Source organism: Pyrus communis, chromosome 17, assembly GCF_041283825.1.
Source record: "Pyrus communis isolate YQ-2024b chromosome 17, ASM4128382v1, whole genome shotgun sequence".
Classification (NCBI taxonomy): domain Eukaryota; kingdom Viridiplantae; phylum Streptophyta; class Magnoliopsida; order Rosales; family Rosaceae; genus Pyrus; species Pyrus communis.
The window spans coordinates 10467196-10536405 of NC_142581.1; the positions used below are offsets into that span (position 1 = coordinate 10467196).

Here is a 69210-nt window from a genome sequence, read left to right on the forward strand (position 1 = left end):
ATTTAATTCATTCTTTATTAGTATTATACTTCCCTTAATTTACGTAAAACTCTTAAATTTTATTCATCAACGGTTAAAATGAGAGGTCTTTTTTTTTTTTCTTTTCAACCACAACAGCGCTCAGCCTAAAACTAAATTTAACATCTTACTTTATGAACAAATCAATAACTCTTAAAATTAAAACCTAAAGTCTTATTTAGTTTTATTAAAATATATTATTTACGTTGCCAAGTGAAGAATAAAAAACTTCGAACTTTTCCTCCTCCCCTTTTTGAAATTTCATATATTTTATCCTTCAAATTCCCAACCCATAACAATATTAGGATTGTAAATTTGTCCGTTCTCTTTAACTTTTTACTAGATTTATATATTTCATATATTTTGTTCTCTAAATTCCCATTCCATTCTTCTCATCTTTGTTTGAAAATTCCCAATCTATTTTTTATTGACTTGGAGTGATAATAGAGAGTGTGACATCCCACATCACCCAGGGGAGTGATCTTTATATGTATATTCTCATCCCTACCTAGCACGAGGCCTTTTGGGAGCTCACTGGCTTCGAGTTCCGTAGGAACTTCGAAGTTAAGCGAGAAGGGGGCTAGAGCAATCCCATGATGGGTGACCCACTGGGAAGTTGCTCGTGAGTTCCCAAAAACAAAACCGTGAGGGAATGGTAAGCCCAAAGCAGACAATATCGTGCTACGATGGTGGAGCGGGCCCGAGAAGTGATATGCCCTGGGCTGGGATGTGATAGAAAGACTATCTACTTAGCCATATTTTGAGACCACATGATAATATAGAAGTTAATAATTGGACTACTATTTAAATCATTAAAGAAAGAATTTAATTATCAATTGTCATATCATGTGGTCTTCAAAATATGGTCTAAAAACATGGTCTTCCTAACATTTTATATTGACTTGATATTGAAAGGTTAATTTCTCTTAATCCTCCTTAATTTTGATTAATAACTCTCTCTATTGACTTGATTTTTCAAAGGTTAATTTCAACATGAAAAAAAAAAAACATTAGCTCCTCAATAAATTTAACTAGATCACAACTCCAAACACGTGTTATATTTTCTTGTAAATCTATCTATTTATTTTATTTCTTTAACATTTATGTGAGGCACCTCCTCATGTAATTTCATGACTCCTCCACTACATGCGGCCCTACCAAAAATTCTCTTCATAGTCAAAACTTGTTTCTAAAAACCGACCTGTAAATTAAGGAAAGGTATTCAATAGCTCTTAAACAGCCTCATATTAATATATTATGCCGTAACACATTGTTGCCTCAACATGTTGTTGCTGGGTGCTTGCATGCTATGGTGGTCTACGTACCGAGGTCAAATAAGACAGTCGTGCTCGTGCTCGTGCTCGTGCTCGCGCATGTTGAACGTGCAAAAAGTTAAACTTCTAAGTAATTTTTCTGGCATTATCAATACCATGACTTTGAAAAACCTGATTTGACATCGTATCACAAAGTTTACCCTTAGGAAGTAACTTAGATAGTGCAAGTAATGATACTACACAACATCGAGAAGTAACTTAGATGGTGCAAGTATCGCTAACTTTTAAGATTATAATTAGTCAGATAATTCGAATTTGGCACCTAATTTGGCATAATTTCAAAGGTCAAATTACAAAATCTATTCCGAGGCGGCTAAAATTTGAACCTAATCTTTGTCCGTATGGATGAGGCTGCTGCGCTGCCCTTGTGCCTTGCTCCTCTCTAATTTATTAAAACTAATTAAACACATTTTTTAAGACACCACTAGCATTCGTATTTGGTCCACCTCAAGTCCTTCAATGAGAATTTCATGTCTATGTTCTCACTTTTCTCAGCATTCACGCGGCCACCAGTCAATACTAAACTATAAACAAAGAAACATTTTTCTTGCGTTTAATAAAGTAATTGATCGCCACTCAGTGCTATTATCTGATAGTATTCATTTTTATTTGAAAATGAGAGGTAATAAGTTCGAATTTTATGGATGGAAAATTCGATCCCAAATTAGGTTGCTCATTGTGTGATTTAGCTGAATTCCCCCTCTTTTTAATGTAAAAAATATCGATATACTAAAAAAAAGGTAATTGATCATGGACCTGGACGTCCATGGTCCCATCGTCTTCTACATAGGATGTATTTAAAGATTTTTATCATAAATAATCTTGGAAATTGACTCGTCCATCAAGATTGTCTGTAAGGTTAAAAATTCTTAACTATAATCCTTCATAAATTACAATGAACAAGTGTCGCGTTAATTTATAATAAATTCAAGACTAAGAGACGTGTAATTCAATCATATCACTACCTACATGTTGGCATATATAAATCCATTTGTATGTGTATATAATTAGGGTAAATTACACAAAACTACCTTAATTATTGATTGAATCACAATCTCATACCTCATATTTTGAAAATTACAAAATCATACCTCATTTTACGAATTTGTTGCAATATTAGACATTCGTTAATTTTTTTGTTAAATACTGACTTGGTTTAGTCGGAACCCAATTGGATTAAAAAATTAATTAAATATTAAAATTTTAAAAACAAAATCATTTAAATAATTTTCATTAAAAAATGTGGGACCCACCCTCTTCAAACCAACCACCTATGTCCCTAACCAAAATTAATCACTGTAGCCAAAATCTCCATGCCAATTTCCTCCATGTCCATCCTCCGTCACCGCACCATCATCCCACTACCACCGCCGCCCTCCTAACCGTCGCCAAACTCATCCCAAATCTCAATTCTCCAGTACGTCTCTGTCGCTGAAGGCTCGTATTTTTCTCAGACAGACAGAGAGACCGAGGAGAGGGGATGGAGGGTCAGCGGGCCGCTCTGTTTCAATGCCAGCGAATTGGCTGCAACGCCATGTTTTCCGATGACGACAATCCCGAAGGTTCCTGTCAATATCATAATTCAGTCCTCCCTTTCTTACTGTGCTCTGGTTTGGATGTGAGAGAAGCAAAGAAGATTATCGCTTTCCCTTTTTCCTTTGGTTCAATTTGAATAATTAAAATACCCCAACTGAGATTAGTCACAAAATTCTGTTTTTTTAATTCTTATTATTTGCTTGTAATTTGCTTTTTAGTTTAAACAGCACCAGAACCCTAGCAGGCGGTGGATGTCAACCTGACGCGGTCGTCTCCACCGATTCACATCCCTGCAGTCCGTGACCTCCCTCTTCCTCTTTCTAGTGTAATGAATAAAAAATAATAATTTATTATTAATTAATTAATTTTTTTATTCTAATTGGCAAACGAGTGGATCCCGTTTCTGCCATGTCATCATTTAACAGTTAAATTGATAGAAAACTTAACAGAGGTCTAACATTGAAACGAATTCATAAATTATGGTATGATATTGCAATGTTTAAAACGTGAGGTATGAGATAATGGTTCGACCTATACTTGAAGTAGTTTTGAGTAATTTACCCTATATATAATAAGAGCACCAAACTCTTCCTCAATACCAAACCAGCTTAATTTGGCAGATGGTTTTCTTGAGCCATCTTGTGGTTTCCAGAAATGAAATAATCCTCACAACTTAAAATCATGGCATCCAAAGAAGAAAAAGCACATTCTTTCATCCCAATTATACTCATTCTCTTGTTGGTTTCTTCGGCTTCAGCAGCAACAGCAGGACAAGAAGCAGAAGCAGAAGCACTTCTGAATTGGAAAGCTAGCCTTGACAACAGCACAAGTCCCTCCCTCTTGCCTTCATGGGTTGGAAACAACATATGCAATTGGGAAGGAATTGCTTGCCACAATTTTGGAAGCATAACACAAATAAACCTCACTTCTTCCGGCTTAAGAGGTACACTTCATGCACTTAGTTTCTCATCTTTCCCAAGTCTCATGAGCCTTAACCTGAGCCACAATGCGATTTTCGGAACAATCCCATTGGAGATAGGGTTTTTGAAAAGCCTTCAAATCCTTGATCTTGCTGGAAACAACATCAATGGGTCCATTCCACATGCAGTTGGAATGTTGGGCAACCTAACCATTCTGTCCCTCCAACAAAACAATCTCTCTGGAAATCTCCCTGCAGAAATATGCATGCTGAATTCACTCAGTGTGATCAATGTAGCGCTTAACAGTCTCATGGGTTCGATTCCAGAAGCAATCGGAAACCTGTCCAGCTTAACTGTTCTTGCCCTTCAAGGCAACAATTTCTCCGGCGCAATTCCTTCCACTATAGGCAACCTGAGTAGCCTCAAGGAGTTGTATTTGATGGGAAATCAATTAATTGGAAATATCCCACCTGAAATAGGAAAGCTCAAATTTCTTACTCATTTGGGATTGGTGGATAACAAACTCAATGGCTCTCTTCCATCAGGACTGAATAATTTTACATTTTTGAAGCAGTTGTTTTTGAGCAACAACTTTTTTTCCGGCAGCATTCCCCACGATATATGCATCAGCGGAGTCCTCGAACTGTTTACGGCACACAACAATCAGTTGACAGGCCCCATGCCTAGAAGCTTGAGGAACTGCACCAGTTTAGTTAGATTGAGGCTTGAGAAGAACCAGCTGACAGCAAATATAGCTCAACAGTTTGGCATTTATCCGAAACTAATTTACGTCTATTTGAGTTACAACAGATTCTATGGTGAGCTATCAGAAAACTGGGAGCAGTGCCAAAACTTACAAAGCTTGAGGCTTGGCAACAACAGAATTTCCGGGGAGATACCTCGGTTTGAGGGATCAATTCAGCTCCATGTACTTGACCTATCTTCGAATAATCTCACCGGGACAATCCCAAAGGAACTAGGGAAGTTGACATCCTTGTTCAACCTCAACCTAGGTGACAACAAACTTTCAGGCAGTGTGCCTTCGGAGATTGGATTGCTAACCAGTCTACAACATCTTAACTTAGCAGCAAATGATTTCAGTGGACTAATTCCAGAAAAATTAGACGGGTGCAGAGTGTTGTTGAACTTGAACTTGAGCAGAAACAGATTTAGTGAGAGCATTCCTCTTCAGATGGCAAGCATAAACGCTCTTCAAGTTCTCGATCTCAGTCAAAATTCACTGATGAGTGAAATCCCACCACAGCTTGGAAATTTGATGATGTTGGAAACCTTGAATCTCTCCCACAACAAGCTCTCTGGTTCGATCCCATCTACGTTCGATAACTTGTTGAGCTTGACAGTTGTTGACATGTCATACAATCATTTGGAGGGTCCTCTTCCCAACAACAGAGCGTTCCACGAGGCCTTGGTTCTAGCATTTGCGAATAACACAGGCTTGTGTGGCAATGCCACAGGTTTGAATGTTTGTCCGTCCGAAACGAGAGGGGATAAAAAGAGCAGGAAATCGGTTATCTTCATTGTAGTCCTTATTTTAGGCATCCTGCTGTTTGCATTTGTGGTAACCGGGATTCTTTGCGTGATCTGCTATCCACGGGAAGTGCAAAATGAAGACCAGTTTGCGGTTTGGAGTTATGATGGAAGACTTGAGTATGAAGACATCATTAAAGCCACAGAGGGATTCAACTCCAAAAATTTTGTGGGGGTGGGAGGCAATGCAAGTGTTTATAAAGCTGAGCTGCCCACAGGTCGGATTGTTGCGGTGAAGAAACTCCACATGCTACAGGATAGTGGAGTGGCAAACATCAAGGCTTTCGAGAGTGAGGTTCGTACTCTATCAGAGATTCGTCACAGAAACATTTTGAAGCTTTATGGTTTCTGTTCGCATCCGCAGCACCCTCTTTTGTTGTATGATTTCATAAACGGAGGAAGCTTGCAAAAGATACTGACCGACGAAAACCATGCGGTTAAGTTTGGATGGATTGAGAGGGTGAATGCTGTCAAGGATGTTGCTAATGCATTGTCGTATATGCACCATGATTGTTCACCTCCGATATTACATCGAGACATTTCAAGTAAGAACATCTTGCTGGACTTGGAATATGGAGCTTATGTTTCCGATTTTGGTGCAGCTAAGCTCTTGAATCTTGAGACTTCAAATTGGACTTCATTTGCAGGCACATTCGGATACAGTGCTCCAGGTACTTATCTTCTGCTTGAATTCTTCCATTTAACATAAGTACTTATTTCCTGCTTTTACTCATCATGACTTGGTCTTTGTTTTGCAGAGTTAGCATACACGATGGAAACAAATGAGAAATGCGATGTTTATAGCTTTGGAGTGGTAGCACTAGAAATGATCATGGGAAAGCATCCCGGAGACCTCCTCTCCTATTTTTTGTCATTGTCATCAACATCAACACCCAAACCTATACAACTGAACGATGTCTTGGACAAGAGGCTCCCGCCTCCTGGAAATCTTGCTGTGGAAAAAGTGATCACTGTTGCAAACCTTGCACATGCGTGCGTGCGAACGAATCCACAATCTCGACCAACCATGCGACAAATTTCCCATGAGTTGTCATTTTGAAGGACCTTTTTTGCCATAGATGTTTGAAATGATTAGCTCATGATTCTTGATTAGGAATCTATGCTTTCTTCTTTCAATGTAATTCTTCATATGTTTAATGTATATTTACAATCGCTCTTTGAAATATAAGTTACAATGAATGTAGTCTTCACATCGTATGGGATGAGACACTGATTCAGAAAACCGGACTTCGCTGCTTAAATCTTCGGATACTGTGAGCCTGCTTGGCTATTTATGCATTGAGTTGCAAGAATTCTCGGGTTGCGCTTTGGGAAATTTTGGGGTAATTCTGATAGGCATCGCATGGGAAGGGAACGGAAGGGGATCCATGGTTATGGGCTCGTCGGGATAAAGCAAAGACCAATCATAACGAGTAACAACGAAATGCACGAAGATGAGGATATTCAACTTGGCCAGTTTGCAGCCTGCACACACTCTTGGCCCTCCCCCGAATGGAAGGAACACATACGGTGGGACTGACTCCTCAAACCAACTTGGATCAAAACTCAGAGGATCTTGAAAGTATTCAGAGTTGTAATGTGTTCCATATGTTGTCCACAACACCTGCATGAAATTAAGCACTAGAAAGTAGTCCAAGCACTGTAAGTACACACCGGTGTAAAAATGTAAGGTGCAAAGCAGAAGGCATGTACCTTCCATCCTCTGGGAATGGTAAAGCCTTTACTCAATGTCGGCGATGACTTTCCTAAAGGAGTCGAAGATTGGAGGGAATAGGCGCATGCTTTCACGCGCAACCTGCCAGGTATACTTCATCTTCTTTGTGTCATCCTGTGTCAGATTTTCACCTTGGTCTTTTGCTTCTCATTATCTCAGCATGTTCTGATATAATGAAATGTAACTCACCGATAAGTTCATGATTGAAATCGATGAACTTGGACTGCACGAAATGTTACATACCTTTCAGTAGAACACTATGGCAATAAGGATGCTGAGCCAACATTTTGAAAGTTATGGCAATGGCGAAAGAAGTAGTATCATGAGCTGCAAAAACAAGCAACACCACATTATCAACAACCTCCTCCTCAGTGATTTCTCCCCGAATCATCCCAGCCACCAATTGTGAAAGCAATGTTCCTCCCTGCTCCTCCTCCGCTTCTATCTTGCCTTCCATTTGCATCCTCTTCTCTTTCACTACTTCAATCAGCATATTCTCTATGAACCAGGATCCTCGCCGGATCCATTCCCTAGGGATCTTAGGGATCACGCAATCGTGTCCGTTCAGCATATATCGTGCGGTTAGAAATCATTTAAAATTCAAATATAAATAGTACTTAACAAAAACTAACCGCACGATATACGATCAACGGACACGATTGCGTGATTCCTAGGATCCCTAGGGAATGGATCTGGCGAGGATCATGGTTCATTCTCTATCTCCACCCTCGCTTTCTTTGCTCTCCAAAACCTCGAACCAGGAATCTGAATTGGCACTGTGAAAACTGTTGGAAATTTTGAGTAGAAATTTCATTGTCCCACATTGGCCATTCCTAAAAGGTTTCCTCACTTTATAAGATTTTGTCTCTTATAGATAGTGATTGGAGTAATGGACTTTTGAGAATGAAATTGGGCTCAACCTTGGGGTTGGGCTTTGGGGCGTACTAATTAATTAATAATTAATATAATTAATTATAAAAAGATGAGTCTTGGGCCTCAGGGCTCTGAAAATTAAATTCTTTAATTAATTTCGAATTTAATTAAATTATTTTTGAACAGACTCATCTTTGCAGATGAAGTTTGAAGCCAATGGAAAAATGTAGAGAGCACAGCACCCCTCTGAAGAGATGTCTCCCAACAGTCACATCACATTCTCATACCTGTTATGAACATGCATAATTCCACTATATATACATCCATCTGCATGACATTTAGAACACAGAAATTATCAAATTCTTCTTCTACATTCCTAAACCTTCTTACTGAGAGAATCACACATAAATTCGCCAAAAGTTAAGTTTTCCAGTGCTGGAATTCTAACTTGATCGTTGAATCCTGGTGAAGCAGACGTCCATAGAACTACAAGCACTGAGTAGGGACGAAATTTCTGTTTCAGGGACATTGCAGTATGCAAGCCTCGATCTTCAAGTTGTCTGTTTTATATTTTTGTTTTGTTCATACTCTATTAATTTAATATTAGCATTTATTATTTATTAACATATATAATTTTATCACAGATTATTGACATATATCCAACACCACATTATCAACAACTTCCTCCTCATTGATTTCTCCCCGAATCATCCCAGCCACCAATTGTGAAAGCAATGTTCCTCCCTGCTCCTCCTCCGCTTCTATCTTGCCTTCCATTTGCATCCTCTTCTCTCTCACTACTTCAATCAGCATATTCGCTATCTCCACCCTCGCTTTCTTTGCTCTCCAAAACCTCGAACCAGGAATCTGAACTGGCACTGTGAAAACCCCTTCCAAAACTCTCTCAAATGTTCTCAACATCTCTGCCTCCACAATGATCCCGAAAAAGCACTCAAACACTATAGTAAACGTCAAAATTTTCGTCGAGCGGTAAAGGCTAATCTCGTCCTGGCCTTTCCACTTTGTGTCCAAATGCAACCGCACAGAGTGGCATATTTTAGGCACCAAAGTCTCAAGCCCCGCCTGGCCAAGGCTCGCCCCTATAAGCCCGCGCAGGCAGCGGTGCCGCTTCCCTTGCTTTTCCATGATGGAGTCCTTTCCATCAGATGAACCGACGCCGAAGGCCACGATCTCACCACCAACTTGAATTCATTGGACAGCAGGAACTTGTTAGCATTGGCTCCATTTACAATCACAGTTGGTGATCTCATCAGGTGCGTTGTGAAGATTTTACCATATTTCGCAATCCGGGGTAGAACGAAATCATCAAACAAACTGTTCTTCCGTTGAGATTTGTAGAACTCCATTGTTTGGCCTAACCAAGGGAGCCCCATTTCGTCCGGTGGCAGTCTTTTCTTATTCGTGTTACGGCGTTTCTTGTGCCCCAATAAAACGATGAAAAAGACCGTTGCAGCTAAGAAACAGAACAAACAAAAAGAATAATGATTGCTAATTTCATTTGCCATCGATGATTTCATGGACTAAAAAAGTTTGACATTTTATAGTTATAATTATATGTGGTATCATGTGAGCAAATTGTTTTTGCTTTCAGAAAAGTCAACCAATCATGAAGTAGTAAACCGTCCCAGGACTATTTTATCACAAATCAACAGCTCAGATTTTCCCGTTACGTTGACTCAACGTTAAGTTGCATATTGTCGAAAAATGTGATCGGCCACAGAAAAGAAATCCCAAAAAATCTGGTAGGGTTGCTGATGCGATGATGAAGATTAACTAACACATGATGTAAACCGTGGAATCTTTTCAATCTCTCATGATTGTTGATTTCAACAAAAGAGACTTGTCACTAACAATACAGTACGATTTGAATTTGACTTTTATAATGTTGAGTTTAGCATCAAATTATTGCAAACCGTTGTGCAGTTTAGTTTAGCCTCTCAACTTAAATAACGATACTAAGAAAAATATAAGAAGAGACCTTGGAAGTCTCCATGCTGGAACTGCTTCACAATAATGTCGAATTTATGCTTAAATCGGACTTAAACAAACCTTTAATCAAAAATAAAATTCGAGTGACACAAAACCAACAATGAGCAATACACAATGCAATTTAGTGCCCCTTAATTTATTGACGTTTAGTGTCCTTTTATTGACTTTTTAATGCTTCCTCCTTGCATAATGCAATTCAGTAACGAATTTCATTTATGTATATTTCGTGTATTATATGTATGGAACAATTTATAAAGAGTGTGGTAAAACCAATGCTATTTATCATCATTGCCTCATGCATAAATTAACCACATCCATGTTAGGGACCAAAATTTGTGTATCCACGTGTGGATTATTATTCCAAAAATTTGTGGATCCATGCATAAATTAACCACGTCCATGGTAAGTTGCATATTTCGAAATGGGTGACCGACCACAGAAAAGAAAAGAAATCCCGAAAAATCTGGTAGGGTTGCTGATATGATGATGAAGATTAACTAAGAGGTGATGAAAACCGTGGAATCTTTTCAATTTTGATTTCAACAACAAGAAATACTTGTCATTAGCAAAACGGTCTTAAGTTTGACTTCTATAAGGTTGAGTTCAGTATCAAATTATTGCGTAATTTGGCTTTATGCATAGATTGTTACAAACTTTTAGTTAAAAATAGAATATGAGTGACACAAACCCGACAATTAAGGATAAACAAATGCAATTTAGTGCCTCCCTTATCGACGTTTTAGTGTCTCCTCCCTACACAATGCAATTTAGTAACCAAATTCATTTGTGTATATTTTTGTATTATAGGTATGCAGCAATTTATAAAGATTGTGGTCAAACCAAATGCTAAGAAACCATATTTATCATCATGCGAAGGGCGTGTCTCATGCATAAATTAATCACAGCCATGTTAGGGACCAAATCTTGTGGATCCATTTGTGGAATATTATTACTCAAGATAAGCTTTATATATATACACCATGAAACGATAAGCTTTATAAATACACACCATGGAATGATAAGCTCTCCTTAAGTGCATGATCCTCCAACACGGAAGATAAGATAGGTTAGTGTATATAAATCCGAGTAATGTTATTTTGTTACACTTATATTCTAGGAAAAATACTCATATTCAACGCATTGTGAATATGAACCATGCATTTGTAGACATCGAAATTTTAAATAAATGTTTACTAACACATTAAAGTTTTGATATGTCAGAGTATACGTGGCATGTGCCATGTGTCTCACAAATTATATAAATGAACGTGACTCATCAAAATTGGACGAGTCATCAAGAAGGACACGTGTCAACACTTGGTGGAAAGAAATTATTTGATTTTAATTTAACTAAATCAAATATTAATTGGTGGAGTCAAATCATGAATCGACCCACAAATCGAGTCCTGGTTCTTTTGTCAATTAAGCCCACAATCAAGGCCAAATCTATCCGCAGGCAAAACTTGAAGAGTCTATAAATACGAGGCTCCAAGACAAAGAAAGGGGGCCAGAAAAATCATTCATGGCCATACGCTGAAGCTTTAAAACTCTGAAGCTCTCAAACCCCCCAAACACCCAAGACACTCAAGAAAACTCAGAAAACCCTCTGCATTCTTCTTCAAACCCATAAAGAATCATTAAGCACTACGACACCGTGCCGGTTCTTCCATCGCCACAAGTCAAATCCATGCGGCAGTCATTCATCCCAGATCAATTCATTGTGACTCTCGGATCAACAACACACATCTACGCATCTTTGGAGATCGAATCAAAGGATCAACCTTGTAAACAGAGATTGCAACCCTAAACTCATTAATACAAATACAATTATTTTGTACACATATTCGTTTCATTTGCTACAGAAATTTCGTGTTTACAGCATTTCAACAAGAGCGGACACAATCAATGATCCATATTCAGTCTGAAAACAGAAGCATCGATCTCACGCTGATTAACTTATCCACTCCATTTGATCATGTAGCCAGTACCTAGTAATTAAGGCTTTGAGTACCTTTCCTATTCCAAGAATTCGAACAGAACCAAGAATCCACCCATACTATGCATATACACAAATATTTTGAGGATGTAGTTTGAGAGGGAGTCGGTTGTTGTAGCATTTGCTGGTATAAATTATAACCACATTTGTTTGAAGGGATTCAGGCTTTTGGACTTTTTGCACACAGAGCAGAAGCAGCAGTAAAGTCATATTTCTGTAGCAAAAACAAATTGGGGACCTGTGCGTATTTATAATAGAGAATTTTAACGAAAAGTTCACGATACTATTTACTTTAACGAAAAATCATATTTTTACACTAAAAAGTCAATCCTGGTACTATTCACTTTACATTTTATTTTGTCTTTATCGTTAAAATTCAAAATTTTTAAATCATTTTCATTAGTTTTTCTTTTATAATATTTGCAGCCACACACTCTCTCTCCTGTCAGTCTCTCTCTCTCTCTTTCTCTCTCTCCTGTCAGGAAACTCCACAGAAGTAGCACTTGTGTACTGCAGAGACAATGAAACCCACGCTCTCCTCTCCCAAGAAAACCAAATGGGATCTTAATGGGAATTCTAAGAAAGGTCTGGGTCAAGAAAAAGTGTTTCTACAACATAGCAAATTAGCCTCTGAGTTTGGAATTGATGAATTAGGTTATATCATTAATCTTGATTACCATTGGACAAACCCATTGTTCTTTGACTCATTTGTAATTCGGTACGGATGTCCGACCCTGTCATATGTAGAGTACCTTTTATAAATTATTTATCTATTTTGATCTCACCAGATGTGAAAATTACCCTAATTAGATAACCATACTTAACCCAAACTTGTGGAAAGCCTCGATCATATGAGAATATATTTTTCCTAGAAGGAGAGAAAAGTTTTGTAGTATTTCCCACATGAAAAAAAAAATCATAAATTTGGGCTTTGATGGCAAAAAAATGTCATTGGGATTCTCAAAATGTGAGACCAAACCAACCAGAGCTGTTGAAATAGCTCAAAGGAGTTTCTCAAGGCATATATTTGTCTGGTTACTGCATCAACTTCCTGGAGAATTTTAGGGGATTAATGCTTTCAACGACCACCAGAAACCCTCTTATTATTTCAGTTCACATGAAAGCTTTCATCAGTTTCTAGCTAAGCTAGTAGCTAGCAAGCTCCATAGGCCTTGCCATCGATCACTGGCACTGCTGCTAAATTTAACTTAGAGCTTCACAGTTCGCTGTTACACAGCCATTAATTAACTAGGGCTTTCTCTAAATGTGTGACAACTCAGGATCCCCATTGGCCATGCTCTCTCTCTTACACAGCCATTGAACTTTGGTTGAAAACTTGAAGTAAAATCTCATCACTTTCATGTCGTACTCTCACTTGGGATTTTCTAGTATGCTCCAGGTCTTGTACATCAGAATTTTTAGCTGTCAGATTCTTGGTCAAGAATTCAACAACCAAACGGTTGAAAATCATGATCTATAGCATACACTAGAGCATAGTAAAATAATTACTCGGTTCCTTTCGTATGCTTAAAATTTATGGTCAATCGCAGATTTGAAACTTGAAAAGAAATTCAATTGCAAAACCCTACTTCGATGTCTTCTTTACTCACCCCTCCCACACATTTGTGCAATCTCACCTACTTCTCTGCAGATCTCATTAACCTTCATACAGAACCCACTTCTCTCTCTCTCTCTCTCTCTCTCTCTCTCTCTCTATAGAAATTTTAGTCGTTGCCATCTGTTACACAAATGTACCATATTTGTTGAAGAAAATATTATATACCATATCTTTAACATATATATTTTCCTGGCTACAATTTCCACTGCAACGTTTTGAGCTAGCCAGTTGCAAATTTATAAGCAGACCAAGGTGGGGAATTTGCATGAAATCGTGACCAAATCTTCAAAAATGTGATGCCCGACAAGAAGTTGGTCCAATTTTAATTTCCTTATCCAACAACAATCACAAAGATCTTCATGTATATGGATTAAATGGTTTCCAATTTTCCAACCCATAAAAAATATGAAGATGGTAAAGAGGATATGGACGTGAAAAGTGCTTTAGAAATCTTTCATGTAGCGCATCGCAATTTACACAAATTTATGGGTACGGCTCCACTATTTCCGAAACAATTTTATGTACCAAATTGTAATTAACTTAATACATAATCTCGTATTTAACACATCATCCCTTCAGGTTGAATTGGGACCAGGATGAGCTAATACAAGGATAATGATATTGGAAAATTGACAGGTTGGTCAAGGCTTGACTTGGTTTTGAGATTATTTCAAATTGGGTTCAGGCTCTATTCAGGGTTTTTATCTTAAATAGCAATGCAAGACACACTTCAGCACATTTAGGCTTAACTAATTAAGCTGGTTAGAGTAATGTGCTTCTCTGCTACACTTAAGTTCAAACCTCGCTCCTAATTTTTTATATTGGATAAGAATTTTATTAAAATTAAAAAAATAAGCTAGTTGAAGGAGAACAACTTTCAAGTGGCACGGATGCCGATGTATCGTGGTGTCTTCTGACAATCATATAATGTCAAATGAAGAGAAACCTACTTATATCATTATATCATTTACACAAGACGCAATCATAGTGTACTTATGTTACAGAAGTCCTCTAGCTGAAGGCCGATCATGCATTGGTTTCCAAATATTGTACCACCCACAAGGCTAGGGGAGGGGATATATGTTTTTTCTTGGTAGAATTTATAATTTTATGTAATATCATGCTCTTTAAGCTTCAATTTTGGAAGTAAAGGCTTCATCAAGAAAAAGAAAAAAGCAATGAGCTCTCTAATCCCAGTTATACAATCTGTCCAGATCACAACCAATATTATGTCAACACCCATATCAGAGAGAGAGAGAGAGAGAGAGAGATTATGGTATGTGTCTCAAAAGCTAGCAACTTGAGAAGTTGATATCATTACTGTAAGAAACACAAGGGAGTAAATAGGAGGAGTAAATGCACCTTCAACACAGCAACTAACTACAACACTCCTTCACCTGCTAATATTAACTTCTCCCTTATATATTCACCCTCTTCCTCCTCCCTACACTTACTCCACCACCCTTCTTCCCTTCTTCTCGCTAATTCCTTACTCTTCAAAGTAAGCGGACAAAAATGGAGAGAGTGAGAAGCAATGCTGCCTCTTTGTTTCTATGGACTTTGGTTGCTGGGTTGCTTTCCCAGAACTTGGTCATCCCTGTCATGTCCTCCACTGTCCAAGACCAGAAGAACTTCTACTCTCCAGCAGACCCCCACTCCGGCAGCCCCCATGGAGGTCCCTCTCTCCCTCTCTCTCTCTCTCTCTCTCTCTCTCTCTCTCTCTCTCAAATGATATTATGTCAAGCATTCACTAATATGTGTTCTCATTGACCTCTCCTACTAATTCAGGTTCACACGGAACTCCTTCCAGCCCACCATCACACGGTGGCGGCTCTCAAAGCCCCCCGTCTCATGGAGGTGGTGGAAGCTACAACCCTTCACTATCACCACCTTCCAACTGTGGCACCCCACCAGCACACCACAACCCAACTCCATCACATGACCCTAGCACTCCATCCACTCCATCAACTCCAAGCGGTGGTGGCTACTACTACTCTCCACCACCTACTTATGGCGGCAGCCCCCCAACCACACCAGAAATCGGTACCCCTCCCACCCCAGTCATTCTAAGCCCCCCGATCCCAGTCATTGGAACCCCACCAATTGACCCAAACACCCCAACCATCCCTTCTCCGCCTTTTCTTCCTGGCCCCAACTCCCTTCCACCCTTCACATGCAAGTAAGTAACTGGTTTAAATAATACGCAGTGATTAGCTGGTAACTAGTATCAATCTACAGTATTTGGCACATTACTATTATTTGGTTGATATTTGACTACATTATCGACTATGCACCGGATGTTGTAGACGGTAAAATGATCACGTACAAAAATGGTACATATTCATAACTTAAACTTCATCTCTAATTCATGCCTTGTTTTGCAGCTACTGGGGGAGCCATCCCACACTAATATGGGGTCTGTTGGGCTGGTGGGGAACTTTGGGCAATTCTTTTGGCGTGTCTAGTCTTCCAGGGATCGGATCCGGCACCATGAGCCTCCCGCAGGCACTTTCCAACACCCGCACCGACGGGCTAGGAGAGCTATACAGACAAGGAACTGCTGCCTTGTTGAATGCCATGATGGATAACAGGTTCCACTTCACCACCAACAAAGTCAGGGACAGCTTCGTCAGTGCACTGGGATCGAACAAGGCTGCAGCAACTCAAGCCCGCGTTTTCAAGCTTGCCAACGAAGGAAAACTCAAGCCCAGAGCCTGATCTCAATCACAATCATATTTGCTTTCATTTAATTTAAGTTCAAAGTTCATCTTTATGAGTTGTTAATTACTTATATCTACTTAAGAGAGACTTCAGAGTGTTTGTTTATTATTATTCTAGAACGTTACGTTCTTAGTTTCTAATCAAATTTGCAGCAATGTTAAGATATGCGAACTTTGGTTTACATTTATTTAATACTTAGCTTTTATCATCTTAATTAGTTTTTAATATAATTCAAGATTTTATTGAGTTCATATCTCATGCAGTATAAATAGAAGCAACAATACTACAAGCGCTAAAACGAATCCCAAATTTTAGATACTCAATTAATGTGAAAACGATATGACAATGTTAATTTATGAAAAAAAAAAAAGTACATGAAATTCACCTAAAAATTACATGTTAATAAAACTATAGTACTAAAGATAAAGATGCCAAGTCATAACAGTTCATATAATTTTAGTTAGAAAATCATTCTTGTTATAACTGTATTATTACATCTGTATAGTTTAGTTAGGTGGTTATGTTCACAGGCTGTCATAGATATTTTGGTACATAGCCTTAAATATATATATATATAGATATCGAAATGTAAGTAAAAAGTTAAGTTGTGAAAAGTAAATGAGAAGAGGAATATTAAGATAGAAATCATCTCTCTGTTCTTTAAGTCTCTTTATGGTATCAGAGCCACCGCCTCACGGCTCTCTTCGATCATCCTCTCTTCCGCCGTGCTCTCGTCTCCGTTCACTCATCTCATCTTCGATCTGTGAGATATTACCAGTGTTGTTCTTCGATCTCGCATCTTAGATCTTGCATCTTGTTATCTGATGGCGTCGCCCACCGGTTCCTCTTCTCCGACTCCGAATCCCAATTCCTCTTCTCCAAACCCTAATTTGTCTAATTCGTACGCTTCTCTCACGATTCAGAACATCGGAAGCATGGTGCCGATCAAGCTCAAGCGTTCGAATTACCTACCATGGTGTGCTCTCTTTGCCCTTATTCTTCGCCGGTACAAGCTTCTCGGACTCATTGATGGCACTGAGCCCTGTCCGGCGCCATTTCTACCAGATCAATCGATCAATCCTGTTTTCTAGAATTGGTATGAGAAAGATCAGAATCTTCTCATCTGGTTCAATTCAACACTCTCTGAAGAAGTCATTCCCTTCACTGTCGGCGTTTCGTCTTCTAGAGATCTGTGGCTTAAACTTGAGCAGCCATTCGGTGGTGTTTCTGATGCGCACATTCATTAGCTTCGTTCTCGCCTTCAGTGCATTCAGAAGAACTCTCAATCAATGGTGGATTATCTGCAGCAGATCAAAGAAATTTCAGATTCCCTCACTACAGCAGGCGCTTCGATTTCAGATCGAGATCTAATTGCTGCTACACTGGCTGGTTTTCCTGATGAGTTCGAATCATTCATCGACTCCATCATGCTTCGTCTCTCTTCCACATCTCTTGACGAGTTGCATGGATTATTACTCACCAAGGAGCTTTCCATGAATCGACGAAAGCAACTTGCCTCTTCTGCACCTACTGAACCGTTTCATGCTCTCTCGGTTCACGCTTCACCGCCTCTTCTTCCTACACCACCTCAGGATTTTGCTGCTCAACAGACTCGTCTCCATAACTCTTCTCGATATAACTCCTATCGTGGCCGGAATAATCGATTTTCTAATAATCGAGGACACAGAGGCAATCATCAGGGCAACTACACTCATGGCTTCACCTCTGGATCCAATCGTGGTCATCATTCCTCCTCTCGTGGTTCATTTTCATCGGGTGCTCGTAATCCCTGCCAGATCTGTGGGAATACAAGTCATGAGGCAATCGATTGCTTTGATCGCATGAATCCAGATATTTCTGGTAAAATCCCTCCAGGAAAGCTTGCTGCAATGTGTGCGCGCTATCAATCCAAGTCCTCTTCTCCTTCCTGGCTCATTGATTCTGGAGCAACTTCTCACATAACCAATGACATCTCCAACATCTCGTCTCCATCTCCTTATACTGGTGAAGATAAAGTCTACATTGGTGATGGTAAAGGTCTTCCCATCACTCATACTGGTTCCTCTTTGTTACATGCTCCTCATCATTCCTTTAAATTGAACAATTTACTTCATGTTCCTCAAATGAAGCACAACTTATTGTCTGCTTTTCAATTTGTTAATGACAATTAATGTTCATTAACCCTTGATTCTGATGGATCCTCTGTAAAGGATCGTTCTACGGGGAAGATGCTTTTGCGGGGACCAGTTAGAGATGGCTCCTATCCTTTGCAAAGCTTTCCTTCCAGAGGTATCTCTTCTGTTTCTTCATCAGCATTCGTCAGTATTAAAGCTCCAGTGAAGATTTGGCACAGTCGATTGGGTCATCCCTCATCTACCATTTTTCGGAAAGTAATCTCTAGTAATCGTTTTGCACTGCATGGTAAATCCTCCGTTGACTTCTTCTGCTCAGACTGTGCCATTGCTAAGAATCATAAACTGTCATTTTCTCCTGCTAAGTCATCAATTCCTCATAGTTTAGCTTTAATTCATTGTGATGTATGGGGACCTGCCCCTGTGACTTCTGTGAGTGGTTTTCAGTATTATCTGTTGTTAGTAGATGATTACACCAGATATAGCTGGTTCTTTCCATTAAGAAGAAAATCTGAGGTGTTTTCTACCTTTGTAACTTTCAAGAACTATGTGGAAAAATCAGTTGGCAATCAAATAAAGACTATACGTTCTGATTCAGGGGGTGAGTTCACTAGTGCTTCTTTTCAGTCTTATCTCCATTTGAATGGCATTTCTCATCAGTACAGCTGCCCACATACACCTGAACAGAATGGATGTGTAGAACGCAAGCATCGACATCTTGTAGAAACAGCACGAACACTGTTAGTAGCTTCTCAAGTCCCTTCCGTTTATTGGGTTGAAGCCTTCTCCACTGCCATTTACTTGATCAACAGGTTACCCATTTCTGGTCTTCTAAAATCTCCATGGGAGTTACTATTTCACACACTCCCTGACTACACTCGCCTACGGATCTTTGGGTGTAATTGCTTCCCATGGTTAAAACCTTATGTTCACTCTAAACTTGATGGCAAAAGCAAGCAGTGTGTTTTTCTTGGGTACAGCTTACAACATAAGGGTTATAGGTGCTTAGACACAGCCACTGCCCGAGTTTACATCTCTCGGCATGTTCAATTTGATGAGACCTCATTTCCCTTCACTACCAAGACATCTTCATTCTCTCCTTCTACCCTTCCTCTCTCTCCTACCTTTGATCTACATTTTCCTATTTCTACCCTAAACTCTGCTCCAACATGCTCTCCTCCTATCAACCCTATTACCCCTGCTTCCTCTCCTAGTGCTCTTGTCTCCCAAGTCCTGATCCAATCTCCATCACCTTCTCCACCTTTGCCAAGTCATAACACACATCCAATGGTCACTCGATCAAAAAATGGTATTTTTAAGCCTCGGGCCTACAATGCTACCAAACATCCCCTCTCATCCTCTATTGATTATATCCCCACAACTTACAATCAAGCTTCTAAGTTTGCTGAGTGGAGAACTGCAATGTAGGCTGAATTTAATGCCCTCCAATCCATTGGTACATGGATCTTGGTTCATTCTTCTTCCAATCAAAATATTGTTGGCTGTAAATGGGTATTTAGAATAAAAAAGAAGCCTGATGACACAGTTGACAGGTATAAAGCCCGGCTTGTTGCCAAGGGATTTCACCAACAAGAGGGTCTAGACTATCAAGAGACATTCAGTCCTGTCGCAAAGCCTGTCACCATTCGCATACTGTTAACCTTTGCTGTCCAGTTTAATTGGTTTCTTCATCAACTCGATATTAGCAATGCTTTTCTTCATGGTGATTTAAAGGAAGAAGTTTTCATGCATCAGCCACCTGGTTTCAGTGATCCAAACTATCCAAATCATGTGTGTAAATTGAAAAAGTCCCTGTATGGACTCAAACAGGCCCCACGGGCGTGGTTTGATAAGTTGTTTCAGTCTCTTCAGTCTCTCGACTTTACTCAGTCCTCCTCTGATGCATCTCTCTTTGTTCTCCAGGCTCCAGTTCTTGTGGTTGTACTTGTCTATGTAGACGATATATTGGTCAGTGGTCTGGATTCTTCAGCCTGCCATCTGTTCATTCAGAAGCTAAGTTCTTTGTTTCCTGTCAAAGACTTAGGTCCCTTACATTACTTCTTGGGACTTGAAGTCCAACGCACCACAGAAGGATTATTTTTACATCAAGGGAAATATTTGTTGGACCTTTTGCACAAGACAAAAATGGAGGGTGCTAAGCCTTGTTCGACACCTCTTGGTACTGTCAAACTGGATCACAGTGGTACACCTTTGGCAAATCCAACCAAGTATCGATCCATTGTGGGAGGTCTTCAGTATCTCACTTGGACTCGGCCTGATATCTCCTTTGCAGTCAACCAAGTATGCCAATTTATGCATACTCCTACTGACTTACATCTGCAAGCAGCCAAGAGAATTTTGCGCTTTCTCAAAGGTACATCTTCTCATGGCATCTGGTTTCTTAAGGGTCCTCTTACTCTATCAGCATACTCTGATGCAGACTGGGCTGGTTGCCCATTTGATAGACGATCCACGAGTGGATTTTGTGTGTATCTTGGCTCCAATTTAGTCAGCTGGAGTGCTAAAAAGCAGTCTACAGTAGCTCGTTCTTCTACTGAGGCTGAATATCGGTCTCTTGCTCACACTGCCGCTGAAATTACCTGGATCTGCAAGGTTTTCAGAGATTTTGGTTTCCCCTTCACGCTCCAACCTACCATCTGGTGCGACAACATCTCTGCCATTTCACTTGCATCCAACCCTGTTTTTCATGCCCGAACTAAACACGTGGAAATCGATTACCACTATATCAGGGAGTTGGTCTTTGCCAATCTGGTTAAAATTCAGTATGTCTGTAGTCAGGATCAGATCGCAGATATTCACACCAAATCTCTGTCTAAACATCGGTTTCTCTTCCTTCAATCCAAGCTCTCTCTTGGAACTCCTAGTCTTTCCAAGCTCAGCTTGAGGGGGTGTAAAGATAAAGATGCCAAGTCATAACAGTTCATATAATTTTAGTTAGAAAATCATTCTTGTTATAACTGTATTATTACATCTGTATAGGTTAGTTAGGTGGTTATGTTTACAGGCTGTCATAGATATTTTGGTACATAGCCTTAAACATATATATAGATATCGAAATGTAAGTAAAAAGTTAAGTTGTGAAAAGTAAATGAGAAGAGGAATATTAAGATAGAAATCATCTCTCTATTCTTTAAGTCTCTTTAAGTACCACCTCTGCAGCTCATACTGCTGAACGCGTGTTTCGTGTTGCAGAAAAGAAATTGTGCAAGGACCACCGTCTTAAATTATCAGTACGGACCATTTCTTGTTAAGTGAAAGCATGAAATCTCCAAGTTGTAATCGATCTCCTAATCCTAATGACATCTTAACTCGCGTGCTAATCATACTCGAACGGATATCTGTAGAAAATGCAAAACACAAGCACAAGAACATAACAGAAATAAAACTGCTAGCACTGTTAACGGGAAGAAGAAACGTAACAAAAGTTTTAATCATATACAAATCCTAGTTTCCCTCCCTTTCTAAATGGATCGCCAAGTTGCATACGTGAGTAAGGCCAATTCTAGCTGAGAAGCACCCTCCATCCACTTCCCCCTTTCCGTGTGCCCAAAAGCCCGCCCGCCCGGTTTATGAGCCCCCCCATAGATTAGAGTATTAATTTAGAATACGCTATGTCAAACAAAAATCTATATCATTAAGTCCACTTCTGATTGAAGAAGTTTAAGAAGGGATAACTAAAAACTAGGGAGTGAGGCAGTTGAATGGGAGTGTGAGGCCAAAAAGATGAGAGCAACTTACATGGAATAAGTTTACTGTCACCTAATGTCACAATCCAGTAAAATAATGACATGTGTTTCATTGAAATCGGCTACTATGACAGCAGTGAACCCATTCTATATAAGTTATTTTCCACAAAGATTGATGAGATATATATAGCTTTCCTTGGTCCCCTGTATCTGCAGAATGCCCTCTTAAATGGCATGTTCAAACTTTTCTCAGCATAATATAATGTTTAAAAGGAGGACACATCCAGCTAAATTAACCAAAAACATTTGAACCAGGAGAACAACTTGCATGATATGGATACATCTTCATGTGATATCCCATGCTAATGAAATAAGGACATGTGGTAAAAGCTTACATGTCTTTATTTTACTAGTATGAAACGTCACCATAACGGTGTATTCATGTCATATAAGTCATTCTTTTTTGAACTAAATCACAATTCATTAAATCACAAACATAACATTACAAAAGCTAGTCTTGGTCAAATGTGTAGCCGATGCTAAAGCAAATACACGGTACATAATTACGTACAAAAGCACACAATACAAACAAAACAAAACTTGGTATGAGCTAAATAAGCGACAAAGATCATATAATTGAAATTTGACTTAAATGCAAGTCCCAGCCAAGGTCAATTAGAGAAACAAGCTTAATCTATTAAATCCTCTCTGGATTTTTTGTGAGGATTTTAGAGATTCGTGAATCGTATCTGTTATTATATATCGTGTGGTCAATTATTATCAAGAATTGTTTATGTTTATTTTTAAATAAAAATATTTAAAATAATTTTTGATCGCACGATGTATGATAAACGGGCACAATTCACGAACCTTCGGGATCATCACAAAGAGGATCCGGACTCATTTATTAAATGTACTTAATAGTACAATGAAGGATTAAATATAATAATAAATGGATACCTACCCAACTTACAAAAAGGAAATATAAGAAATATGTTAAAGGGGACAAAAGAGTGGCGCCATTGTTGTCCGCATATTTTTAAAGTTTTTTTTTTTTTAATTCAAAAGGGTTTTGAAATTGATATAATCCCTTATTTTGGTGTATAGGATTTAAAATTGTTAGAAGCTATCCTTAAGGCCAAATATTTGTTAAAATCAATACTTCGTCAATAATTTTGATCATTTCGTAAAAAATATTTGTTAAATAAAGCGATGACAAAAATACCTTCAAAAATTTTCAATTCATTTTAGCCCTTTATTTATTAAATTGTGTATTTTTGTCATTTTGGTGCTTATGTGCTAGAAATTTTTCACGAAATGATCAAAATGATTTATGGTGAATAAACTCAAGGACTACTTCTTTCGATTTCAAATCTTAAGGACCAAAGTGAGGAATTATACCAATTTCAAGGACTATTTTGGCTAAAGCCTATTTTTAGTTTCTGCCCCATGAAAACCAGTTAGACTCTAACTCACCCCTCCAACCAATGAAAATAACATTAAGTCTAATAAGGTTTATTTGATGAGAGAGAGATGAAGAGTCCACAGAACCGTCCACGGAGGGTTCTCCCGTGGAGATTGCGGAAGGGGTGGAGGAGGGGAGGGAGGAGGTGACAACAGGGAGAGAGAAAATAGAGCGAAATGAGTAAAACCCGCAATTATAATATATGCCATGAGCAAAGCTTTGAGTGTAAACAGAATTAAGTAAAGTGGTGGTAGCAGATGAATCTGCAATGTGATGCTTATAGCTATATGATTTTATGACAGCAGTTAAGTGACCATCCATTGTCCAACCTAGAAAGTGCATGCAAGTTGGTTTCTAAATGTTTTGGGGATTAGGGGACAAGACGACTAAATGCCATCTTCTATTTACTTAAAGAGTAGTGCTTCTGATATTTTCTTGTGCAACCCACGGATGCCTGTCCCAAGATGCATCTGTTACTTGTGCAACCCATTCGATCGCTAAACATGTTCCCTCAGTACAAGCAGCATTAATTCCAACATGCACATAATAATTCTCCGGCAATTGGATGTATATATTTCGACGTGTTTTTTACAAAGCACATCTAGCAAAAGCATGAGCAAAAGTGCTTCCGACAAAAGTAGTCCCAAACGGGCTGTAATTCTACATGAACAACTAGACATAGGTGGTGCATCTCTATCTCGTGCTTGTGATTACATGGTTAGTCAATCAAATATGACACTCAAGATCAACCAGGATACAGTAATACAGAATAGCTATCGAGTTTTTACGCTCTTATTTTCCTACTGGTTATCGGTTGTTCACATTTATCCAAAAGAACGATTGAAGATGTGTTTTCCAAATCCCCTCCAAGACAAAGTACTGAAGGAAAAGCTGGTGCTACGCCGTACATACCCCTTAAATTACTACAAAGCCGGGGCCAGATCCACCGAATCAGGCAGATCAAGAGAGAATTTGACAAGCAGTTACTTCATATGAGATTCAAACCATTTAAACATCCTGTCAGCGTGCAAGCTAGTCATTTCATGGTACGCAAATGCAAGATTTAACTCCTCCTGGATATAATGGGTCAGATGGTCGTCTGGAGAAACAATTTTACTCTCTCTGACAGCTTCTTTCCAACGTGTTTTACGCCCATCATTCTTCATATATCCGTTCTCATCGATAAAACCCTTTTCCGGAAGAGTTCAAACAACTTAGCAGAAACAGACTGATCAAGACCTGGGATTCTATCAGCTAACAGATGTGGCGACAAGGGGAACTCCATGCATTCAATCTCTGCAACATCGTCATCAACACCTTTCTTTTTCAAAATTTTCACGTACTTAATTACCTATCTTTTGCCGCCTAATCATATCTTTGGGCATGTGCATGAAAAGTGTAGGGGGTAGCTCTCTTCGATTTTCATTTGATCAAACACCCCTACAGCAATCATGATTGCAATACCATTGAACTTCAACACAGTGGCAAGCACAGAAACAAAGAATCCCCCAGAAGAGGCCCCCATAGCAACAAGAGGAAGCTTTTTAAGCTTGTTTTTTCTCAACCCACCATCTGATAATATGCTTAGCAAAAATTATCTCCTTCCTCATAGTCCAACATGTCCCTGCACTTGATATAGTAAGGACAGCAAACTTTCGGGAAAGAGCAAGAAGAGCAATTAGCCGTTCCTCTGGCAAACCAATGCAGTCAGGGCAGTGAGAAGATTTATCCCAAAAATATAGAGCTCTACCTCCGCAACCATGAGCCAGAAAAAGAAGTGCTTTAGGCGAATCTGGTATTTGCCATATTACTTCCGTTCCATTTGGAAACTCTAAGGTTGGAGAAAATTTCACCACTGACTCAAAGCTATTCCACTTTTCCTCTGGAAGTCCAAGTAATGAACTGGTCTTTTGATCAGTGTTGCCAACTGACAATACGAAAACCAGAAGAAATAGTGTAAAACACACTGCCAGAAATGCAACCCAACGTGTTGGAGGCCCATTCCATGCCTTCGACTTGTTTCCGTTCTTCCACATTATTACTGAAAACAAAATATTGGGGAAAAAATCTTCAGATGAAGTTTTCTTAAATCAGGAAAAAAAAAAAAAGTGGTAAAGTGCAGAAACAGCGGTTGAGAATATGTTCATTGTAATTCAAAAAGAATTTCCACAATCCCCATTTCTTCTCTGAGAGTACTAGATTAGAATATTCTAGTTCCATTTTGTTAATCTTAATTTTTTTTTTATCTTAATTTAGTAGTTCAGGGACAGAGGTCTAGGACCGAAGGGGTAGAAGAAGACCTAGGAAGACTTTGGAAGAGACTCTAAGAAAAGACTTAGAGTACTTAGATCTAACGTAAAATATGACACAGAACCGAGCGCAATGACGTTTTAGGATTCATATAGCCGACCCCACTTAGTAGAAAAAAGGCTTTGTTGTTGTTAATTTAATAGTTCAATACCCCAGAATACAAACACTGCAACAACCTGAGACAAACTCAACAATCACAGCATCAAAGCATTTTAAATCAATGGAAAACATAGAGCTGGCAACAGAGATAAACTCCATTACATACAAATCACTAAGAATCGGTTTTCAGGAAGTCAAATCGTCGCCCAACTTTCACGTACTGGAAACGGCTAAAGAAGGAGCAACCTTAGAGAATATGCATATAAAATTTCAAGGAGTGCTTATGCTGAATTTTTTTTTTTTTATTTACCTTTAAACTTAAATCTTTTCTTGAGCATTTTTCGGGTTCCTCTACGAGTGTAGAAGCACTATTTTAAAGGTGCACGTGCTAAATCTGTAGTCTTGATAAACCCTTTTCTAATCTTCCCTAATTTGATCAAGTCCCAGTTGGGTCTAACTAATGATGAATTAAGTAAACACATTTTTCTATCAACTTGGAAATATCACAAACATTTCTAAAGCTACAATCTTTTGATGAAAGACACAATCTTTGATGAGGAAATGCATGGGAAAACACTACACAAAGAGCATTTTTGTTTGAGTCGAACCAAAGTATATACACAGTTAACATACAGATTCTTTCCTAATATTTTGTCATCCTATATTTTCTCGGAAACCAAACAAGTCGTAAGAAAATTCTAACATTCGAAAAAAAAGGACCCGCTAGATCCTGTTCTGGAAGTGAGTTTTTTCTCTCAGAATTTGGTGTGGTTTTCTACGTTGTGGAAGACCACCATTGTGTCGGTTCCAATGGGTTATCAAAGGGGATTTGGGCCCGGAAATTTTGGGCTCAGTCCATGACGGCCCGTAAGGGTAAATATGAATAACTAAGATTGTTACAAAAATTAGCACTTACAAATTTATCATACAAAATATTTTCTGGTAATTTTGTAACTCTTTTTTCTTTGACAAGAGACAATAGTAAAATTTCATTACTGAATCACAAGTACAAAAAGTCCACGACAATTACAAGAGTTGTCACATGGGTATAATCTTCCGTGACCAAATAAATTGTTCTATAATTCACACAAACTAGAGTTAATAATAACCCCCTAATTGGCAACCGCAACCACAACCACACACCCACTAGCACTGTCAGTTCAAATCTATTAAAAAGACGGCAGACGGAACAAATCTATACCGCAGCCCATGTAATGTCACCGCCAAACAAGCGAGACTACATCAAAACCATCACTTGGCAAAGATAGGCCACAATGAAAAACCAAGTCTGACAATTGGGGTCACATCAAACCACTGCTCACAAATTGGCCACATCACTCATAAGGCGAGACATTACCCATTACAAGCGGTACAAACAAGCCTACACTGATGCTACACAAATCCGAGAAAACGAAATCCTGTAGGCTTAGGTCCATTGACTGGCCCATCACCACCTGTGAGTGGAGAGGGGTAGGAAGAGAGGAGTGGAGAGGCTAGGTGGAGAGGAACGCTAGAAGGAGGCGGGAGAGGCTGTCGTCGGCCCTAAGCCAAAGCAAAGGACCAGTGGTTGAAGTTTGCAAGGTTTGGGTTTGGGTTTGGGTTTGTGTTTGGAGAGGAGGATTTTGTAACTCTAATGCAAGGATCGATGTATGCCGGAATTCTCTAACGCAAGAACTCAAATTTAGTTTAATAGTATTCATTTTTATTTGTAAGCGAGAAGTCTATGTTTCGACTCATTTATGGGGCTTGGGCTGTAAATAAAAAAACTAAATTACATTTTGGTTCATGTACTTTATCTGGAATTTCACCTTCGTTCCTGTAATTTTTATTTTTTTTGGTTTATGTACTTTATCTGGAATTTCACCTTCATTCTTGTAATTTTTTTTTTTTTTTGGTTGCATTTTCATACTCGCAGGTATCTTATCAGTTGGCACCATGAGTTTAATAAAACAAATGAGCCAAATTTCTTCCAATGTTTTTGAAAAGAGAAGGTATGGGATTTGGTTTGTACAATTTGTTCCTCATCGACAGGGAAGAACCAATGATCTTTGAGAAAGTCGGAAGGAGAATGGATCATTAACCATGGAAGTTGAGGAGATGGAGTGCAGGCTGTGCTGCACTTGCTAGCAATTAACATATGCCCAAATTTTTTTCATGGTCCATGCGGTGACATCGCATTTTCAATATGACTTTGTGGTTAAAAAGCTGTCAATTAAAGACTTGGTGAGTCCCATTAGTCATAATAGTCTGCACCTAAATTTCCATTAGTTTTCCGTTAAAAGAAAAACAGTTAGCCTCACTTGTGGGATTAAAATTATCCTTTCAGTCTAAACTAATTAAGGAGGCTAAAACATTATCGTTTGATTTGGTGATGCTTGCTTGTTCGCTGACTACGGTGGGGATGAGTTAGGGACTGTGTTTTATTGTTGATATTTGATAATTAAGATATGGGGCAAACTTTCTTAAAGGTGAAATGGTAAGAGCATTTCCAGTAGTCTCGAACCCTAATTTGAGATTTATTTTAGAATTTATCCGTTGGAGAAAAAAGAAAAAAATATGTGAAAATTCATTTATTTTACCGACTACTCTAGAGTTGTTTTGAGATCTAAGTTACAGAATTTTTAGTCGAGATTCCTTTGTTTTACAGAAAATTTGGTGATGGAACCGGCGTATAACATGTACCAAGTGAAAAAATGACCAGATACGGAACTGGAAACTTAAGGTCATTTCCAATGAAAAAAGGCTAATATAGAATTATAGTCTTGCAATATATATATTTTTTTTTTAAATTAACAGTATCAGGCCATACTTATATATCATCTCCAACCAAAGGGGCTAAACATAGTCTCCTCAATAATTTACTAATTTTAAGTTTATACTTTAAATTTATGGTTAGGTGTAGTCAAACTATGACTTCATACGATTTTAATAGACTTTAAAATCAAGGTGTAGTCAATTAGGATTTTTTTTTTTTTTAATATATCAATATTTTACACTAAGGTAAGGAGGAGTTTGGCTATGCCACACAATGGGCAACCTAATTTGGTATTGAATTCGTCATTCACAAGATTCAAATCTAAGACCTTTCACTTGTAAATGAAGAAAAATACCAACAGAACGTAGTACTGAGTGGCTAGTCAATTAGGATTTTGAAGAAGGATTTTACAAGACTTTGAAATCATAGTGTAGTTAAAATAGAATTTTAAAAATACATCCAAATCCAAGAGTATTTATACATGAACCTCACAGACATCATTAGGAACCATGCTTCTCAGGTTCACTGGAGTTTGGTGGAACTGAAAGCGCGATATCAAACTCCTTTCTTTGCCCACAAGCAGTGAAATAGTTTTCATGGCATCTCGGGCTTCTTTTCTCAATCCAATGCAGGCCCTCGTTCATTCATCTCTCTCAATCCGAATGCATATGGTTTTCCGGACCCATCTCTGAAGTTCTTGCCCGAGCCAGTTGACATACGAGCTTCTTCGAATGGATTCCTTTGCTGCCAGGGTCGTGATGGCTGTAAGGCTTTTACTACATTTGTAATCCTATTACAAGGAAGTGGACAAAACTTCCCAAGCCTAATGCGGATCATGGATTCTTGTATTTGACCTGAAGATGGAGTGCGCACAACTTGGCAGAGGATTTGGGACCCTAGGTCTGATGGATGGAAAGCTATGGATCCATACGTATTATAAACGTGCAAAAAGTTTAACAAAAGTAAAAAAAGAAAAAACAAACAAAAGAAAAAAAGAAAAAAAAACATATAAAAAACCTAGGAAATCAAATAAAGAATCCATACAAATCCGTATAAATCTATCTAAGTCCGTATGTAATTGTAGAGTATATTAAAATCCTTTGAAATCTATCACCTAAAAAAGTACATTAAAATCATCTGAAATCCAAATTGACTACATTACTTTTCAAATCTAGTCGTTGAATTTGGATCAATTATTGTAACTAAGGAGTTGGGCCTCCAAAAAAGGGCTAAGAGGGAGGTCTACATTTGGCTAGTTCAATGCCTTTAGGCCAAATAATGGTCTAGTGGGCTCTATAGAATTATAACCTAGCTTTCGGTTGGAGATGAATTTTTAGGCAAATCAGGCCATTTTTTTACTTTTGGACCTTTAACCATCTCCATTGGAGATGGCCTAATAGTTAAAAATTTGACGACCAATGATCTTAATGCATATTATGTTCCGCTTTGTTCATACTAGAAAATTTCTTTTTTACTTTTTTTTTTTTTTTTTTTTTGGTTGAAAGAAACGATTCATAGAACCTGAAAGCCACCAGGCCAAACAACATACATAATGCTTCCCCACAAGGCCAGGAAACAGAAACCAAGATAAACAAGACACAATGCTACGCCATCCCTCATGACACCAACGTCGTGCCATCTACCAGCGCAAAAAGACTCCTCAACCTTACAAAGGAGGAGAACATGGAAGACCGTCATTGTTCAAAATACCTACAAGCGAAGATGGAGGTTTATCAACCCAGCCGAAGCTGCACATCTCCGGTATTATATTCCTCGCGACGACGTCCGCCACCCTATTTGCTGCTCGTGGAACCCACGACCAGGAGCATGATTGAAAACTCCTCCCAATCTCCAAAACCCGACTAAGAATTGGGAGTAGGTCCCAATCACAACTCAAAAAAGGATAATTAAGGAATCGAATAATAACTTGCGCATCCGATTCAATCACTACCTCATGCAGTTGTAAATTTTTTGCCAGTAAACATCCTTCTAGAATAACAAGAGCCTCCGCCATCACAACAGAAGATGCATGCACCCTCACACTTCGCACCGCTTTGCAACCTAAGAAGCTGTCTTTGACCACTATCCCGACCTTACCGCATAAGGAGTTTCTCTTCCAACAAGCATCAACATTAACCTTCCTCCAATTAGCTGGGGGAGGAGACCATTGAACAGGTTGATGCACACCACGAACATGGCTAATATTACCACCAGCCGACACACGCAGAGAAGAAGAGGCTACCATAAAGGATTATCTAGCAGAGACAATATTCCGAATAGTTTTGACAAGAGAAAGATGTACCTTGTTGAAAATTGCTTCACATATGGCCCTCTAAATATACCAACATGTAAAGACCATATAGGACAGAGTACGGTCGAGGTTCATCTTACAGCCCATATTTTGATTTACAACCGAGCACAACCATCCACTCAAAGTTGAGATAGAACTTCGATCAATCTGGAGATGCAAAGGACCATCCTTCCACACCCTAAATGCCCACAGGCAGAGCAGCAGAATGTGCTCCACTGTCTCATCACGTTCTGCACAAATAGGGCAAATAGGGGATGTAGCGCACCGACGCCGATAAAGGTTGAGTTTGGTGGCGCAAGCATCACGAATAGCCCTCTATAGGAAGTTTCGCAATTTTGGAGGGGCACAACAGCTCCAAACCCAACCCCACACTTGGGGATCAATACTTCAAGAAGAGGAAAGATGATCGAGGTTCACAGTAGGGTGGCGATTGTAACACCACTTCGATCCAGACTTCACTGAAAATGAGCCATTCATTTCGAATAGCCAGATAAGTTCATCCAGTCTCGTAGCTGGCCCCACATAAATGTTAGAGATGGCAACCCACTCTTCCTTCGACACAATATTAGAGAGGAGATCAATATTTCACTCCCTCGAAACTGGATCAATGAACTCCACCACCTTACACTCCCTGTTTATGTCTGTATAAAGGGACGGGTGGGATGCCCCTCTTGTATGCCCGGAACCCATTTATTCGCCCAAAACCTCACCTCTTGTCCTCCCAAAACCTGCCATCTAACACCCTCTAGAATGAGATCCCTCCCTTCTAATAGACTCACCCACGCCCAAGAGGCTCTTCCTCCTCTCTTTGCTTCCAGGAAAGAAACATTTGGGAAATATCTCTCCTTCAGAACACGCACCCATAGAGAGTCAGGATCTTGTATCAATCTCCAACATTGTTTCGCGAGCAAGGCAATATTAAAGTTTTTGAAGTACGAAACCCCATGCCTCACTCCCTTTTTGGCCAACACAAATCTTCCAATTAATCCAATGTATCCCTCGGTCCCGTCCACCAAAACCTTGCCATAGCCGTATAAATTTCATTGCACAAAGAAACCGGCAATCGGAAAACACACATTAGATACATAGGAACAACTTGAACAACCGCTTTGATTAGAACTTCCTTCCCCGCTTGAGATAAAAATCGCCACTTCCAACTTTCAATTTTAGCCAAAATCCGATCTTTAATATACTGCAAGGTCGCCCATTTCAATCGCCCCCAAATTGTTGTGATGCGCAAGTACTTCCCTGGATCATCTACCTTAGGCATATTTAAGATATCACAAAGCTCCAATGCCAATTGAAGCGGAATATTTACTTCAAAATACACAACCGATTTTTGGTTCCTTCGTTGTTTAGGAACAAGAGGGATAGAATTAGAAAACTGCTGATTCATTGTGATCAGGATTAAAAGGACCAAAATGTACAGACATATGAGTCAAATGTCAAGTGTCAAGTTTTTCCTCTCAATTATTTCAACATACATCTCTATTAACACTACAAAAAGAAAATCAATGATGGAAACATAGAGAGAAAATGAGATTAACAATTTAAATCCTTTGAAAGGACGTATTATTAGTGGCTCAGTCCCATAAGCAGTTAAATGGCCTAGAATACGAGAAAATCTGTTGTGTCACCGAAACATTCTCTTGCCTATATCTCCCTTATGTATATGAAGTTAAATGGCCTAGAATACGAGAAAATCAGATTTTCTTACCGAAACATTCCCTTGTGTATCCTTATGTAATATGTAGTGTTAATCTAGCGATCAATTATATATATGTTGGTGTGCTCTTTTCAAACTCCTCAATTAGCCATAAATATTTTAAAAGGAAAACTAATGATAAGGGCTTGAAAACTTTGAATGTTAACCAAAAATCATATAAGAACTTTATTTAATGGTTAGGACAAAGCCCAATATTAAACTAGTCCGATTAAAATGACCCAAACAACAAATTTTCGATTTTGCCCCGACGGCAGTCTTATCCGTTTATCATCGTTGTTCCTTTCTTCTCTGCTATTCCCTACCGCCATAACCTCAAATCTCTCATCTCCTTTCATCACCAACAGGAGCCGCAAAGCGAGAGAGACTGCGGCTGGGAGGGTCGCGGCGGCTCCTGCGGAAAATGAACTTAGTAACCCAGCAATTAATTCGTGGACGTGAAACAAAGGGAGGACGATAACCGTCGAGTCTGACTCAGTGAGTTTGTAGACCGATTTGATGTTCTGGACCGAGGAGGCCAAATTGAGCTACATTAAGGGGACTCCCTTGGGCCGGCTCGTGGTCCCCGACGTGTGGAGGAAGAGCGCCACGTCGAAGGGGTCGTTGACGAGTTGCGAGACCGAGTTGAGGCTTCCCTCAGTGGCGGAAGAGAGAGTGATGTGGTTGGCGGCGGTAGACATGTTGGTGGTCACGTGAAGGATGTTGAGCTTGGAAGAACCCGTTTGGGCCGCATGAATCAGTTCTTTCGGCATGATCAGGAGCTTCGATTCCTAGTCGGAGAAGTAGAACTCGAACTCCTCCGCCGTGTACGCCGCACCGAATCACCGCCAAAAACATCACAACAAACTACAGAAAAGACAAAAAAAAAATCCGTCAGAATTTTTTTATCTAATTTAAAAACTTGTTTGTTTGCGGACAAAATGATGCGATATGTACCTTGACGGTGTTGGGGAAGGTGAGTGCTTTGTGCAATTCAGGTCCTTTAATGCCATCATGTGTTTGATCTGCATGATTTTTGGTAGTTCTGATCATTTTATCAAATGGGTTATTTTTGGATCAATGTGAACTACAGAGCAGAAGAAGCAGAAATTTTCTAAGATTAAAATTGGACTGGATGATGCCGAAGCTTTGGTAATATGCTGAACAGCATACAAATTTCACTTGTTTTTGTTTTTTCTGGAAAGCTTCATGGTTTATATACTTTCCTTGTTTCTTTATGTGAATGAGTTATGGGATTTCTTTTGGGGGCTTACTGGGTAGTTTCTCGTTCAAGTGTTTGAAATAGAAACCGTTGACTACTTGAACTACCTCTGCTACTATGGCAATAACAAATTGATATGAAAACTGAGCCAAAATTGTGAATTCGAACCAAAATAACTTGCACTATTTTTGGAAGGAACAAAATAAACACTATTTCTGGAACTACAACAAAATAACTATACTATTTATGAAATTGAACCAAAATAATCCACACTATTTCTGGAACTACTGTAAAAAAACCCACACTATTTATGAAACTAGACCAAAATAACCCACACTATTTATGATATTATAGTAAAATAACCCACACTATTTATGAAACTAGACCAAACTAACCCACACTATTTATGAAACTATAGCAAAATAACCCACACTATTTATTAAACTAGAACAAAATAACACACACTATTTATGAAACTAGACCAAAATAACCCACACTATTTATGAAACTAGACCAAAATAACCAACACTACGTATGAAACTATAGCAAAATAACCCACACTATTTATGAAACTAGACCAAAATAAACCACACTGTTCATGAAACTATAGCAAAATAACTCACACTATTTATGAAACTATAGCAAAATAACCCACACTATTTATGAAACTAGACCAACATAACCAACACTATTTATGAAACTATTGGAAAATAACTCACACTATTTATTAAACTACACCAAAATAACCCACACTATTTTTTGAAACTATAGCAAAATAACCCGAAACTATAGCAAAATAACCCACACTATTCATGAAACTAGACCAAAATAACTCACACTATTTATTAAACTAGAACAAAATAACACACTATTTATGAAACTATAGTAAAATAACTCACACTATTTATGAAACTAGACCAAAATAACCCACATTATTTATGAAACTAGACCAAAATAACCAACACTATTTATGAAACTATAGCAAAATAACCCACACTATTTATGAAACTAGACCAAAATAACGCACACTGTTCATGAAACTACAGCAAAATAACCCACACTATTTATGAAACTATAGCAGAATAACCCACACTATTTATGAAACTAGACCAAAATAACCAACACTATTTATGAAACTATAGCAAAATAACCCACACTATTAATTAAACTAGACCAAAATAACACACACTATTTATGAAACTATAGCAAAATAACTCACCCTATTTATGAAACTAGACCAAAATAACCAACACTATTTATGAAACTATAGCAAAATAACTCACACTATTTATTAAACTAGACCAAAATAACCCACACTATTTATGAAACTATAGCAAAATAACCCACACTATTTATGAAACTAGACCAAAATTACCCACACTATTTATAAAACTATAGCAAAATAACCCACACTATTTATTAAACTAGAACAAAATAACACACACTATTTATGAAACTATAGTCAAATAACTCACACCATTTATGAAACTAGACCAAAATAACCCACACTATTTATGAAATTAGACCAAAATAACCCACACTCTTGATCAAACTAGACCAAAATAACCCACATTGTTCATGAAACTGTAGCAAAATAACCCACACTATTTATGAAATTATAGCAAAATAACCCACACTATTTATGAAACTATACCAAAATAACCAACACTATTTATGAAACTATAGCAAAATAACCCACACTATTTATTAAACTAGACCAAAATAACCCACACTATTTATGAAACTATAGCAAAATAACACACACTATTTATGAAACTATAACAAAATAACCCACACTATTTATGAAACTAGACCAAAATAACCAACACTATTTAAGAAATTATAGCAAAATAACCCACACTATTTATTAAACTAGACCAAAATAACCCACACTATTTATGAAATTAGACCAAAATAACCCACACTATTTATGAAACTATAGCAAAATAACCCACACAATTTATTAAACTAGAACAAAATAACACACACTATTTATGAAACTATAGTAAAATAACTCACACTATTTATGAAACTAGACCAAAATAACCCACACTATTTATGAAACTAGACCAAAATAACCAACACTATTTATGAAACTATAGCAAAATAATCCACACTATTTATGAAACTATAGCAAAATAACCCACACTATTTATGAAACTAGACCAAAATAACCCACACTATTTATAGCAAAATAACCCACACTATTTATTAAACTAGACCAAAATAACCCACACTATTTATGAAACTATAGTAAAATAACCCACACTATTTATGAAAATAGACCAAAATAACCCACACTATGTATGAAACTAGACCAAAATAACCCACACTATTTATGAAACTATAGCAAAATAACCCACACTATTTATGAAACTAGACCAAAATAACCAACACTATTTATGAAACTATAGCAAAATAACCCACACTATTTATGAAACTATAGCAAAATAACCCACACTATTTATGAAACTAGACCAAAATAACTCACACTATGTATGAAACTAGACCAAAATAACCCACACTATTTATAGCAAAATAACCCACACTATTTATTAAACTAGACCAAAATAACCCACACTATTTATGAAACTATAGCAAAATAACCCACACTATATATGAAACTAGACCAAAATAACCCACACTATTTATGAAAGTAGACCAAAATAACCCACACTATATATGAAACTAGACCAAAATAACTCACACTATTTATGAAACTATAGCAAAATAACCCACACTATGTATGAAACTAGACCAAAATAACCCACACTATTTATGAAACTATAGCAAAATAACCCACACTATTTATTAAACTAGAACAAAATAACACACACTATTTATGAAACTATAGTAAAATAACTCACACTATTTATGAAACTAGACCAAAATAACCCACATTATTTATGACTAGACCAAAATAACCAAAACTATTTATGAAACTATAGCAAAATAACCCACACTATTTATGAAACTAGACCAAAATAACTCACACTATTTATGAAACTATAGCAAAATAACCCACACTATTTATGAAACTAGACCAAAATAACCAACACTATTTATGAAAGTATAGCAAAATAACCCACACTATTTATTAAACTGGACCAAAATAACCCACACTATTTATGAAACTATAGCAAAATAACCCACACTATTTATGAAACTAGACCAAAATAACCCACACTATTTATGAAACTATAGCAAAATAACTAATTAATCTATAACAAAATAACTCACACTATTTTTTAAACTAGACCAAAATAACCCACACTATTTCTGGAAGTGAACAAAATAAACATTATTTCGGAACTACAGCGAAATAACCAAACTATTTCTAATACTAAACCAAAATAAGCCACTATTTCTGGAACTATAGTAAAATAATTCACATTATTTCTGAAACTACACGAAAATAACTCACATTATTTATAAAATAGAACAAAATAAACGCTATTTCTAAAACTTTGTGGTATATTATCCGTATAAACGTGATAAATGCATTATTTTCTATTACAAATGTGCATTTGTCATGTCTCACTAATTCATAAAAAAATTTAAACGAGAGTGCCACACCAACAAACAACAAGCTTTGCTACCATTCGCTGTCAAAGCACCAAACCTTCTCTCTCTAGATGAGTCTGGATTCCCTTTCTCTCGTCACCCTCTCTTCCTCCGAATCTGCAGAATTATGCCACTTTTCCTTTTCTTTTCTTGGAATTTGTTACACAAATTTGCAAAGAACTTGATCATCACCTTTCCCCTCATTTTTATTTTCGAAAAATGTTACACATTGTCGCCATCAATAAAATGATTGCAATTCAATCTATCATCAATATCATACATGCTTGATTTACTTTAGAAATGGATGCATGGTTTAAATTCCATACTGATTGAAGGAATTCTTGCGATATTAAGTCTTTTTACATACAAAAATAGCAATATTCTATGAATTAGAAAAACATACAAAAATAGCAATATTTTATAAATTAAAAAAAAAACAAAAATCTTCTAAAGCTCACTTAAAAAATCAAAATTTCTACATCCCCATAGTGAAACAAGGATGGTTGGTTTTGTTTATTAGTTTGGCACGTGTGGTAGTTGGACTAATGAAAGGGGGATGGTGGACGCCAGAGGAAAATGGAAGGGGGGATGGTGGACGCCAATTCAGCACCTTCATATTTAATAAGATAACAAGCTTTCTCCATCATAAAAAAGGTGACAGGCTTTCCGTTAGGGACACGTTTGGAAGAAAAAAAATTATTGTGTTGGGCTTTTAGTTCAGCCCATGAGCTTTTATGTTTACAGGGCCTGTTATATGAATAGTTTGTCCTTATGATTAAATTGTAAGTTCTTTTGGTTAAATAATAGTTTATGGTGGTTTTTTTGTTAAATTAAAGTTAGTCCAAGCCCTTTTCATTAAAGTTTCCTATTTTAAAACTACCACTATTACGTTGAAGACTACACGTAAGGGCACTAACCATCCCATTACAGCATAACACTGACATCATGTTTGCATTTAACGCATACTATGAAGATGTTTATTTAGTTGTTGATGGGTTTAACTCTCGGAATCTTTTAGTATACGCCGATGTATAATATACTATATTAATATTCTTAATTGTACATCAATTCTTTATTTATCTGATAAGTGTCTTACATTGGAGCACCATAGAATTTCCTAAACTCACAAAGTAATATTCAATTTGATCAAATACAAGTCAATCATAGCAACTCTAAACTTTTAGCTAACAAAGTGCACATGCATGTTACTCTTTCTACTACTATGTTAGTTAAGACAGAAATAATTTCAAAAACAAGTAGTTGGACATTTTATTTCAATATATAGAACACTTGTGTTGATAAAATGATTTGAACTGATGACCTTTGTATATATGTATAAAGTAAGGTTGTGAACTCTACGAAGTAACAACATTGTTTGAATGAAAGACAAAACAAAACGGCTCCGGACTCCGGTGAAATATGCCGCACCATGAATGTAAGGTGTTCCCGAATTGAACAAGAGTAATGCTAGGGAGACCAAATTTATAAATTAAATTTTGTAAACCAATGTGGTTGTTAATAATTAGGATTATTACTTAAGTGTTGATTAACATGCTTATTTTCTATTGGTGACACGTCATTTGGTTTGCAAATTTGGTTTAAAAATTTAGTCTACTTAGCATTGCCTATTGAACAATATAGATGAATGTTGATGGTCCCTTGTGTCACCAACTGATGGTCATTTGTGCAAATTTGGTTTAAAATTCTAGTCTACTTAAGAATGATCTATGAGATGCAATTTGAAAAATATACAGTTCAGATTGTTGAAGTTCGATATAGTATGAGCCCCTCAACTAATCCCCAATAAAAAAAAAATGGAAATCCTTCCTTTAAAGCCTCCTATATTTGTGTTTCTGGAAACACTAATGCAGCAAATTGACTTGTATTTGGTGGAATGTGTCTATTTGGAGAATGATTATGTCTTTGCATCTCCAATATATCTCTTCTCTTCGTTGGGATGGTCCCTACGGAGTTCGGAGGAGGATGGATTGAGGAAGACGGTGGACTGGTTCGTGAAGAATCCGACCGGCGGGAAGATGTCAAAAATTATTGTCTTGTTTCTTCTTGGAATGCCGATCATGTGTGTATCAATAGCTTTTAGGAATTCATTGCCGGAGGCAATGAAAGAAATTGAAACGAACAAAAGAAATTAAAACGAATAAACAAGTGATGTAAACAGAACAAGAAAAGAGCATAAAATGATTGTTACTTGGAATGCAAGGCAGGATTGAGGAATTAAGCGCAACAGGCACTAAAAGAAAACCCAAATGGATTTGGAAAACAGAAAGGCTAAGAAACAAAAAGAAAGGGCAAGCAACTAAGCAAGCACCAAAACTAGAAAGGAAAAGCATGATCACAGTACCAAAAGCACCACTAACCTGAAGAAGACATCTCTTGAAAACTAGGGATCTTCTGCAGCTCTCCTCAACTGGATGCAAGTCACTCTTTCAAGCAGGTAATTATACACAAAATCAAGGCTGGTTGCCCGATTCACAAACATTAAACACAAACTTTCTAGTTTCGATTTTTCCCTTTGGCAATTTGATTTCTAACTCTCTCTCTCTCTCTCTCTAAATATTCCTTATGAATTAGGAAATTTTATTTCCTTTTTATGGATGTTATTTCTAGTAGGATTCCAATATCAACAGGAGTTATCATGAGCACTATATAAAGAGTTGTTTGAGATGTATTGGTTACATCATCGATTACAATCAAAACTTGTAGCTTGAGCAATCACACTTCCTATCTCTTTCTTTCACCTCAATAACAAGTTCATCAACATGATTTTCGGTCGTAAGAGTACCAAAGGGCGAAAGACTATCGAGTTCGATCTGCCACAGGAGGGGAGTGATGTGTTTGGTCACAGTGGGAACCAAAATCAAAGTGACAAGGAAGAAAGTGGAAGCAAAAAGAAAGGTGGCTTTGTAAGACCATCTTCAAAGGAGATGTCAAATATGCCAAATAGGTTCAAAAGACATTCAAGTGTTCTCCAATGGATATGCCGTATATGATGTGGCATGTGAGTCATTTGACTCCTTGCTTTCTAGCTGCTTTTTTTTTTTTTACAGCAAACAAAGGAGTCAAATATATTTAATTGATTTTTTTAATGCATCAATCTCATTAACAACCAATAGAATACAAACTAAAACTAATTTTGAATTTTTTTTAATAGTTAATGTAACTCTAGGCCCAGTAAAATAATAAAATAAATATTTGACACATCCATTAGAAAAGAAGAAGATTTAGCACTTGTATTCAATTTGCCACATCAACCAACAAATAAAATTTTGACATACTGTATTTGACATATCCTTTGGAGATGCTCTAAGATGGCTTAAAAAAAGTCTACATAAAAAGCGCGATTGTGCCCGTAACAAAAGCAAAGGTTCTGAGGAACGTGGAAATAAAAAGCCACAACACCTATGATGATGACGATAGTGAAGGTTCGCATGACTTACATCTGGTAACAATCTTGAAGTATGAAGAACAAATGTAAAGAAATCGAAGAACTCATATGAGTGAGAGAAAGTAGAGAGAGAGAGAGAGAGAGAGAGAGAGAGAGAGAGAGAGAGAGAGATGTAAAGCTTTGTATTTCATAATGCTTATTACAAGTGTCTTACAAGGTATTATATAGACACCTAATGTATCACAATTACTCAATTACCCTTAACTAACTCACTCCTATTTGCAACTAACCCAACTAACTGATTTCATCAAATCTTAACAAGTGTCAAGCAATCATGGTTATTACTCCCCCCTCAAACGCAGTTGGGGACCCAAAACTAAGTTTGACAGAACTTGTTGTTGCAACTTAAGAAATTGAGCTAGAGCTATTAAGAGTAATTGAGCCAAAACCATTGTAGTGAGCTCCCAAATTGAGAGTATGACAGTGTTTAACAAATGTAGGACTATGCAATCTTTTGGTCAGAATGTCTACAACTTGATCTTTGGTCGGAATGTATTGAATTCTTGTATCCTTCCTTTGAACTTTTTCTTGAACAAAGTGATAATCTGTGTCCAAATGCTTTATTTTCAAATGAAAAACTGGATTTGAACATATAGCCAATGCTGACAAGTTATCACAATGCAAGCATGGAGGAATAGGAAGATATTGATGAAGACATTTGAGAACTGATATAATCCAAAATACATCGGATGCACAATGTACCAGAGCCTTATACTCAACTTCAGTTGAACTTCGTGAAACTATTGACTGCTTCTTGGATTGCCAGGATATAGGATTCGATCCCAAGTATACTACATAACCTATAATGGATCTCCTTGTATTTATATATGTAGCCCAGTTTGAATCAGAATAAGTTCATATGGAAAAGTCTGCACTCCTTGTATACTTCAAACCACAATGTATTGTCCCTTGAATATATCTCAGAATCCGTTTGACCAGATGAAAATGTATATCGGTAAGATTTGTCATGTATTGACACACCATATTCACAAAATAAGCAATGTCAGGCCTAGTGAATGTTAAGTATTGTAAAGCCCCAACCGAACTTCTATAAGCAGTTGCATCAATCAAATGAGTTCCTTCTTAAACAAGTAATTGTGTATGTGGTTTGGAAGGAGTTGATGTGGGCTTACACTAATCCGTTGCTGCTTTATGATGTAACTCCTTAGCATATTTAGATTGATCAATGAATAAAGAACCATCACTGTGATATTGAGTTGCAATCCAAGAAAGTATGAATTGTGATATCCTGTCCCCAAAATTAGTATTTTATTTTATTTTTGACATATTACGGAGATTTAACTGAAACTAGCTCATTAAATTCTCCGTTTTCGAGAAAGTGAAGTGAAGGGTATTTTTATCATTTGAAATCTTGAACTTTTCGGTCAACTCTTGAGTTCTTTAGGTAGAGCTTGATTCCACGAGCGCGTAGGCATAAACGGATCTCAATTCCGAGTTAGAACGAAGAAGTTACGAGTCTCAGAAGTAATGAGACCTTTTAGACATGTGGACATACTATAGTTAGCAAGGACTATTTGTGGAAACCCAAAAATGGGTAAGTTTCTATTTCGGGAAAATGTACCCAAAACCAGAAACCAACCCAGAAAACCCACCCAAATTGATCCCCGTGACCCCATGAATTTCCCAATGACGATTCCGGTCAACTCTAGCGTCATTTTTTGACGCCACCACCACCATCTTAAAGCTCTCACTCCCCTCTACAAAACCCATCCAAGAACCAACCCCTTTAACCACCATACGTGGTGATGCAAGGTCATGAAATCCAACGAAAACCAACAGTGCTCCGTCCACCCTTTCATTTTTTCGACGAATCGGCAAACCGATGGCCAATGCCACCACCTGGAACTTGTAGCCCATCATCCCAAGAGTAAATCTCGAGCAGCCTTGACCCCGTTGGACCACTGTAGATGACGAATCGATGCCAAAAAGCTTTAGGCACCCGTCGGCAAAGCTTTTGGACTTCATTGCAGGTATAATACTTGTTCTTCTTGTTGAGCTCTATCTTCCTGTAAATTTTGGTAGAATTTGGAGTTAGTCGAAAAGATGGGTTTTCGATTGCCGGAAACCACCACGTGCGGTGGCACATGGGGAAGAATCAGTTTTTATGGATTTTGGACAGCAGGATGTTTTTGATGTCATAAGCCCATATCCAAAGACCGTTCGTTGAAATTCGATACGATGGTTTGATTATTCAATTTTTTGGATAATTGTATAGTCGTACAATTTTTGTAATTGACGACAATCCTACCATTAGATCATCGTGCAATTTTGTGAGCATCTTATTTATCAGTTGTTAGACCTTTGAGAACTTCTGAATCGGAAATCCGATTAGTAGAGCTTCCAAATTGAATAACCTAGGTTTGTTGACCTTAGAGGACCTTTGATTGATGTTTGGGTTTTTAGTCAGTGTACCCTATTGTAGTGTGTCATTATTTTTAGAATGTTGTTGAGGCTTGATAGACCTTAGTTGGCTTATCACGATGACATGGCATTCCAAGTTGACGTGCGTCTCTATTTACGTGCAAGTGGCACTTGGCCTCGTTTTATGTGTCAATCATATTAAGTTTCCTAAGTGGGGTTTTGTGTGTTGTATTAGGTTCCTGGAGGCAAATTTGGTGAATCTAAAAGTGCAAATAACCTAGGTGAGTGACATTAATATTATGTGATATGGTTATTACCCATGAAATTCCTTGTTATATACTATGTGGATATAACATGAATTTATGGAAATGTGTGCTACTATGCTATGTTTACTTGATGATGCTATCGGAAATATATATATATATATATATATATATATATATATATATATGTATGTATATATATATGTGTGTGTGTGTGTGTGTGTGTGTGTGTGTGTGTGTGTGTGTGTGTGTGTGTGTGTGTGTGTGCTTGAAATGATTATGATATGTGAAGGCTAGTAGAAGACCGCTAAACCAGTACATAGGGTAATGTGGGATATAATTGGAATGTGCATCATGTAGAAGTGGTACATGGATGGGCCTACTTAGTTAATCCGCAATGGGGGACCATACTATGAGATCATGCTTGGTTAATCCATGATGGGCGATCCTTATTACATTGGTATGGCCATACATACATATTTAGGGGTGATCATGCTTGGTTAATTCGCGATGGGTGATGACTGCCTATTACTCTTCGTAAGAGTGGCTCTGCTTGGTTAATCCGCTATTGGGGGGGGGGGGTTACTACCTACATGGTATTCTCAGGAATGGTTCTGCTTGGTTAATCTGCAATGGGGGACCACATCCTGATCAATTACCTATTGTAGGCTTCAGCCAAGCTGTGTTTCTCTATAGCCCTAGACTATATATTACAAAGATGAGATTGAAGGCTTGTGTGGCTTAATCTAGAGAGTGACGATTGAATGAAATAGTTTACATGATGATGTTGCCTAAAAGATAACGGATTCGGATGTGACTCCTTCCTACTCATAACGAAGAATTGCAATAATGAAAAATATACCAATCTCACTCCTACACGTGATAGTATTATTGATGTGGTGTCATTCCTACACAACTTCAGGTTGTGTGATGACTAGATGTTATCTTGATAGATGTGTTGTGAGATTCGAAATTGAATAACAATTCCTATACATAATAATGAGACTTATGGTGGTTATATTATGAAATATGAGGCAATCATACCCTTGTGATTATTCGAAAATGATGAAAGGCAAGTTGTGAGTCACAATCCGAAGAGAATGACGGAATAATATTGACGGTGATCACATTAACGATTGATACGGTATATAGAAAAAGTATCCTGTGTGGACATAGCACTACTTTGACATTTAATCATTTAATGTTATTTCTATTCACATATGTGTTATTATTGTCACTCACACAAGCTTCGTAGCTTATTTGGGTTTTGCTTTGCCTGGTGCGTCATTCCCACTGCGTAGAGTTGTTTTGCAAAGTAATGGGAAATGGTTAGAGAAAAGGTTTGCAGGTGGTGGAGTTGTGTGGGCATCACACTCGAGAATAATATTACCACATTTTTGTGTAAGTTATTTCTGCTGAGTTCTAATGTATATTGTATGTGTGAGTCTTAGTGACTATTTATTTTATATTGTACCGCTACTGTCCTATCGTCGCGTGTCAATTCCGGGCGTATCTTAGGATCGGTGCGTGACATGAAAGTCTTCCCATATCCTTCAAGTCAAAAACTGCAGCAAGATCATCAATAGCAAATTGAATCTTCAATACATTAGAACCTGTTAATATGATGTCATCCACATACAACAAAAGTATTACAATATCCTTGTCATCTTGTTTCACAAACAAACTTGTATATGAAAGAGAAGCACAGAATCCCAGAGAAGGCAAGTAACTTATGAATTTAGAGTTCCAAGCCCTTGGTGCTTGTTTAAGAGCCTATACAAGGACTTAATTAGTCTACAGACATGTTAAGGCATTGTAGGGCCTTAACCAAGGAAATACAGCTGTTCCAAAAGTCTTCAAATTCTTCAAATGTGGTGGTGTCTTATATAACAGTGTATATGGTGATGTCATAGACAAGGATTTGCAACTCATCCTATTGATAAGAAAAACCGAATGTGCAAAAGCAAAGTACCAGAATTGCATAGGTAAACCAGCTTCAAAATATATTGTGTCACCGTGGTATGTCCCTTTTCAATACCAGCCAAGTGAACATATTTTCGAACACGGATGCTTATTTTTTAATTTATTAACTATGAACATTAATGTTTCTGTCTAATTAATGACTATGATGCAAATTAATTAGATATTTAAAGGTTTGTTGCTAGCTCAAACTTGTTAACATTTAACAATACTAAATACTCTTGCACTTGAGATTTTATGTTCGAACTCGTGTTTTTATTTCTTGCATTACTCCTTTGTGAATTGTGATTAATAGAGTTGTGGAAATTTGTAATTTGTAAACTATTGAAGAATCGGGAAGTTGCAAGTGGCACTTTACCACAGTTGTGAAAAGATGTTAAGCCCTTGCATGATGCCGTGTGTTCAATACTCGTCAATGGCTAACCTAACATCTAATATAATAAAACATATCATTTGACAAAAAAACAAAAAGAATTGGGAAGTTGGGGTTAAGTATACTCAGACCCCTGAGATTTATCAAATTTTTGTAAAACTATCTCACGTTTGAGACATTACACTAATACTTCTTTAGAAATGAATTAATTCACCGTCAAGTCAAATGATTGCTTGAGTAAATAATAATAATAATAATAAATAGACAACTTTACCATTATTAATTACTTGAAACTAATAAACAAAAGTTTTATAATTGTATATAAAAAAAATTATAAAACATTAAACACTACAAAAAAGGACAAAAAGAAGACCATTGCATCTTCTTCTTCCCCATGATACATTGTATTCTACAAATCTTGCCAACCACCCTCTAAACGGCATTGTTCTCCACCTCCATGGCCATGCCCCCTACCACAGCAAGTACTTCGTCGTCCTCTTATTCAATCGATGGCTGCACCTCCACTACCATTGCAAACCCGAGAGTTTTGATGCTGTAATTTTAATTCTACTTTTAGTTACCGTGGCCGTCCAAAGAGAATGAACCTTGGAATTGTCGCTCTTAACTTTTCATTTGAGTTGACACAAAGCCAAATATCTTATTCTCAATCGTTCATAGACATAAATTATTATAAAGTGTTAGCGTTAGTGTGAAAGGGAATTAAAATCTTAAAAAGTGTTAGTGTAATATCTGAAACGTAAAGAATTTTTGTGAAAACTTGATAAATCTCAAAGAATGTCAATGTATAACCCTAGAAAGTTGCTTTTTTTAACTTTTTTTTTTTGTATAAAAGAAATCAAAAGTTCATTTGTCCTCTTTTTCTTCTTGGAATGTTGCCATGTGTACTAATAGTACTACAGGGTGGAGCCTGTCTTCCCAACTCTGTCTTGTTTAGGTAAGAATTGTGGACAGTACGGGTTTGGTTGTCTTTTTAATTCATCATAAGTTTTGATGACAAGGATATAGCATATCGTGGTTTATCTACTTATGATACAATATTACGTAAAAATTAACATATGATATAAAAAAAAGTTTCAATAACAGTGTATTCATATTGTACCAGTTGCTTTCTTAAATTAGGGTAAATCTCAGTTTACTACCTTCAAGTATCGTGGTTTTCAACATTTGGTACATGAAGTTTTTTTTCATCTCATAGTCATACCTAAAATGTTAATTTTGGAACAGTCTTATACATCCGTTAGTCTGACAGTTAAGTCTCCCGTTAACTGATGACATGATGTCCATGTGGACAATGATTGGGCGCCACGTATCATTAAGGGGTCTACGTGGAAATTAAAAATTAAAAAAAAAATTTATTTAAAGAAAAGTGAAAAAAAAAAAAAAAAAAAAACCCCAAATCCCCTTCATCTGCCCACCCTCCTACCCCACATCACTGACCCCTCCTCCCACCCCACCCCCCCTAACACTCTTTCTCTCGCACCACTCTCTTTCCCTAACTATCTCATTCTCTCTCGACACTCTCCCTCACTCAAAGAAAACCCCGATCAATTGGGTCAATGAAGACCATCACCATCTCTAATGAATTTCAGACCCGATCCGATTGATCGGGGTTTTCTTCGAGTGAGGGAGAGTGTCGAGAGAGAATGAGATAGTTGGGGAGAGAGAGTGGTGCGAGACAAAGAGTGTTGGAGGGGTGGGAGAAGGGGTCGGTGATGGGGGGTGGGCACGGGTGGGGATTCTAGGGAAGACAAAAGGGATTTGGGTTTTTTTTTTTTTTTTTTTTTTTTTTGGCTTTTCTTTAAATAATTATTTTTTTGAATTTTGAATTCCATGTGGACCCCTTAATGGCATGTGGCGCCCAGTCATTATCCACATGGGCACTATGTCATCAGTTAACGGGAGACTTAACAGTCATACTAACAGATGTATGAGACTGTCCAAAAATTAACACTTTAGGTATGACTTTGGGACGAAAAAAACTTTATGTACCAAATGTTGCGTGAGTCAACCTAGGGGATTAAGTAATGTAGAGTTATTTTAGGTATGAAATTATGTAATTGGTATTCCTGTAGATTTGGGATACTTATTTCCTGATTTGTTGGAGATTTTATAAGTATATATATTCCTCTTTATAAGAAGAATAAAATTAGAACATTATTAACCAAAAACATAGAATTCTATCTTGGTACCAAAACATGTTTCGACCTGTCACATCTCAATAAAAAAACCCTAGCTATCAAACTCTGGTGTTCATCAAACCTTGAACCCAGAAACCTAAATCTGTAGCCTTTGGAATCAACAAAGCTACGATAAACATCAGAACAACCTACAGAACCTGTCCGTGCAATGGCAAAACTAAAACCTGGCGATATAATCCCCATGCAAACCGTGTCTGTCCAAGGTGAGTCATCCAACGTCAACGCCATTCTATTCGGGTTTCGGTTGAGCGACTTAAACTTCAAGGTTTGATCGAAGATGATGGAGGTTCATGCTTCAGGTCTCGCCAAGCAAGGTTATCTAACGGGAAAAATCTCAGCGGTTGATGAAGATGATCCAAGATATGCAAAGTGGTCTACTGAAGATGCCATTATGAGATGGTTGTTGCTAAAAACCATGGAACCATACTTACATGGTCTCTTTATAGACTTGCCCACGGCCAAATATATCTGGGAAAGTGTCACCCAGATGTTTTATGATGGTTCTGACGAGTCATAGTACTATGAACTCCGGTGCAAAGCTACACGGACAAGACAAGACGGCCATCCAATTAATCTGTATTTTACCGAACTAAAGGGTGTATGGCAGGACCTTGACAAGAGATGTCTCATTCACATGGTGTGTGGAGCACACTTGAAAACTCGTAAAGAAGAACTTGCAAAGGATAGGGTGTATGATTTTCTTGCTGGGTTGGATATCGGTTTCGACCAAGTTCGGAGTGAAATTCTAAGGATGAAGTATGTTCCTAGACTAGAAGAATGTTTCAATTTGGTACGACATGAATCTCAGAGGCAAGCCATTATGATGGGAACAAAGACTACAATGGCAGGGCCCTCAATGGCTATGGTCACCAAGGCACCTAATTCTCATCCACCGTCAAATAAAAACTCTCGGTTATTCCGCACGTAGGAAGATATTGATAAAGACAACTCCATTGCAATCATTGTAATGGAATAAGACACACCGAGGATACCTGTTTTGAAATTCATGGCTACCCAGAATGGTACTGGGAGAGGAAGAATGAGCTAAAGGCCCGCGAAAACAAAAAGATAGGCCAAGTCTGAATGGTAGCTACTGGACTAGGGACAGCGCCTAATGCAGCAGAAGGTCAAAATGGGCCAAAAGCCCAACGCGAGAAAGTTGATTAGGGCAGGGGGGTTGCGGCTGTCGCAACAAGTCAGCCTGGGCCCGATCTGTACAACCAAACACCAACTGCCCAATTTCCAAACCAGGCTCCAGAGGCAGTATCCACAAATGACGGGACCAGTCCACTTTTATCCTTAATCAATCAAATTTCGATGGATGATATCTCGGGCGAATCAGGTAAAATCGGTACTGTTTTAATTACATCCACCAAAAGAGACACTGGTTGGATAATTAACTCTGAAGCTACAGACCATATAACTTACGATGCATCATTATTTTATCACATGACTTCGCCATCTAAAGAGGATGTCATTATCGCCAACGGTGATGTTGCTCCTGTAACGGGAGCAGGCTTTATTTCCTTACTCTATCTTTGTCTATTCACAACACACTACTTGTTTCATCATTGTCCAATCATCTACTTTATGTTGGTCAAGTTACTGAGCAATTAGATTGTGTTGTGTTAATGTTCCCACTTTTTGCCTACTTCAGGATATCCAGACTCGGGTGATAATTGGGCGTGGTACTGAGAGGAGAGGGTTATATTATGCGGATGGTGTGTCGGCAAGCAAAGTAAATCAAGTGTGCAGTAGTCACCCGAACAAGAATAAGGCAATCTGGTTATAGCATCGTCGATTAGGGCATGTGTCTTTTGGTTATTTGAAAAAATTGCTTCCGTCTTTATTTTATGGCATTTCAGACTCTGATTTTCAGTGTAATGATTGCGTTCTTGCAAAAAGTCATCGTACTTCTTATCATGTAAGTTTCAATAAAAGAACAATTCCTTTTGAGTTAGTCCACTCTGATGTGTGAGGTCCTTCTCCGGTAGCTACTAATCACGGGATTCGTTGGTTAGTTATCTTTGTGGATGATTGCACCAGAATGACATGGCTTTATACTATGAAACATAAAAGTGATGTGGGACAAATTTTTCAACAGTTTTTCCGCATGGTTAAAAATCAATACTCTCTTCCTCTCAAAGTTCTCAGGTCAGATAATGGAGAGGAATATCTTAATGCCGAACTTTCTCATTTTTTCCAGGAGCATGGCATTCTTCATGAAACTACTTGCTCACAAACCCCATAACAAAATGGTGTCGCAGAACGAAAAAATAGACATATTTTGGAAACCACTCGAGCACTACTCATTGGTGCACACGCACCTCACTTCTAGTGGGCGGATGCCGTAAAATACTTTGTTTATCTAATGAACTGAATGCCCTCTCGGGTGCATCATTTTCGCACTCCTATAGAAGTTTTTGCTGATCATGTGACGTTACCATCTTCCCTTTATTTATCCCCACGTATTTTTGGTTGTGTGGCCTATGTGCACCTTCACAAAAATCAGCACAGTAAGTTGGATCCTTGTGCAATTCGATGTATTTTTCTGGGATTTAATGGCCAGCAAAAAGGGTACCGGTGCTATCACCCTCAAACCAAGCATATGTATGTCACCATGGATGTTACTTTTTCCGAGCACGAGATGTTTTTCCTCATTGAACAACCCTCCTATAATCTTTAGGGCAGATGACACATGAAGATTATAGTTGGATTGATCTTCCAATTAAGCAACCCGTGTGTCCAGGAGCAGTGGGTTTGCGTGATAGTGAGCCTAGCAGAATAGTTGAGCCTAGTCCGGATTTGAGTGGTCATAAGCCCAGAGGCACAGTTGAGCCCAATCTGGGTTTAAGTGATCATGAGTCCAGTAGCACAATTGAGCCCCATTTGGGCTAGCTGAATCGGGAAATGGGAGGACCAAAAGATGGGCATGTGGGCATTTCTCAGCCCAGCAACCAAAATATACCGTCACAGCCCAAAGAGCAGTGCAGCAGCGAGTTATGTCCTTCAACCCAAAGTTCTGAGAACCCAAGCATTTCAAGAAATAACCCTTCTTTGGTGGTACCTGTCCTTGTGCCCAAGGATATCCACGAGGTAAGTTCATCTCAATCCAATGGAGCTAATAATTTGACTAATATTGAAAGTACTTACATACTGCCCCCTAGACAAAATCGTGGAAAACCTCTTGACAGGTATTCTCCGAATGAAAAGGTTAGATATGCAATTGCAAAGTATGTCTCTACGCATCGACTGTTTTCCAAGTACCAAGCCTTGGTGAATACAATGGAAGGAATTAAAATTCAAACAAAAGTGGAAGAAGCTCTGCAGGATCCTAGATGGACAGAAGCAATTGAGGTTGAAATGAAGGCCTTACAGAAAAATAGAACTTAGAGCGTGGAGTCACTATCACAAGGAAAGAGACTAGTGGGATGCAAATGGGTATTCACCATCAAACACAAAGCGGATAGAACAATTGATAGATACAAGGCAAGGTTGGTTGCTAAGGGGTACACACAGACTTTCAGAGTAGATTATCAGGAGACATTTGCTCATATTGCAAAGATGAACACCATAAGAGTTCTTTTGTCTTTAGCTGTTAACTTTAATTGGCCATTGAAACAATTTGATGTAAAAAATGCATTTCTACATGAAGACTTGGAGGAAGAAGTGTACATGGAGCTCCCACCTGGGTATGAAGTGTAGAATGAAGCAGGCAAAGTATGTAGACTGCGAAAGGCTTTTTATGGACTCAAACAATCGTCGAGGGCTTGGTTTGGAAGATTCACTGATGCAATGAAGAGATATGGTTACCGACAAGGAAATGCGGATCACACTTTGTTTATCAAACGTAGGGGAGGTAAGGTCACCTTGTTGATAATATATGTGGATGATATGGTGGTTACAGGTGATGATACAGAAGAGATAGAGAAACTACATGTGTATCTCTCTTTAGAGTTTGAGATGAAAGATCTAGGAGGTTTGAAGTACTTCTTGGGAATTGAAGTTACTCGTTCCCGTGATGGTATTTACTTATCTTAATGGAAGTATGTTATAGATTTGTTGTCTGAGACAAGGATGTTGGCATGTAAACCAGCAGAAACACCTATAGTTCAAAATCATCATTTTGGCGATCTACTCGGACCAAGTTCCAGTGAACAGGGAAAGATACTAGAGGTTAGTATGAAGGTTGATTTACTTGTCTCTCACAAGACCAGATATTGCATATGCTGTTAGTGTAGTAAGTCAGTTTATGCACTCTCCTAGTGAGGATCACATGGCTGCGATGATGAGAATATTAAGTTATTTGAAAGGTGCACCTGGTAAAGGATTGATTTTCAGGAAACATGGACATATGGAGGTAAAAGGATACACTGATGCTGATTGGGCTGGGAAAATCACTGATAGGCGCCCTGCATCATGATACTTTACATTTGTTGAAAGAAATCTTGTGACTTGGAGGAGCAAGAAACAAAATGTGGTTGTGAGGTCCACAACAGAGGTTGAATACCGTGGTATGGCACATGGGATTTGCAAGTTATTATGGCTGAGAATTCTTCTTACAGAAATTGGGTTCAAACCTCGTGGGGCTATGCTATTATATTGTGATAATCAGGCTGCGAGAGAGAGAGAGAGCTAATAATCTAATTCAGCATGATCATATGAAGCATGTAAAGGTGGATAGACATTTTATCAAAGAGAAGTTGGATGTTAAGTTAATTGATATTCCCTACGTAAGATCTCAAGACCAGTTAACAGACGTGTTAACTCATGCAATGACGATTAGAGTGTTTCAGGACTCACTTGACAAGTTGGGCCTAGGTGATATCTACACACCAACTTGAGGGGAAGTGTTGCGTGAGTTAACCTTGGGGATTAAGGAATGTAGAGTTATTTTGGGTATGAAATTATGTACTTGGTATTCCTGTAGATTTGGGATACTTATTTCCTGATTTGTTGGAGATTGTATAAGTATATATATTCCTCTTTATGAAAAGAATAAAATTAGAACATTATTAACCAAAAACATAGAATTCTATCTCTAAATGTTAAAAACCACGAACTTGAAGATTTTACCCCTTAAATTATGTACAAAGCATTAAAACAACGTACTTGGATGGGCAGAGCTTTGCTTTCTGAATTCAAAAAGGAAAAAGACATTCATGAGAGCACAAACTTGACATTTCTGCATGTAATGCAGCATGTGATCCTCCGAAACATTGTCATGTAAAAATTAATATAAGGCACACAAGAAAAATGCAAACCTTTGCCGATGTGATTGATTTATGTTAGCATTCACAACAATATGACATATATGGATGTTTATTAGGTGTGTTCTATTGTTTGATGTTTTATAATTGAGACATATGTTGCAATTTATTAAGGGGAGAACGGTAAGAGCATCTCTAGCGATCTCAAACTTTAACTTAAATTTTTTTTTCACAATTCATTGTCGGAAAAAATAAAATAAAATAAAAAAGGAAAAAAATGTGAGCGCATTTATTCGATGGGATAATCCAGTTTTGGTTTGAGATCTAAGTTTTCGAGTTTTTACCAAAGTTGTCCCTTGTTTTGGAAAAAATTATATGATTCACCGTCCTATAACATGAATCATGTAAATAATGATCAAATATGAAACAAGGAACTTAATAGTTAAGAATTCAACAACTAAAAATCTTAGTATTGCGATTCGAACCAATTCATACTAGAAAAAAAATCTTTGGTTAGTCCCTTCATATCATAGAAAAACTTACCTGTTTCGGATTCATAACTCCCGTTGTTAAGAAAGAATTTTTGTTGTAGCTAAGTTTTTCTTCTTTTTATCATGTGCCAATAATTGGATGATGACTTCCACCACTCAACACCATACGACGTGGCAGAAACATCCACCTCCAGATTTTCACACTTCCTCAAAGTAATGATATAATATATATATATAATTTTGTACTTTATGATGCAGCCGTAGGAACAATCGCCTCGTAATTGATTGCTCGTAAATTTGATTAGAAATGTTTCAGAGGAATTTTTTTTTTTTTTTTAAATAGAATTCTTTCTCACGTCAACACTATACATCATTATATAAAAAAGTATGAGACGCATATCTCAAAATTTATTGGCGAAGACTACAACTATTAAATGATGAGTTTAAATTTTTTTTTTTTTAAAAACAAACGATATTATTTATATTAAATTAAGAAGTATAGGCTTACCCCATAATAGATTAGGAATAATCAAATATAAAACCTCACACTAACAAGTAAACAGAAATATCATTAGACCGTGATACTAAATGACAACAATGAGCCTAATTTGTTGATGGTAGGAGTTAACTTTTCTGATGGCGTGCCTGTCCACCATAGGAAGATTTCACATAGATCTACACCGTCGATCACGACAACTCCCCTTGCTGTCGGGTTTACACAGAGATGTCAAATCTCATCAAATTCAGTGGTCCCCCTTCATTTGACCATAGTTGATTAACATGATTAGTAAGTTTATTAATACATAATTACCACTGCTCAACCGTACAAAATTCCAAATCCTACCTGCCTCCTTCCACAAAACCCAACAAACATTCCCATAAACAAAAAATAAAAATAAATTTTTTTTAGAACGTGTTTCAAGTTTTAGTTTTATCACATCGTACCTTAAAATTTTTAAATTGTATCAATTTATATTTACGGTTTTTTTTAAACGTTTAATCTTTCATTTTTAATTAATAATATGACACATATGGATTGACATACAAGACACACTTACACATTATGTACCAAAATGTGCGGTTAGTTATCAGTCTGGAAGACAAAGCATCAATTCAAGATATTCTAAAGCTCGATATGGAGGGGTTTTTTTTATTTTTTATTTTTTTTAATCTTTTGCCCATGTAATAAAATGTGACTTACAAGTTAGTCCATTAAGAATTCCACACTTAACGTCAATTTAATGAAAATAAAAAGATGAGACGATCAAAATGACCTAATTGCATAAATTTGTATGATGTTAAAAAAACCTTATGCAATATAAAATAATTAAAACTTCGTGGATCATTTTAAAATCCCTTTTAAAAAGGGCCTGAAAAATAATTAACCAAAGAAAAAAGAACAAAGATTGTTGTAAATGCAAAATCTCTTTTAATTAATAAAATTCTCTTTGTCAACCAAAAGAAGATGAAAAGACAAATTAGTCTTCTATTACACAAAAAAATGATGAGTAATAATGTAATTTTACAGGTCCAAATTTTATTGTTTTTATTGAAATCTCACCTACAGGTGATGTTAAAATACCTTTAATATTAAAAAAAAAAAAAAAACCAAAAACAAAAACCTCCCACCTCGCCCCACATTCTCTCTCTCCGCCTCTGTCCTTCTCATTTTCTAAAAAAAATGTGTTCATATAAACAAAGTGTGTAGGCAAATACTAGTATCAATTATTGTGATGTGTATTTATAAATACCCCATGCTTTACCTTCCCTGCTCACACGTACTCTCATCTCCTTCTACCTCTCTCTTTTCATTTTCTAAAAAAATATGTTCATACAAACAAAATGTGTAAACAAATACTAGTATCACTTATTATGATGCGTATTTATAAATACCCCATGCTTTACCTTCCCTCCTCACACGCACTCTCATCTCCTTCTCACTTTTTTTCTAGTCTTTTCTCTTCTTTCTTCTTCAGTCTGTCTTAAATCCAGCACACAGACAAAAGGCTGCGAATTAAACTCAAGATCCAGTCCAACCCAGAATTGTAAGTCAATAAAGCTTCAATCTTTCCATTTTTTCTGTAATTAAACTAGTTTAATTTACTTAATCACGGGTCGATAGCTGTTAATCAAGGAAAAACTCCCTCAATGTAGACCCAGATCTCCTATTTTATGCATAAAGTAATTCGAATTTAAGCGTGTTTTATTGGGTTAACGGTAGTAAATTCAATGTGGGTTGTTATTTGTTTGCTTTACAAATGTTGGGTTTTTGGCAGATTCTGATTTTTTAGTTGGGTACGATCTGGGTCGGTTTTGTGCTACTTTTTTCATGATCCGAGTTGATTGCACTTCGCATTGTTGGTTGTTGGGGGGAGGGGGGGGGGTGTCTGGTTGCTTCGTTGGAAAATTGATTTCGAAAAACGAAATGATTGTTTCTCTTTGAAAATCAAGACAGGAATCCGTTAAAAGAAGCTATTTGTATGGCCGATTTAATTATTCATGAGAGTTTCTTGTTGCCTTCTTAATCACTGCGGTTTTTTTTTCTTTGACAGTAACTCTGCCATTATCTTAATTAGGCGGTTTTAGTTCGTTTGATAGATATTAAATATCTGATCAGATGTAAGAGTTGTCTTCCTTCTGTATTTTTTAAGTGCTCAGCGGAGGGGGATGCTAAATTTCTGCTAGTCCTTTTCGGATCAAGGTTTTGAATCGACGCTCTTACAAGCAACATAAGTTTACCCTTGTAGTATTTTTGGTTTTCCTGGAAATAATAATGCAGCAAATTTACCTGTATATATTTGGTGGAATCTGCCTTTTTAGTTTTGATTAGAGAATGGATGCCTTTGCACCTAAAATTTATTTTCTTTTCGTTGTTATCTCCCTTGAAATGCAGTCTAAGAATGATGAAGGTCTATTAAATTTGTAATTTATTAAGTTATAAACCCATGAAACCTCAGTTGGAAGTTGGTTTTGTCCGTGAATTTCCACTTTTTGTTTCCGTGTTAGTGGCAATATATCCCCTGTTTCTCCTGCATTCGTTAGCATGCTTTCTTGTAGTTCAAGTTTTGGGAGTCTGAGTCAAACTTTCAATGCTGGATTATGCAGAACTCTTTTGGATCGACATGGATACTGCGTATAAACCGAAGAACATCCTCCTTACTGGAGCTGCTGGCTTCATTGCTTCCCATGTTTGCAACCGGCTTATCCAGAACTACCCTGGCTACAAGATTGTAGTCCTTGACAAGCTTGATTACTGTTCAAATTTGAAGAACCTTAATCCTTCAAAGTCATCCCCCAACTTTAAGTTTATCAAGGGAGACATAGGCAGTGCCGATCTTGTCAACTTCATCCTTTTGACTGAGAACATTGATACAATAATGCACTTTGCAGCCCAGACCCATGTCGACAACTCTTTTGGTAACAGCTTTGAGTTCACCCAAAACAACATCTACGGTACACATGTTCTTCTAGAAGCATGCAAAGTCACCGGTCAGATCAAAAGATTTATTCATGTAAGCACAGACGAAGTCTATGGGGAGACAGATGAGGATGCTGTGGTGGGAAATCATGAGGCTTCTCAGCTTCTTCCGACAAACCCCTACTCTGCAACTAAAGCTGGAGCGGAGATGCTTGTTATGGCATATGGGCGTTCATATGGATTGCCTGTGATAACGACCAGAGGAAACAATGTTTATGGCCCCAACCAGTTCCCTGAAAAGATGATTCCAAAATTCATTCTCTTGGCTATGCAAGGGAAGCCTCTCCCGATTCATGGTGATGGATCCAATGTCAGAAGTTATCTCTATTGTGAGGATGTGGCAGAGGCATTTGAAGTCATTCTTCATAGGGGTGAGGTAGGCCATGTGTACAACATTGGGACGAAGAAAGAGAGGAGGGTGGTTGATGTGGCCAATGAAATTTGCCAACTATTTTCTCTGAACCCAGACACTCATGTAAAGTTTGTAGAGAACAGGCCTTTCAATGATCAGAGATATTTCTTGGATGACTCGAAGCTGAAAAGCTTGGGATGGTCGGAAAGGACTTTGTGGGAGGAGGGCTTGAGGAAGACCATGGAATGGTATGTCAAGAATCCCCAGTGGTGGGGGGATGTTTCTGGGGCACTGCTCCCGCATCCAAGAATGCTCATGGTTCCTGGAATTGAAAGACAATTTGATGGTTCCGATACTGGTGATTCTGCTTACCCTTTGTCAGCAAGTGATTCTAGTCACAGCAAACTGGTCGTTCCAGCTCCAAGGAACATCCCATCTACTGAGAAGCCATCTCTAAAGTTTTTGATTTATGGTAAAACAGGGTGGATCGGAGGCCTTCTTGGGAAGATTTGTGAGAAGCAAGGGATATCGTATGAGTATGGACGAGGGTGTCTTCAGGAACGGTCACAGCTCATGGCTGATATTCTGCGTGTCAAACCAACCCATGTTTTCAATGCTGCTGGAGTGACTGGCAGACCCAATGTGGATTGGTGTGAATCTCATAAACCAGAAACAATTCGCACCAATGTTGTTGGTACATTAACCTTGGCTGATGTCTGCAGAGATCACGGCCTCCTAGTGGTGAATTATGCCACTGGTTGCATTTTCGAGTATGATGATGCCCATCCGCCAAGATCAGGAATTGGGTTCAAGGAGGAAGAAACACCCAATTTCGCAGGCTCATTTTATTCCAAAACCAAAGCCATGGTATTTTATCCATCTATCATATCTAATACTGTGATAATATTAGAATAGCTCCCAAGCTCCCAACTGATACCTCTATTTCCCATTTTTGTGTAACAGGTTGAAGAGCTTCTGAAGGAGTATGACAATGTTTGCACTCTTAGAGTTCGGATGCCAATATCATCTGATCTCAGCAATCCACGCAACTTCATCACAAAGATCTCGCGCTACAATAAAGTGGTCGACATTCCAAACAGCATGACCATCTTGGACGAGCTTCTACCCATTTCAATTGAGATGGCCAAGAGGAACTTGAGGGGCATCTGGAACTTCACAAACCCGGGCGTGGTAAGTCACAATGAAATCCTGGAGATGTACAAGAACTACATTGACCCCAGTTTCAAGTGGACCAATTTTACAGTGGAAGAACAAGCCAAGGTTATTGTTGCAGCAAGGAGTAACAATGAGATGGATGCATCAAAGCTGAAGAAAGAGTTCCCTGAACTGCTTCCGATTAAGGAATCGCTGATTAAATACGTGTTTGAACCCAACAAGAAAACATTTGCAGGTGGAGCAGCAATTTAAGTGTCTCATGAAGAAGACCTCGATACCGATCCTATACATTTATTTATTTTTATTTTTTTCTTGAGGGAAATCGCCAGGGGTTTAGTTATTCTCATGTTGTGATTCCATCAGTGTCTGTGATAGCTTAGGTTAATTTCATAAGTTGGTGCTATTGGTTCTGGCTTGGCTATTGTGATATAAGAAGCTTTGGAATTGCTTCAGAAATATTTGAAGGATCTACTCTCGGTTGGGGCATCGTAATTTTCAGATATGTAATAAATTCATTATTTTTATTTATACAAGTTCTTTTTAGTCTATTGGTTAACATTTTGTGTGATTTTTCCAACTTTTTAGCCAAAAACAGTATGTGAGATTAGCATAACTTCTTACCTTGACTTCTGAGATTTAAAATTAATAGAAGTAGTGCCTAGGTTTATCCACCGTCAATCATTTTGATCATTCCGTGAAATTTTTTATTAAATAAGGGTCAAATTGATAAAGATATTCTCAATTTAATAAGCAATAAGGCAAAATGATTTGACAAAAATTGAGAGTATTTTTGTCATTTTATTCTTATTTAATTTTTCATAGAATGACTAAAATGATTGATAGTGAACAAACTCAATGACCACTTCTATCCATTTGAAATCTTAGAAACCAAAGTGAAGAATTATACCAATCTCCATGACTATTTTAGCTAAAAAGCATTTTATACAAGCATGTATGTCTCTAACCTATACATTCTCATCCATTGGGTATATACATTGTTCTTAAGGATAGAGCGATCTCTTTACTTATGCCTTTCATAGTGGGTCGGAAAATTGAGTTTCGATATGTTGTAAGAATCAAATTCCTATAATGAGCCGAAACTTGAATTCTATAAGAGCAATTCTAATTCTTTAACATATGTGTTATATGAATCAAACTCAAAATGCTCGATCACACAAGTATATTTGACATTGGAAAAAATATTGTGATTTATGACTTTCATAACATGTGCTAAGTGCTAACACACACCGAAAACAAAGGCTTGATTCCTCAGTATTGAGTAGAATGTCTTCTTAGTTTTATTTGATGGCTGATTGCAGAATTTTATGCTTACGAACAAAAAATTAATTTAATTGTTTCTACAAAGATTAATTAAAATTAAAATTTAGTCAATCAATCCCTATAGCAAATATATAAACGAATAAAAATTCTAAAATATAAAATATTTTAAAGCACCATAAAATTTTCGTAAACATTGACCTCGTTAATATGGATAATTTTCCTTTTTGTCGGTTTTTTAAATAATTTGTTTGATATTTCATATTTGCCACCGGCTTGCGCGCACTTCAAAGGTGCTTTGAACCCAAATCAGAAAGATTTCTAGCGATTCCGAGCTACATTTCTACAGAACGATTTTGATACCTGTTGCAATCTCCTGTCCCAGCTCAAGGTAACTCTCCAATCCCCAAAACCCTAATTTTCTCCCCCAAATTTGAGTTTCTCAGCTGCTCCTGCACTTGAATTAGTCTAATATTCTTTCATTTATCTAATTAATGCTAAAGTATGATTCTTGTGAATTGCCGCAATGTTTTTAGGGTTTTGGATCAATCAGAGTGATCCATTTTTCGTTTTGAATTGTGCATTTCTTTGTGTTATGAATTTGATTTGTCCTAATTTGGGAGTTTTAAATATGAGGGTTTTGATGTTGCTGGAAATAATTGGGAAAACAGGTTCCGGTTATCGCTGGTTGTTAGTATGATATTCTTCGTTTGGGTATCCGAGAGGGTTCATTTGGCTGTACATTTTGATGGATAAGGAGGAGAATGCTGCTGGTGATGGTGATCATGAGGAGGCTTCAAGGTATGCACGTGCTGTGGGTCCCGAAGAAGACATGGAAGAAGATGTCGAGGATGACGAAGAGGATGAGGAAGATGAGGAGGTGGAGGAAGACATTGGGGATGAGGAAGAGAATGTTTTGAGTTTTATAGATGGGATTAATCCTTTGGATTTTGTGGAAGATGATGGTGACCAACTTTATCAGCGACTTCTGGGGACAGATTACGAGGCATTAGCTGAGAGAAAGAGAAAAGCACTTGTGGATAGCCGGCCCCAAGGTTCAGCTAAGAAGGCCAGGCAGGAGGATCTTACTGGAGCAAGCATGGAGGAAATAATGGAAGCCATGAATTATGGTATGCAAAGGCGATCAAGGAAGAGTAAGAAAAGAGGTAGACGAAAAGGATCAACGAAGAAACTTACACCCGAGATTAATAGAATGCTTGGTGAAGCTAATCTTCACTATGCATTTGGCCGGTTTGAAGAGGCTGTACCCATCTTGTCTGAAGTTGTAAGGAAAGCACCAGATTTGCCCGACTCATATCATACACTTGGAATTATCCATGATAATCTTGGTAATGAATTGGATGCCTTGAATTGCTACAGAATTGCTGCATTTTTAGCACCAAGAGATCCAGCTCTTTGGGAATTGCTTTTTGACTGGTTCAATAAACGAGGTAACAGTCATGATGCTATTTATTGCCTTTCAAGGGAAATATCGGCAGATCCTGAAAATATGAATCTGAAATTTGATCGTGCTTCACTTTATGTTAAGCTTGGAGATTATCAGAAAGCTGCTGCGTCGTATGAACAGATAGTACAGGCCTCTCCTGATAATGTTGAAGCACTCAACACGGGAGCAATGATGTATGAAAGATGTGGTCAGCAAGAGCGTTCTATACAGATTCTGGAGGACTATCTCAGAAATCATCCAACTGAAGCTGATCTTAGTGTCATTAATCTGCTGGCTTCAATACTTATGGAAAATAATTCACAAAAGGAAGCCCTTCAGCATATTGAGCATGCACAACTGGTATTCTGTTCAGAGAAAGAGATGCCTCTGGCAATGACAATTAAAGCAGGAATATGCCATGCTTACCTCGGAAATATGGAGAAGGCAGAAAGTATTTTTAGCGCTCTTGATGAGAAGAGTGTAGATAATGCTGACTTGATTGCTAAAGTTGCAAAGTCATATATGAGTCTTGGGCATCATAGTTCTGCGTTGAAGTATTATTTGATGTCGAAAGGAAATGTTGAATTTAATAACGGCTTTATAATTATGAAAATCGCTCAATGTCATTTGTCCTTGAATGACAGAGTACAGGCGATTTTGTGCTTCTACAAAGCTTTGAAGACACTTGAAGATGATATTGAGGCCTGATTAACATTGGCTTCTATTCTTGTTGAAGAAGCCAGGGAAGATGAAGCCATTTTGTTGCTATCTCCTCCGAAAAATCGAGGTTATATGGACCCCCAAAAAGATAAATCAGAACCGTGGTGGTGCAATGGAAAGGTGAAACTGAAGCTTTGCAACATTTACCGAGCTAAGTGGATGGCCAAGGAATTTGTAGATACAATCTATCATCTCGTACATGAGTCACTGAGCATCGAATCACTTCAGCAAAAGGTGAAAGTGAAAAGAAGGCTCACAAAACTGTCCTGTTAGAAAGAGTCAAAGTCCTGGAGGATCACCAAAAACAGAACCTATTGTGCAGATCTAGACCTGTAGCTCCTGCTTCAGATCTGCTGAAAGCTGCAAGAGTGAAGAAGTTGCTTCAGAAGAAGGCAAAAGTAAAGGAAGATAAGAGAGCTGAGGCAATGGCTTCTGGAGTTGACTGGCAAAGTGATGATTCAGATGATGATCCTCCGGAAGAAATACATAAAGAACCTCCCCTGCCAGATCTTCTCAAGGACAAAGAGCATAACGGCCTCGTAATAGATTTGTGTAAGTCATTGGCTTCCTTGCAAAGATATTGCGAAGCATTGGAGATAATAAATCTTTTTTAATAAATCTTTTTTTGAAAGTGACTCGCAACACGTCTTCTGTCGCAGAGGAACTCCGGTCTCTTGGAGGTCAAATTGCATACAACACTCCTGATCCTGAGCATGGAGTTAACTGTGTAAAATACATTGTGGACCAGCATCCATACAGCAATGCTGCCTGGAATTGCTATTACAAGGTAATTACCAGATTAGATGACTGGTATGCAAGGCATTACAAGTTTCTACGCAATAAGAGAGACAAACTCAGAGACTGTGCACCTCCCAGTCTCATTTCTGGGCATCATTTTACTAAAAAAAGCCGTCATCAAGATGCTGGGAGGGAATACCTTGAAGCTTATAAATTATTGCCGGAGCATCCCCTGATTAATCTATGTGTCGGTACTGCCTTAATCAACTTATCCCTCGGACATAGACTTCAGAATAGGCACCAGTGTGTTGCACAAGGATTAGCATTCCTCCACAACAATTTGCAGCTTTGTGAATTCAGCCAGGAGGCTTTTTACAACATAGCCAGGGCGTACCATCAGGTCGGCCTTGTGACTCTGGCAGCTTGGCATTATGACAAGGTTCTTGCAATGCAAGTGAAGGATTACCCCATGCCAAAGCTTCCCCATGAAAAGCCAGAGTCTGCTGAAAATCGAAAACCGGGTTACTGTGACCTTCGAAGAGAAGCAGCTTATAATTTGCATCTCATCTACAAAAAGAGTGGAGCGGTTGATCTTGCTCGAACCATCTTAAGAGACACTGCACTTTCTGAGTATGCAACTCTACATTAAAACATTAGAATTCAGTTGCTCTTTGTTTTTGGTCTGAAGTATATGAATTAGTAACAGTATATTTCCCTTGCTTGTTGCAGAATTAATGAATTATGCTCCTGATCTCAGATATTGTGACTGTTTAGATGAGAGGGAGGCTTCCTACTCCCTAGTTGATCTCTCTGGTTCTCAAATACCTATTATTGTTCATAGCAACATTCTGTGGCCTAATCCTCGGAGAAAAGCGAGGGAAACGCTAAAAATAGAAAGGTTTGTGATCCACTGAGCAATTTGTACATGACATTATTGCAAATCCAATGTTAAATCCCCTACTTCACAGTTCATCTGTCTCCTCCTCAAGTATATGATAATATGATATGCATACACACAAATGTTGCACTTGATCAAAGTATTTTAATAGATTACAACCTGATTCTGTTTTTGCTTTTAAACCTTTTCGACGAAATCGTAGCAATAAAAAACGATGAAGCTTTAGAATTTGCAAGTAAATTGTCCAGAAGTACTTTTTATCTTTGCCAAGTTATGATTTTAGTTCATGTAATTTGACATGAAGTTTCACTTTGGTTCTTAGTGTTTGAATTGTCGCAATTTGACTCATTTAGTTTACTAATTGTTGCACATTGACCTAATTTTGTCAAATTTTTATATCTAATTAGGTCGTGAGTGTCACATGCGATGGTGAATTGGACCTTTCCGAAGGTGTAAAATGTCGATGCAAATTTCCACCGTCTTCAGTCTTGACAAAAATGCACTTGCAAAACAATAAACACCATTGATTAAAGGCGCCCACGAGATTGGGGGGGGGGGGGGGGGTCATGTTGTTTATGGAGAAATATTCTCAAGATATTAAATAAGAAATAATATCTTGAGATAATAGTGTAATTATCCCTAATTTATTTAAATTAGAATTGCTTACTTGATTGAAGTCAATCTTTAAATGTGAATGTATTAAAGATAGGATTTGGGTAATTAATCCTTATCTTTAATTCCTTGCCAAGGGCAGGTGAGTCGTGGGCAATCGTATTCAGCTGCTGGGACATTTAGGGATGTGAGTTGTGTGTGGGAGCATCTGAAAAGCCAGCCCATTTATTAAGGGCAATCTTGTATTTCTTAAATAAAAGTTCACGTGTTGCCTTTAGAATTTTTAAGATTATTTTAGGCTCCACATATGTGTCCTTCACTTTAGGATATTCGGTTGGCATTGGGGAAAATAGAGGAAAGGGAGGCTTTCACATGAGTGCATGACCACTCTAAAGTGGTGGTAAGCATAATTATTGTTAGATTATTTAAGTTTTGAGATTTATGTAGTGGATAGATTAAATCAAACTCATTCAACCGTAAAGAATAAGGCGGTGAGGATAACCATCACTTTAGGGTAGTGAGTAAAAACATTTCAGCTTTCATCATTGTAGCTCTCCATTTTTTTTTCCGGCAAAAAAAATCAAAGCTCCGATGATTTTTGATGCTTTTTTTTTCTTTCTTTTTGTTTCTCTATGCGATCTTGGATTCAATTAATCGGAAAAGAGAGAGAGGCCGGTGTAAAGTGGACTTAGTGGGAGCGTCATGTTCAACAACAGTACAATATGGTGGTTCTTATTTTTCTTAAGGGTATGACAAGAGGGAAGAAGAGAAGGAGAAGGAAAAAAAAATGAAAGGAGATAATAATCGTTGACGACCGCAAAGGAAAATTTTGCCTAAGATTTGGTTTGGGTTTGCCGAAAATAATAGAGAGGTGCAATTAAGTGGTGGGTTATGGTTATTGAGTGTATAGATAAAAACACCAATCTTTCTTCGCTCAAATAAAAACAATAATCTTTATTTTCTTTATTTTTATTCATTTAAACTCTGTTTGGATGAGAAAATTTAAGATTACTAAGAAATTTTAAAATAATAAAAATTCAAATGATGAAATTTTATTATCTAGAATTTGTGAATTTTTTTTTGTTTAGTTAACTTAAAATAACAATGGAATTTGAATTCTAAATTTGTTATTTTTAAGTTCTCATTTATAGAAATTTGAAAATGACACCTATTTATATGAAATTTAACCTTGGGAATTGGATGTTCCAAATTCCAATTTTTTTTTTTTCACACGGAAATTCTAAATGCCTATGTTTATGAATCCAAATAAGGGAATTGGTCCATGTCAATTTTATAATTTTTTACTTTTGTCAAAATTTCAAGTTTATTTCTAAATAAAGTTTTAAGATGCGTTTGTTGCACTGTACTATAAGAATAATAAAGTGTTTGGTGCAGTGTTAGATTAAATCATAGATTAAATTATTTTTAAAATTAAAAAAAAAATGGTCCTTTTTAATTGGAGTGTGTTCTCCACACGTCTCATTTTACTTCTTAGACTATCTCCAAAGGAAATGTCAAATTATAAGAGTCAAATTACAATTGAAAGCTGATATGGCTGTGACATCCCACATCGCCCAGGGGAGTGATTCTTATATGTATATTCTCATCCTACCTAGCACGAGGCCTTTTGGGAGCTCACTGGCTTCGGGTTCCGTAGGAACTCCGAAGTTAAGCGAGAAGGGGGCTTGAGCAATTCCATGATGGGTGACCCACTGGGAAGTTGCTCGTGAGTTCCCAAAAACAAAACCGTGAGGGAATGGTAAGCCCAAAGCGGACAATATCGTGCTACGGTGGTGGAGCGGGCCCGGGAAGTGATCCATCCCGGGGCGGGATGTGACAATTTGGTATCAGAGCCTAACCCTGGCCGCATGTGTGCCGACGAGGACGTCGGGCCCCTAAGGGGGGTGGATTGTGACATCCCACATCGCCCAGGGGAGTGATCCTTATATGTATATTCCCATCCTACCTAGCACGAGGCCTTTTGGGAGCTCACTGGCTTCGGGTTTCGTAGGAACTCCGATGTTAAGCGAGAAGGGGGCTTGAGCAATTCCATGATGGGTGACCCACTGGGAAGTTGCTCGTGAGTTCCCAAAAACAAAACCGTGAGGGAATGGTAAGCCCAAAGCGGAAAATATCGTGCTACGGTGGTGGAGCGGGCCCGGGAAGTGATCCGCCCCGGGCCGGGATGTGACATGACAATCTGAAGCCTTATGTCAAATTTTGTACTTCTTTGAATTGTCAAATATTATTTTATTATTTAAATAGAGTTTTAAATGATTGTAATTATTAAAAAGATATTGAAACAAAAATTTTATTGGTTAAAATGTTAGTGGAATAAGGGATCCACTATTAAAATTAATTAAATTTTTTTTTGACATTGATGTCAAATTTAACATCAAGTCACCAAGCTTTCAAATCTAATCAACAAATAACATTTCAATTAGAGAGATTTTTAATGTTAAATATATACAGTGGCATTCCATCTAAGATTTTGATATCTCCTTTGGAGATGCTCTTACACACCTCTTGTTAACTTTTATCCATCGATTTTCTTCAATTCATGAAAATAGCCGAAAATTGAAAGGATGTTTAAAAAATAAAATAAGATGTGTGAATATCACACCCCCTTTTAATTTCTCTCTCTCACCCACCCCTCCCCCCTGCCGGGGACAATCTCTACCTTTCCTCTCTTCTTCGCGCCAGACTTGGATTCTCTATTTTTCGTCGAATTCTCAGAGGAAATCCTCGTCCCGTCAGACTCCAAGCCATAACACGCGCACTGGCCAACGCAATCTCCTTCTTCACGGCGTACCCATCCCCTGAATCCACCGCAATCTCCTCCTTCACGTCCTCCTCTTCGTTCAGGTTCGTTGGATACGAACTCCAAGTCTCGGGAATTGAGGGCTTCGGCAAATGGAAGAGCCTCCTCTTCGGTCAAATCGAGCGATACGGGCTCCAAGTCTCGAGAATTGAGGGGATTGGGGGATCCGCAGAGAGAGGTGCTCCAACTCTCGGGAATTGGAGGATCTGCAGAGAGAGGAACTTGCTGAGGAGGACGACGAGAGAGGCTCTGGATTATTCAACGGTTGGGAGGGAGGGGAAGAGAGAGACGAGGTTGTGGGCAAGGAGAGGCGATGAGGAGGAGAAGGCGAGGACGGACGGTCTTAGCGACTAAAGCTAAGCCCATTAAAGCTTAATCCGCGTACGTAACAAACACGGGACTTCATTAATTCTTAATCCCGTCTAGTCAAGTGAAACTTAAGGACACCAAACAAACGCGCCCTTAATAACAAATTTGAAAGTGTAGTGGAAAAAATTGTTTAACTAGGTGTAGAGATAAATAAATGGGTCTAATAAAGTTTTTCTTTTAATTTTTATACCAATGAGACTGATACAATGTACTGACTGCAAAAAAGTCTCTGCTCTTTAAGAAAGAGCACTGAAAGAGGTTTTTTTTTTTTTTTTTTTTTTTTTGGGGCATACACTGAAAGAGATTTTAGCGAAAACAATTTTCAATTTCAAAAGCATTAAAATGATAGGCTAAATTGTCAAAATGGTCCTTGAAATTTGCATAACACATCACTTTGATCCCTGAGATTTCAAATCAATAGAAGTGGTCCCTGAGATTGTCCACCATCTATCATTTTGATCATTCCATTAAAAACTCGGTTAAGTGTCCAGGAGCTCTTGGCCAGAAGTTTAGGCAATTTTCAAAGTTTCGTAACTCAATTGTTTCTTAACCAAATTCAACCCATAATATATCAAAATGAAGATAGGAAAGTGTAGAATAAGATTATACCATTTGGAAGCCCAATTGTTGCCGGAGATGACCGGAAAATAGCCTCAAAGTTGACTGGTCAGAGGGAAAACTGGAAAACTCGTCGGAAACTGGGTAAACTTTAAACGTTCATAACTTCTTCAATACTCAACGAAATCAAGTGATTCAAAAACGAAAATCATACTTCTCAACAATACAAAGATAATGGTACTGTTTTTTACGGCTAACTGGCTGTGGTTTGGCCGGAAAATGGCTCAAAATGGCTGTCTTGGTCACGAGTTAGCCACTTTCAAGCCTTTTTTTGGCCAAACCACGGATATTTAGCATAAAAAAAGGTACCATTCTCTTTGTCTCGTTAAGAAGTATGATTTTCATTTTTGAATCACTTGATTTCGTTGAGTATTGAAGAAGTTATGAACGTTTAAAGTTTACCTAGTTTCCGACGAGTTTTCCAATTTTCCCTCGGACCAGTCAAGTTTGAGGCTATTTTCCGGCCATCTCCGGAAACCATTGGACTTCCAAATAAGTATAATCTTATTCTACACTTTCCTATCTTCATTTTGATAAACTTTCGAGCAAGAGCTCCGGGACATATAACGGAGTCTTTAACGGAATGACCAAAATGATGGATGGTGGACAATCTCAGGGATCACTTCTATTGATTTGAAATCTCAGGGATCAAAGTGATGTGTTATGCAACTCTCAGGGACCATTTTGGTTATTTAGCCAAAATGATATTTCTCTTCACTTGTAAATAAAAGGTCTTAGATTCG

At 37.8% G+C, this 69210-nt stretch overlaps 6 protein-coding genes and 3 pseudogenes across 7 annotated transcripts; 5 read left to right on the forward strand and 4 right to left on the reverse strand.

Annotated features, from left to right (window-relative positions):
• Positions 1-2631: 2631 nt before the first annotated feature.
• Positions 2632-6599, forward strand: LOC137749293 (uncharacterized). Of its 2 annotated transcripts, XM_088688722.1 has the most exons (3): positions 2632-2914; positions 3107-6027; positions 6115-6599. In XM_088688722.1, exons 2-3 carry the CDS (start codon positions 3570-3572, stop codon positions 6414-6416), a joined length of 2760 nt encoding a protein of 919 aa, XP_088544848.1. In that variant the 5' UTR covers positions 2632-2914; positions 3107-3569; the 3' UTR covers positions 6417-6599. The 2 variants fall into 2 exon arrangements, with proteins under 2 accessions (XP_088544848.1, XP_088544847.1); XM_088688721.1 differs by having other exon boundaries at positions 2632-6027.
• Positions 6481-9490, reverse strand: LOC137709086 (taxadiene 5-alpha-hydroxylase-like; annotated as a pseudogene).
• Positions 9491-14904: 5414 nt separating this feature from the next.
• Positions 14905-16480, forward strand: LOC137709419 (protodermal factor 1-like). The gene is made up of 3 exons (XM_068448509.2): positions 14905-15263; positions 15377-15767; positions 15973-16480. The coding sequence occupies exons 1-3, from the start codon at positions 15104-15106 to the stop codon at positions 16304-16306; spliced, it is 885 nt and encodes a 294-aa protein (XP_068304610.2). The 5' UTR covers positions 14905-15103; the 3' UTR covers positions 16307-16480.
• An 8116-nt stretch (positions 16481-24596) lies between these two features.
• On the reverse strand, positions 24597-25653 carry LOC137709085 (uncharacterized; annotated as a pseudogene).
• Positions 25654-30443: 4790 nt separating this feature from the next.
• Positions 30444-31022, reverse strand: LOC148689450 (uncharacterized). The gene has a single exon (XM_088688472.1). It carries the CDS (start codon positions 31020-31022, stop codon positions 30444-30446), a length of 579 nt encoding a protein of 192 aa, XP_088544598.1.
• Positions 31023-32977: 1955 nt separating this feature from the next.
• On the reverse strand, positions 32978-33626 carry LOC148689451 (putative CoA ligase CCL9 pseudogene; annotated as a pseudogene).
• Positions 33627-52153: 18527 nt separating this feature from the next.
• On the forward strand, positions 52154-52682 carry LOC148689452 (secreted RxLR effector protein 161-like). Its single transcript, XM_088688473.1, has 2 exons — positions 52154-52283; positions 52477-52682. Exons 1-2 carry the CDS (start codon positions 52154-52156, stop codon positions 52680-52682), a joined length of 336 nt encoding a protein of 111 aa, XP_088544599.1.
• A 3051-nt stretch (positions 52683-55733) lies between these two features.
• On the forward strand, positions 55734-59514 carry LOC137707954 (trifunctional UDP-glucose 4,6-dehydratase/UDP-4-keto-6-deoxy-D-glucose 3,5-epimerase/UDP-4-keto-L-rhamnose-reductase RHM1). The gene is made up of 3 exons (XM_068446905.2): positions 55734-56005; positions 57066-58657; positions 58754-59514. Exons 2-3 carry the CDS (start codon positions 57083-57085, stop codon positions 59216-59218), a joined length of 2040 nt encoding a protein of 679 aa, XP_068303006.2. The 5' UTR covers positions 55734-56005; positions 57066-57082; the 3' UTR covers positions 59219-59514.
• Positions 59515-60451: 937 nt separating this feature from the next.
• LOC137708741 (uncharacterized) lies at positions 60452-64587 on the forward strand. Its single transcript, XM_088689911.1, is given in 6 exon segments — positions 60452-60635; positions 60881-62670; positions 62673-63010; positions 63013-63779; positions 63907-64047; positions 64455-64587. Coding segments are annotated over 5 exon segments (2931 nt in total). The 5' UTR covers positions 60452-60635; positions 60881-60992; the 3' UTR covers positions 64462-64587.
• Positions 64588-69210: the final 4623 nt, after the last annotated feature.

Bases quoted from the DNA above. Each gene is read 5' to 3' on its own strand.
- LOC137707954 (XM_068446905.2), top strand. From the start codon at position 57,083: ATGGATACTGCGTATAAACCGAAGAACATCCTCCTTACTGGAGCTGCT. The intron at 58,658-58,753 runs GTATTTTATCCA...TTTGTGTAACAG, and splicing joins ATTCCAAAACCAAAGCCATG to GTTGAAGAGCTTCTGAAGGA.
- LOC137749293 (XM_088688721.1), top strand. From the start codon at position 3,570: ATGGCATCCAAAGAAGAAAAAGCACATTCTTTCATCCCAATTATACTC. The intron at 6,028-6,114 runs GTACTTATCTTC...TTTGTTTTGCAG, and splicing joins ATTCGGATACAGTGCTCCAG to AGTTAGCATACACGATGGAA.
- LOC137709419 (XM_068448509.2), top strand. From the start codon at position 15,104: ATGGAGAGAGTGAGAAGCAATGCTGCCTCTTTGTTTCTATGGACTTTG. The intron at 15,264-15,376 runs GTCCCTCTCTCC...CTACTAATTCAG, and splicing joins CTCCGGCAGCCCCCATGGAG to GTTCACACGGAACTCCTTCC. The intron at 15,768-15,972 runs GTAAGTAACTGG...CTTGTTTTGCAG, and splicing joins CTTCCACCCTTCACATGCAA to CTACTGGGGGAGCCATCCCA.
- LOC148689450 (XM_088688472.1), bottom strand. From the start codon at position 31,022: ATGGTAGCCTCTTCTTCTCTGCGTGTGTCGGCTGGTGGTAATATTAGC.
- LOC148689452 (XM_088688473.1), top strand. From the start codon at position 52,154: ATGGTGGTTACAGGTGATGATACAGAAGAGATAGAGAAACTACATGTG. The intron at 52,284-52,476 runs GTATTTACTTAT...TCACAAGACCAG, and splicing joins AGTTACTCGTTCCCGTGATG to ATATTGCATATGCTGTTAGT.